We start from the raw sequence: 71,151 nt of genomic DNA on the forward strand, positions 1-71,151 counted from the left end.
ATTTCTATTATATATAATATTTTCCCCAACAAATAAAACAAAGTCAAGATGGTGATTTATACCTGTAGATGTGAATCACTTACTCATTTTTTGGCAAAGGCCCCGCAGTATTTATAGCATGAGTAGTGTCAGGTCACTTCTATTATCTAATCGATGATGGTGTTCTTTGTTCTTTATATACAAAGACAACAATTTTCAAAAGCATTTTCGTCTTGAAGGAACACCCTACACTTTGATTCAAAGCAATTCTTAAAATTGACCTTGCAATCATAAAATAATTATCATGTTTGGTATTCTTCAAGTGGAAAAATTGCCCAACTGCTGTTGCCATGAGATCATTTCCAGTGAAGCCTCAGTGTCATAGCTAAATACAGTGCATCCAGAAAGTATTCATACCCCTTAACTTTGTTCACATTTTGTTATGTTACAGCCTTATTTCTAAATTGATTAAATTCATTGTTGTTCTCAATAACCCAGACACAATACCCCATAATGACAAAGCGAAACGTATTTAAAGATTTTTTTGCAAACGTGTTAAAAATAACTAAACTAAATATCACATGTAGTATTCACACCCTTTGCTTTGACACTGAAAATTGAGCTCAAGTGCATCCCATTTCCACTGATCATCCTTGAAATGTTTCTATAACTTGATTGGAGTCACGATAACAAAGGAGTGGTTTCAGGACAAGTCTGTGAGTGTCCTTGAGTGGCCCAGCCAGAGCCCAGACTTGACCCCGATTGAACATCTCTGGAGAGATCTGAAAATGGCTGTGCACCGACGCTCCCCATCCAAGCTGTGGGAGCTTGAGACAATCTGCAAAGAAGAATGGGAGAAACTGCCCAAAGATAGGTGTGCGAAGCTTGTAGTATACTCAAGAAGACTTGAGGCTGTAATAGCTGCCAAAGGTGCTTCAGCAAAGTATTGAGTAAAGGGTGGGAATACTTGTGTTTATGTGATATTTGAGTGTTTTATCTTTAAGTCATTTACAAAAAGTATTTAAAAACTTTTTCCACTTGGTCATTATGGAGTATTGTACGGAGCCCCTAAAGGTTCATGGATAGAAAAAAAAAGTATCTTGTGCGCACTATATACTTTCTCGTTCGCACAAAATACTATCTTCATTTAGGGACATTTTGGCCAGGGGTTTAGAGCTATTTGTTTAAGCACCAGATTCGCAAAACAGAAGAGTCTGCAAACCAGTCTGCTTTGATCTATGAATTCCTGTCCTTGACTCTCACAGTATCTGCTGCCCACAGCTGTTTTATAGAAGGAAAACCTCCTTCACTTTATGAAATCTCTGCTGCACCAGTGGCCTGTGCTACGAAGCAGGATTTGCTATTGTTAAATATGTTCTTTATTCTCGCGTCCAGAAGAGAAGCTTTAAAATGAGACTAAATGGAGTCTCTGAAAAGATTCAAATGGGATACTTTAATTAAAAAAGGCGCGGTAGTGTTACAGACAGAATATTGTTCCGGCAGAAAACAGCTGTGATCTGGCTCTCCTGAGCAAGAAGAGACCGCCCATCCCCCGTTCGGTGCCGTTATCCTCTGCTGGCTCCTCCCCGCCAGCCGGCTCGCCTCGCCTCTAATGTCCGTTGTTGCATTTAAACAGAGGATTGGTACTTTTCACCTTCAACATATGCTTAACACGCCTTTTCTCCTCATATTCTCTTTCATCACTTTTCATGTAACACATTCTAAACGCTGTAATCAATACTCTAAAACATACAGAAAATACTTCACGGCTGGTTTGGTTTCCGGATGTTGTCACATGCTACTCTCGTCTGTAAACAATAATGTATTCAAATAAACTGTACTTTCATTTAATATTCAGCATGGTAGTATCTCGACATCTATAGTTGTAGTGTTAAATCAGTAGGTTTCGGTTTGCACCACTCCATGTCATTTCGCTACTCAATTCACCTCTTTAGGAAATCGTATATTAGCCACATGCTAAATGCTAACCGTAGATGAAGGATTTTCAGAATAAAAGCTTAACTGCTTGTGCACAAGAATTTCTTTTTTTTCAGTATAAAAGAGCGTTTAAACTGACGGTATGTTTAAGCTACATTATACCATCAAAACATTGATTTTAATTTCTAACACTATTAATTCATGAAGTATGACGCTGCGCTGTCAGCACGCTTCTCCATGTTTGTGATTGGTCAAATGTTGCTAACCCCGTCCCTTTCAGGTGAACGCGCTCTCAGACGGACAGAGAGAACCCCTGGTTGATTTACTGAGTTAATAACCAGCTTCGTAGGACCGCTTAGCGAGATCGTGTTTGTTAGGGTTAGTTAAGCCGGGTAACTCAAACATATCCAGGGTCTGTTGAACTGGCTTCGTCGTACAGGGCACTGGAGGCAGTAATCTAAACTCAGCAGAATCTCAGAAGAGCAGCACCAGCTGCAAAGAGCTGTGCCTTGACTGTTTACTTCACTGTGTTTACCTCATAGACTGTGGTTTACCTTCATTAGCACAGCTGAATAGAGATCGAGGCTGCTACGTTTAACCACACACACCTCTACACACAGCGAACTGCCAGAGTATTCCCCCTATTACTCGTTTTATGAAGGAGATGTCACCAGGGCGCATGATGTGTGTTTGTTTGTGCTCGGCTCCGCCCTGTGTGTGTGTGTGTTCGGTGTATTTGTGTGTGTCCGACACCACCGGCATTTGTTTTCAAATGACCACGAACAGTAATTTACACACATCTGGTTCTCCATAGTTATATCATATGTGTATTCCCAAGTGGAAAAGCAATTTGTTTAATCTCGATGTACTGCTATAGTCCTGCCGGAGTGCACCGGAATCAGCGCCGTATTGACTGAGAGTTACGTCATCTCCGTTCACTCCAATGGACCACTTTTTTACAGCAATGGCGGATCGTGGAGCCTCTCAATCGTTCCCCGGAAGTTAGCGCCAAGGCTAGCAGAGCTGTAGAGTTGCAGCCTAATAGACCGTTCGTGACGGACTTTTAAAGGTAAGAAGAAGTTTAAAGATTTATATTGCGTATATTATCAGTAAATCTGATTCAAATTAACATGTGTATTAAAGGATGTCAGTGGATTATCCCTAAATTAGTAGATTTAGGGAACGTTTACAGATAACAGATAAAGCTAGGATAACGGATCAAGTTAGCAACACACGTTGAACAGCCTTTTAATTGTAAATTCCGTTCTCTTAATGTCATTTCGTCCAACATTGTTGAATTAGAGAAGAGGGGCTTCTAAACGGGATTGTATGCGGGGGTGGAGGGAGTTAAATATTAGATAAATATAACTTTGGTGCGTGTAAGAGTGAGTGTTTTTAGCAGAGCCATATTGTGTCCTTGTGATTATGTTGATTATTACCTGTCTGTATAATGTTGCAGCTCAGCTGATTTTGGATTGATGGCAAAGGGAGAGGGACTTAAGTGAGAGTGAAAACACAAGGTAAGTTTAATACTACTGTTTTATATAAGTAAGCATACTAAACATGTATTCTATCACTGTATTATATAAGTAATCTTGTTAGTAACCTACTGTATGGCAGGTGGAGGGGCAGTGATGTTACAGGTGGAGGAGCAAAACTGCAAGACTGCAAACTCACAAGACAGAGAAATCAAAGTTTGTTCTACAGAGAAGAGGTTGATTTCACTTCATTTATTTCATATTTTCTAAAGATGTGGAAATGGCAAAAAAAAAAACTTGAGAGCTGTAACCAAGACAACTGTAACAACATGAGTAGAGAGCCACCAAGGTTTTTCAAGTCCCTCTCTTACTCCATTTTGCCAACCCAAACTTCCAGGTACATGACGGGACACCTTGCTTGTTTTTGTTGTTTGCGCTCCTCTGGCTGGGAGCTGGCAGGTGGAGGGGCAGTGATGTTAGCTGTTACACACCAGGCTCAAACCTAACACATTGCATCCTTCTTTGCAGTGTCCTTATTCCTGGAAGGGGAATCTGCAATTCCTGCAGAGTTTTGTAACCCGTTGGTCCGCACGCAAAGTGAATTTTTAAAGCCTTCTTAATTGTCTCATTGCTCCATTTCATCCCCTTTGTGGTGAGTCTGCCTAATGCAAAAGTTAGTCTGTTGAAAACGTTTTCTTATAATTGTTGTCCCTAATTTTCATTGTTTTCTTGAGAGCTGCATTTTCCTTCCTGACTTTGCTTTTTTGGTGATTCCTTCTTGGCTCTTTAATTTTCTCTTTAATTTTTTTAATAGATCTGTTTGACTGGCTGCTGGTTCCCTCGTATGCTGACTGGCTGCTGGTTCCCTCGTATGCTGACTGGCTGCTGGTTCCCTCGTATGCTGACTGGCTGCTGGTTCCCTCGTATGCTGACTGGCTGCTGGCTGAGTGGGTGGTGTCCACCCTCCCTGTCTCTCCTCACTAGCCATGTCCTCTCTTTCTTCACCCTCACTTTCCTTTCTCTCAGTCTCCTCATCCCTTCTTCCCTCAATCTTTGAGACGAATGTAAGTAGAAGACATGGCACTGTAGATTTTCGAACATTTAAAATATTATACCACTTAAAAATAAGAAATATGACTTTTGTTACTAAGAGTTCATACTTATTATACCTGTGTCACCTTTCACACTATAGCTGTCATCATGAGCTATGGGCTTTGTAGATACAGGTCCCGGGGTGAATCGTGGTGCAGGGGCCCTTCTCTTTTTGACCACAGGGCGATGCACGAAGATGGTGGGTATAGCCTCTGCTCTCAGCCTAGTCTTGCCCTTTTTTGTCTTGACAAACTGGTCTGCATCAAAATGTGCCTGCGGAGTGACTTGAGGTTACTTCACACACAGAACAACTCAGTTTTGTCTGCCCACATATTCCATAGTGGTTGAATACACGGTATTAGGAAACACTTTATACTTACTAGACATGTTATACTCATTACATACTGTATATAAAATATGACCAAGAATGTGAGACAACTTTATAGAAATTCATATCACATCTGTTACTGATGCCATTTGTCATACTTTGTTAAACTCACAAATAATAAAGTTCCATAACTTCAGTTGGGAACAAAGACCACACCTTATCTCCCCAAGGCAATTTCCCATCCAATAGGTGTGCTATATAGGTGTGTATAACCCTTTTTCCTGTCTGTTACTCCCTCTTTCAGCACAAGAACCAGAGGGGGATTCAATGGAGCCTGAATACCTGCATTGAGACCCTCACCCTGCACCCTGAGTCTCAACTCTGTGTTTTTCAAGCCTTTCCCTGTTTTTTGTATTAAACAAAACATTAAGCTTTCCCAATGGTGTGGTTTTCGTTTTGTGAAAAAGTGCAAATGCAGTGTTTGTATATAATAACCTCACATATTATTTTGCTGTTGGTCGTGAAATTGCTCCTGCTGACTTGAGCCAGCCATTTTTTCCTCCGCTCTGTGTCAGTGGGGAAGCCGTACATTCGTACTCCTTTCTCGGAGCGATTTGAGCATCCCCAAGCAGCACAGCAAACCATGGTGGTGACTAGGAGGCAGCACAACAAACCAGGACAACACGGAGGAAAAGGCACAGACAAACTGCATGATATGCTATTCAATGTTTATTGAATTCCATGTATTTGCAATGGATGTTTCTAAAACAACACATTTAACATCATCACCATGCTGCTGCTGCTGCTGCTGCTGCTAGTCCTTTGATAGTCACCTGTCGGTCTCCTGTCTTTTCTGAAAGCCATAAAGATGACATTAGTCATTTAGATAACTTATGTCCTCAATTACCATGGGATTACTGAAACTACCATGAATTTAAGAAAATGGTAGAAATTAATCTAATCTGAATTTTGAAGCATTCCTTTAGATCCCCTCCCTCTAAATATATCAATAAACATTAGAAAGTGATGCTCCTGACTACCATTCAAGTTTAAGAAGATAATATTGGTTTTAAAGAATTCAAAGCTATAAATAAACAGCAACAGGCTCTTTAACCAAGGCACTGTTAGCCTAACATGTAAACTAGTTGTTCACACTAATCCTAATATTATCACTTAATATTAGCAAATTCTATTTTATTTTTTAAAACATATTGATGTAAATACATACACATATCGATTTGTTGTATAAATATTGCAAATCAAAACCTTTATTCACTAATAATTACCAAAAATCGTAGTTCTATCTCCTGTTATCAATGCATTCACATTGCCCGCCATGAACTTCCGGAGAACAATCCTCGTCTGCATGAACCACGTGACGATAACCGTTTTTGGACTTCCGCTGTCGTAACTCTTCTATCTATATGGCGCTGACCGGAATGAACGACACTATCATAAACAAATGCCCACACACACCCTGGCGACCGGACATATTTTTCATAAAACTAATAAAATGGGGTAATAATCGGGCAGTTCGATGTGTTCTACCATAAGAAAGTATCTCGTGCGAACAAAAAAGTATATTGTGCGCACAAATTAATAAAGCGTGGCCTCGTTTTATTTCAATTGAGGCCACGAATTACATCTTGTGCGCACAAATTAATAAAGCGTGGCCTCGTTTTATTTATTTTTCTCTCGATGAACCCTCCAGGGCTCCATAATATTGTGTCTCGAATGTTGAGAAAAACTCAAATCCATTTTGAAATATGGCTCTAACATAACAAATGTGGAAAAGGTGAGGGGGTATGAATACTTTCCAGATACACTGTGTATTCCACTACCAGTCCAAATCATCTACAGTAAACATAGGCTTTTATGTCAGGCTCTAAAAATATAAGAGACACATTTATATACTGTATATATTTGTTTGTTTGTTGATCAGTCCTGATCTGATGTGCTATAGTCATAAATGAGGACATCCATCATAGGGCATGCAGGGATTTAAGCTACTCTCACCTTTTATTATAATCTCCTGCTGTTTTTGCTGTTGGTATTATGTTGCTCTCTCCACCTACACGCAACACCCACAATTGACTGCATTGAACAAGAAATTGCTGACGCATTATTTCTGGCAGCATTACAACATCTCGAGGTGTGTTCCTCTAAGTGAGCTCAAGAAGATTGAAGATACACTTTTGTTCCCACTATCACAGATAGATACAATCACTCAGAGAAAAAAGAAAAAGTTCTGTGTTGTTGCTCAACTTTAAGAACTAAACTCCTCAGTTAATAATCAAACACATTCCTCCCATGCATGTGTGATTTGTACTCAGGATTTTCAGGTCTATTTACACAAAGCACTTGAGAGAGTTTACATCGTTTGTGTGTTTATGTGATTTTCACCTTGCAGGGATAGTATTTTACGAGGAATTTGAAGAATTGGCTTTACTAAACATTTTTATGTTTCTTCTTGGGTAAGTGTTCAATAACACACAAGTTGTTGCCACCTATTCAAATGTCGTATTTGTTGTAAGATTTTATCTCTAAAAATTATCTTCCAGTTGTGTTCTGTCTTTCCTTGGAGTTTTCCTGATCGCCCGAAACAGGCCAAAAATAAAGCTACAAAATCCCAATTGTATCTCAATGGATAAGATTCCTCGTGAGTTTCTGATACATTTTTAATCAGCTCTCTTCAAATGATGGTATGTTACATACCTACCTATTTGCATTGAGTGTGGTGCATTGATTAGCAAGTAGCAACCCTGGATCTATCCGGCTGCAGCAGGGTCTAATGTGTGTGCTGTCCACCTTCACAGGGAGAAGTCACACAGACAGAGTGCAGCCCGAGGCGCAGACATACGGATCGCTGGCTGCCAAACTCATGTGCAACAGAGCTGGCCAATCAGACGATGCATAGGACCAGCACCATCTGTTGGGAGTGTAATGTTGGTGGATTTGTGTGTGAATTATTTTTCCTGTGAACTTCAAAAATATCTCTTTCTACAATTAAATGGTAGGCATCAATTCAAACAATAGCTGAGTGGCATATTGATGGCCACATTGGTCTTTAAAATGTGCCTCTCTTTAAATATCAGAGACATCTCTTGAGTTAACAGTTATACCAGCACAGTTAACAGTAGCTGAAGAGTATTATCTCATTGTGGTGAATCAGAGTGCAACATCAAATTTCCTTCTAGCAAGTACATTGTATTTATAAAATAAATCTCCAGCAGGCTACTGTGACAAATGGCTTCTAATATAGCACACATGTATATATTGAAATCAATTGTATAAATCTGCCTATTTGGGATCTGTTGTCAATAAACAAGGACAAAATCTGATGGTTCAATAGTGTGTCCATTTCATAACATAAGTGAAATTAGGAACACTACTGCCCTCTAATGGTTGGGGAACTTAAATGACCAGGCAACTATGCATGTGTCATGATGATCTTGGGTGAAGTGAATTGAGTCAATAAAAGGACAAACATAAGAAGTTCAGTATTAGTTATATTAATTAAAGTTGCTCACACATAGCTAGCAGGTGTGTGGGAAAACTTGAGCATGCAAGACTCTGAAATGTTCTGTTTCTACTTCTCGGAAACAGGTTTCAGACTGCATTCCTAACTGCTAAACTTTAGTGTTGCCAAGCAACAAAACTCTTATCTGCCACCTACACATTATGGGATGAGTGGAAAACCAGTGCTCATGCAATGCAACTATAAAAATATTGCATGATCATAGCATTTACTTAATGCATATTTCAATTATTGAGTGTGTCGTAACACTGTATGTTCTTACAAAGTGGGAATGTGGACAATAATTACCCCAAAATAACAACGTCTGTTATGTGCAGTATGGATATTTTATTAGCTTATATTCCAAATAAAACCTTTTTAACCAAGGCTTCTCAAACCGAAAGGGACACTCTTCCAAAATTCAAACCCATGCATTTGACACAAAAATAAAATGTATGCATCAACATAAATACTCCTGGGATCATTAGCATGAATATAGGAGGTGTGAAATAAGCCTTACTTTGATTCATTTGGAAACCTGTTGCTCAAAGAAAACACTTGCGTCCCTCAGACAGAGGCATTGGGGGATGAAGAATAATGCAAATGAATGACATATATCTTGAGTTGTTCCAATACCCAAGAATTCAGATGGGAAGTACAGTTCTGCATGGGCCCAGATGTTTCTATCAGACCTCTATGTTGATTTTTGCAAAGCGGTAGTGCAGAGATGTGGGGTTGCGCAGCAGCAACACTCCTCTGTGTTCCATCGGCTGGTTGAAGAGGGTTTTGAGAAGAGCAGTAACGCTGACGAAACCCAGGGCCTCCCCGCAGCCTGCAGACAGGGAGAAGTCGCCCTGGGTGACCCAGCCCAGGGTCACCCGGGAGCAGTTGGAGGTGATGCTCGGCAGAGGGTCTGACCACAGCCCGAGAATGATGTCAGAGGATGATGAATTGAGGACGACAGATGTGGTGGGGTTTGGTTCAGTGGGAAAGACTGACTCTTTGCCCTGAGTGTTATCAGAACACCAAGAGGATTCAGCAGCTTTCTTGGGCTCCTTTTTTCTGCGTCGAACACTGCTTTTAAAGTGGTCTCTGTGCGGGGGCTCCTGGGGGCCACTGCTGCCACGCTTTTTCTTCAGAAGATTCAGGTCTTCTGCTGTTGGTACACACAACATGGCATGGAGCTCTGGTTTGCCCTTGCACAGTACTGAAAGACGCACCCACACCAGACTCATCCTATGTGCAGTGAGAAACACCGTCATGGCTGATCGGTCCAGAGGTGGCAGCTCCCCAACACGGCATGAGTTTTGACCTTTAGATGTCGTGGGTCTGCACCAACCAGAGAGTAGCCTCAGTGACTTTCTGTTCCTAAGAAGCATACAAAACAATCAATATCCATTTGTAACAAGTGATTCATATTCAAAAAGAAACATTGCTATGGCCCCGTAAAGCTCCCTAAAGGATTATTAATATATATGTTAATTGTAATACTGAAAGCAAAAAGGCAACCAATGGACAGTGAAAAGCAATCCAATTTATTTCTCATATAGTCCTTCATTACTCAAGACTGGTGTGATGGTTTCATGAGGATAAATGCAACTCTTCCCCTCCTCTAATCTCTGATGTATTGCAGCAATTTAAGGCTGGATGTACTTTGGGTATTCTCATCAGGTACATTATGATGAAAGCGACGTACACTGGAGAAGCACGATCTATCAAGCCTGCCAAAATCTGTGCAGGGGTCTCTTAATCGAAAATAGGTACAAAGCAGCGTTTCCGCCAGGGGGGCGTCTTGCCGTCATTTGATGGCCTTATTCAGCTCAGGACGCCCTGAACTCGAGCCGAGGGCGTCCAAAAATATTAATAATTCGAGAGAAGATTGAGAGTTTTTATCACTTGAAATGACGAAAAGGAAACAGGACAATGACATCCCTCTGTTGGAGGGGCAAAGGAGTCTGGTGGGATTCTTTTCGGAGTATTGAAAATCGTTTCCCCGACATTGAAGGTGCCTGCTACTGGACAACACGGAACGTGCGCGATTTGGACACGATGAGCGGGGGGGGTTTTAGTGAAGCACGCGCGTGAGCCTCGCAGCGGCGATACTGAAGCTCCGTGGTAAACTGTGGTAACATGAAGAGCCGTTTGGGAGCCGAAACAGCCGGTGCTTTAAATGGCACATTTCCACTGCAGCGAGGTAGCGCCGTTTAAGCGTCCCTAAGCGTCCTCGCTCAGGCCTCGGCGCATTTCCCTTACAGTTTAGGACTTGGGGCAGCAACGCAGTGTAGGCGTGGCATCTGTGCAGAGACATCCTGGAACACTTTCACATTTCGAGTTTTTCCGTCGAGCTCCCGCTGGATTTTATCATTCCCAATGAGATGTAGGAACGTCGTCACCTCCTCGGTCGACCACGGAGTGCTTTTCTTTGACGTTGCCATTTTTGTAGCTCCTCCGTTTACAAAAATGCTGTGTATAAAAATGCTGCAAGCTTGCTTCTAGATAGATATATATATATATATATATATATGCGACGCTAGGGATGATCTCGCGCGTGATCTTGTGACGATTCTCTCTGACCAATCAGCAGTCGAGAGTGTTGACGTCACTAGTTCAGCCCTGGCCCTGGCCTGATAGAACCACGATTTTATGGGGCCGAAAAAAGAGGGAAAAAGTACCCGGTTGCCGGTGCTACGCTATATGGAAAGGCCACCAAAAACTGTCCTGGCCGCTTGAGGACGATTAAGGACGCTTAAACGGGGCTACCCGCTGCAGTGGAAATGAGCCATAAGAGAGCCGAGCCAAATGATCCAGCTCACTCACGTAAAAAGACAGTATCTATAAGGGACGGCTCAAGTCAAAATTCAAAACACCCCCCACCTCCCCCACCCCCCCCCTGCTCTCGGGGTGGACGCCCTCTCAGCCCTGGTCTGGCGGAAACACTGGTACGAAGTAATGACTTCACAAAAACAGTGCACATTTCTGCTCAAGGGACCTATAAAAGTCAACAGCATTAATATTATAAGAAGTGTTATTTAGATTAGCAGGATATTAAACAGCTTGGTGTAGAACTGCAGTGGGTGTGTGTTGAGTCAATACTGACTTGAGTTCATGTTCACAATCGGGGAGAGGATTAAAAAAAAAAATAGTGAATGAAAGGTAGACAAACACTTACCTAAGTACAATGACTCGGCTCAGAGGCTTTGTCTCAGTGATTTCTCCATATGATGTCATCTCCTCCATCACTGTGTCAGCCTCTGTTGTGCTCTGGCAATCTCCTCTCCTCTCTTCTTCTCCTTTCCTCGTGATAAGCTCCCACTCCTCGGAGAGCTGTTGCCACGGGCAACAGAACGGAGCTAGACAGCCATGTTTAATATAATTGGATCTTTTGGCGGGTGGACGCCTACAGGAGAGGTCAGAAGGTTAAACCCCTGTCAAACTGCCATGAGTGCTACACAGCCACAGAAGTATTGAAAAAGAAGCACGCAGTCTGGGAAATGTGCATAAAGGGAATTTACTGGGGTCAGAGCTTTGGAGTGCTTCTCTCTATCAAACTTTAATCCAATGTCATGCTCTGCATTTATTAAGAGTGTAGGCAAGGGAATGTTATCTTAACCTAGCAGATAATAATATCAATCAATCAACAACTTTATTAATCCCGCAATGGGCAATTGGTTATGAGCAGCAGCTTATGTCATGAACAAAGACAGGAACATACAAGAACAAAACACACAGATACACCCGGGAGCACAGATGTGGATAATTCCAATTTACACTATAAATAGTTCATAGTTTATTAATAATAATAAATTTGATTTTTATAGCGCTTTTCTCGAACCCAAAGACGATGATTGTATAGTCATAGTGTAACTACTTCAAGGTATATTTAGTTCAAGCACTAGTCTAATTATCACCTTACTTTATGATTTGTTAAAGGAAACATTTACCATTTACAGTGTAAAGGTCCTAAGCTCAAGTTTGCCTCTGCAATGGATGATTAAACTACATTTTAGAAACAGTTCCATCAGTAAAAATCAGCCTTCTATACAATACAAAATACATGTAAGCTTTGGCAGCACACGATTTTCCCGCTGAATTCCGTAAAAATACAAATACTCAAACATACAATATTCATGTTTTTGGTTCCTTCCCTGCTCAGTTTTAAGCTGACCTTTTGAACTTTGCCAAGAGCTCTGCCTCCTGTTCCTCCTGAAAACGTACGCCTGTAGGGCAGTCTGGGTAATCGTGGGGAAAGTGTGGGGCTCCTTTATTCTGAGAGTGTTTCAGACTCATATTCAGTCCCCCAATGCGAACTCCTCTGTACACCTAGCAGATAGAAAAAGAAGGCATAAAATAATAAATACTGGTTTATAGGCAATATGACAAATTATGCAAACCTGAGGGCCTTTTAAATTTACATTTCAACGTACATTTAACAGTGCTTGTCCAGCCAAATTACGATTGCCTCAAAACATGGAAAAGACAAATGTTTAAAACCATTAGAACAGAGTTGAAAGTCTTAAAGGTCCCATGTCATGGCCATTTCTACTGATCATAATTGCATTGTTGAGGTATACTAGAATAGATTAATATTGTTCAATGTTCCAAACTCACAATGGTTTCTCATACAGCTATTCACTCTCTGTCCTACACGGCTTGTTGGAGCTCCTGCCCCCCCCCCCCCTCCCCCTCCCTGTGAGCCCACTCTGGTCTGATGAGTCTACCACTGTTACAGCGGAACATCAGTGATTATGTGTTACAATGGCGTTAGCAACCAGAAAATGACACCAGTAAGGACAAACAGATGAGAATGCTGCGTGGGGTCTGGGTGCCGTGTTGGCGGGCTGCTGCGAGGAGCGGACGGTGTGAGCTGGGTTCATTTCCTGCTAGCGGCGTGGGATCTGCGAGACATCGCGAATGGACGCGGGAAGGGGGGGGGTGCTGAGGGGGCTGCAGCAAAAAATCTAAAATCTATTTAGGAAGTCATCATATATCCTTAATGATCTGTATAAGGTGAAATCAAATGGTAATCCTGGCAAAACTTTCTTGTATTTTCACTGACTAAAAAAGATATTCATGTCCATTAAAAAGTTAGTGACATTGATCCCACAGTAAAGTCGTGATTCATTACCATACAAGACACCCCTCATTTATAATGACTTATAATCAGTTGTTATTCTAGTTCCCTTTTTGATACCAAATAACTTTGTAAAAATACATTTGAAAGCACAAAATTCTCATAAAAATTGGATTCCCCCACATCAGGGAGACCAGGTGTCCCGCTTTGTGGTTGCACAGCATTTTTATCATTTGTCCACATTTGATTGACATTTGCTCTGAGTCGAAACGTGGCGTTAATCCAATGGCCATTTAGAAAGCAAGAGAAGGCTATCACTATTAGCTAGGGATTCTCCGATCGGGCATTTTGGGGCCGATCACCGATCCCCGGAATCATTATCGGCCGATACCGATCGCCGACCCGATCGGGTGGGTGGGGGCTATGGGGATCTTCAGTTTAAAGTGATGTTTAAAATTAAGTTAATGGTGGTCATTTTATATTGCTTCAGTTTATAATCGTAACGGATTGAAAAGTTCAGATTAATTTTTCAATACATGATGCGCTTCCATAAACAACAACCAACATAATTATTACATTCAAATGAAGTACATTATTCAAGTTTAAATTAACTTTGGATAATAACACGGGAGAAATTAGCGGAAGCGCTCTCTCTCTCTCTCCCTCTTCTGACAGCCCGTCAGAATTCGTCTCATGCAGCTCACTGATCCAGTAATGAGTGGCCCGACAGTGAAGAATAAATATATATGTAACTAGTTTAGCTTGTTCCAGAGGTAGATCAAATAGCTAAGTGTGTTATGTCTAACTCTTAGTGTGTGTATTGCTCCGCTCACTGGTCCGTCACAGCGGGCGGAGCTGCAGGATTTCTGCTTCACACACGTTCCATACCGCTATTTTATAATCTTTTTCAGAAACCTTAAAATACTGCCAGACCGTTGAAGCCATTTTGGCGAGCTTGTTTTGCTGCACGAAGAGAAAAGTGTCATGTATTTTACATCATGTGATCGGCTCTCCTGATCGGCCTTTATAGAGAGCACCGATTGATCGGAGCATCCCTACTATTAGCTGTGTCAGTTGTCAATCAATCAACAAAATATGTATTTACTTATGGGTATGGACCAGGGGTGGGGAATCTTTTTCCTCTCAAGGGCCATTTCAATTTTTTCAACATCCTCCGAGGGCCATAAAAATTATTGACCTCTGCTTAAAAATACTAAAATCACAGCCCATTAATTTCTGTTTTCTTTCATTCTGTGCAAAGAAAAAGCAACCTCTTAATCCAGATATCTAACCATGACTCACACATGCATGCACGGTTGTGGCATGACCACCAAAACAGAAAGATATTGGACACAAGATGTGTGCAAATGTATTTAGTTTCCTATCCATGTGGACATTATTTAAGTGGGGGGGGTACCTAACCTCCTCTAGGGGGGTCCGGGGGCATGCTCCCGCAGGAAGATTTTTGTTTTTAAATGTTGAAGTTAAAAGCATCAATCTGGTGCACTTTGAGAGCAACATTATGATCATAAAGATGTTGCCTTTACCTAACTGGTTGTGGAAAAAGCTTCTTATATTCATTAGCATAGCTAGCTAACCAGATGCTAATAACAACAAAGTTATTGACTGTATGATCAGTATGACAGATGAACAGATCACCACTGGGCTTACAACTAAAGACACAGCCACGCAAAAATTGCGGCATGTGTACGGCTCCTTATGGGTACTGCAATTTTTGGAAGTGCCGGAGCGACGTTCTGGTGCTCTCCGTCAGAACTGCACCCCTGTCAGACGAGACATATACCACATGATGACACAAGGCTCGTGTTGTGTTCAAGGACCCTGACCTTGGCCAGGAAAAACAGGCACTCGCTTGTTTAATTTTTTTGTGGTCTAGATTTCTTTAATTTCTTTTCGTTTTTGTGTGTTTATAAATTACCTCGAGGGCCATACCAAATGGTCCCGCAGGCCATATACGGCCCGGGGGCCGGAGGTTCCCCGTCCCTGGTGTAGACAGTGGAGGACGATTCCAAGAGTTTTTTTTTCTTTTTTTCTTTTCATGGCCCTTCCTAACAAGAAGTCTTGGATGAACACTAGGGGTGTAACGGTATACGTATTCGTACCGAAAATATTCAGTATGGGCCCTTTGGGTCGGTATAGTGTACCGAACGAATATAACGTTAAACGTAAAAAATTGAGAACGTGAACAACTTATTGGAAGTAATATCAGGTGCTGCGTCGCAGCGTTCAGTGTAATTGCTCCCATTGGTTTCAACGCGTCATAAAGCGACCATATATCATTTCATCGGGCGAGAGGTATACTATGAGAGCAGGGGCCTCATTTCTAATGCCGTGCGTAGGATTCACGTGGGAAGGTTGCTTACGTAGTAGAAATCCCAAAAATAGGTACAGAAATGTTCCGATTCACAAAACATTGCGTACCAGAGAGGAAAGTGCGTACGGCACTTCCTACGCTGGTTTCCCTTTATAATCACAATCGACTCGAAATGTGGTGCAGCTTTTGCGGGCTTCACGTAACGCCCATATTTGCCTACAAATAGTCAAAGAAACGCCCATTCATTCATTCATTTTGACTGACTTTATGAAGAAGATCGCAAGAAATGACGACAGAACAGCTAAAAAAGACATCTCACACTGTCAGATTTTGGTTATTTTGGGGAGGACGAGATAAATCATATTGTTTGGTGGATGCAGTTTGAACCAGAGTAGCACCATGGAGGTCGTATCGTCACCAAAATAAATGAATAAGTGGTCCGAAAAAGGTTAATGACAAAATAAATACACACAGCCTTCCTCAGGCAGTGTGTTTGTACCGGGGACAGTAGACACCCCCTTGATGAGAAACTGTAAGAAATGATAAGGGGAATCCCTCCGGAGTGGAGTCATGACAACTGGATCTGAATTTTTATTTTGTATTTGGAGGTTTGTGTCCCAGCTGTCGATCAGCTGTGCGCAGCGTCTCCACTGCAGCCTGGGCATCTCAACCCCCCAGCAGAAACTCTATACCCACCAGTTAAAGGAAATACAACTAATGTGTGGTGTTATATTAGCTGTACAATTGACCACATATGGTGTTCTTAGTTTCCATACCTCCTGTGTTTTACGAGCGACTTATCAAGTCTTGGCAAACGGCATAAAACACGATTAAACGTGATAGTAGGCCTATATAAAACCATGCTCGTATCTATAACCTATAGAAATGCAAAACGGCGTCAGTTTAGACGTGATTCTGTCCTCCTGCTTACCGCATCATTTATGAGAAAACATTTCATAACATATTCGAGGTGGTTTTAAATAACATATCCATCTTTATTTATTTCTCCAAGTTATGTTTTTGTGTGCACTGAGGAGTGTCAAACAGGCGTTTGTTAAATCATTTTAAGATTTGCTTTAATCAATTTTTGAAAATGAATTCATATATGATAAATGAGAGGTAACATTTTATTTATGGTATTATTTCCACATATTTCTCTCCATTCTTCCTTCTGCCAACGGTGTCGTAGTTTCTCGTCTCTCCCGTTTTTGTGCTTAGTGCGTACGCATGGTTTAGAGGACCGCACATTTTCCCGTCAAGTTAGTATTTTATAAATCGCAAACATTGCGTAGAAACTGGCGTACGCCATTTTTTTTGCGTATATCCCTTTATAAATGAGGCCCGTGGTCACAGGGATGCGTCCAAATTTAGTCAGTAGTTTGAGGAAATGGCTAGCGCAGATACAGTTGAGCTCGAAAATCCTCCAGCATCATTGAAGTCTTCGGTTTGGGAATATTTTGGTTTCGCAGTTACGTACAAGGATGACGGACAAAGACAGGTGGACTGAACCAAAGCTGTTTGTCTGCATTGTTCAACAAAATGTATTACGCGGCTGGCAATACATACATCGAACTTGCACACTCATTTGAAAGGCTTCACCCGAACGTGAATATCACCGGTACCAAAAGAAAAATGACTGAAGTGCAAACCCAACTCCCACTAGCATTTAAGCCTCCACCACTCGCAAAAAGTGCAGTGCCATGTTAGCAAAGTGCTACCTGGCTGTATCTGCTACTTCTGTCCCAAGCGAGAGGGTGTTCGCCAAAGCAGGAGACATTGTTAGTGCCAGCAGATCTGCCCTTTCGGCAAGCAATGTGGACAAGTTAATTTTTCTTTAAAAAAAACATGAACATACCATGACAAGCAAGCAAGTCCTAGTGTCAAGCTGGCTGCTTAGATGAGTACTAGTACAGTACAGTTCAAGTACAGATTATTTCAGTTAATCGAAATGCTGCACCTTAATGTTTATTTTATTACATTTTGTATGTATTTGAGTGAATATTCAGTTTATTAATAATTAAAAAAATATATATATATATTATATGTTTTGTGATCATTTTTTCTGCTGTACTGAAAACGTACCGAACCGTGACCTAAAAACCGAGGTACGTACCAAACCGAAATATTTGCGAACGGTTACACCCCTAATGAACAGAGGTCAGACTTCTGCTGAAGGTACATGATGATGCTTTGAATTCTGGCAATTACAGCTAAGTCAGATCCAATCTGAAAAGGGTATCAGGAGTGCCAAACAAAAACACAAACAGCTGATTGAGGAGCATTTCATGAACAACAAACCACAGGCACATGTGGCAAGGCATCCAGTTTATCAGGGATTACAGAAGTGTAAACACAAATCCCCTTGCAGCAATGATGCCTCATTACCTGACAAGCTGAACACTTTTTATTCTCATTTTGATCGGGACAATATAACAAACCATCAAAGCCATCCCCAAACCAAAAGAACAGACCGCCCGACTCTACCACTGCTTCAGATGGCCTCCCTGGAAGGGTGCTCAAAGCATGTGCTGTCCGAGGTCTGTACTGGCCCAGGTTTTTGTCCCCACGTGCCCGTAGTTGAAAACTATTGTACCAGTTTCCAAAAAAGTGCTGCAGGGAGTCTGAATGGTTTTCATTCCGTCACACTCAGCGCCATCATCGCCAAGTGCTTCGGGACACTGGTCCTGGCTCAACTTAAAGGGGACATATCATGCTATATTTGAACAATATATTGTAGGGCCATACCTATATAACGTATATAAATATAGTTTTTTTTTTCAAAATACCAAACAGATCCTGCATTTTAGCCTCATTTCGTTCTATTTGCTCTTTCCAGTACTGTTTTTGCAGGAGGCTGATTCTGTGAGCTGCAGCTGACCACGCCCCCCTGCAGGAGAGGGGAGAGTGATTTGAGATCAGCTGCTGGGCTGTCAGAAGAGGGGGAGAAAAAGAGATCTCCGTCCCCCGTGTTTTATTCTTATTGAAGTAAGAGAAGTAATGGGGCAGAAACCCTCCTTTTTACGCAGCGGTCCAGACATAGACATCAAACGGCGACACATAATCAGTTACCAGTTACTTTGGCATTAGGGCAGGGATATCTAGATACTTTCCAAGGTTTTACATAATGAATTGTGCTACTTTTAAAGCAAGCAACGATGTTTTCAAATCTGTAATCAAAAAGCTCCTCAAAAACGCTATCGAAGCAGTTCCTGCCGTTGCTACGTTAGTTCAAACAGTAACAACGGACTATTTTTCTTAGCGGATGCATGTCAATTTAAATCAATATATAAAACTATTTTTTAAATCAATAAAATCCTTTCAATTAATATTGGGAGTCATACTTTGTTGAGAATGTGGCCATGTAATAAGCGGGATAATGTGCAGCGACTTGGTCATTACGGGGAAAATTAACACCTTCATGCCGATCTAGATCCCTCCGCTTCGGGCTCCTGATCAGCCCGTTCTTTTCCCCATAATGACCGAGTCGCTGCACATTATCCCTTACATATGATTAGTCATTATTCATTTCTTTGAAAGAAGGAGGCGCAAACGCTTGCCTCGGGGAGGGAGAAAAAGAGCCACAGCGGAGAATAAACAGAAGGGCAACCATGGCAACCATGGAAGTCTTCTTCGCTGCTTTTGTGGCAGACTACAGCGCCACTTACAGGCCTGGCATATGTGCTACAGCGTCTCCAGCGCTTTCGAGCAGCAATGGCCGGCCGTGGACCAACCTCTCATTCCCCTGATAGGTGGAGAATTGACCACTAAGCGGACCAACCCTTTTCTGACGTAGAAAATAATTCAAATCTGGATAAGTCTGTATCAGATCCGTTACAGCCCCTTTTTTTAGAGATTTGGGTAAAGAGGAAAAGAGAGAGGGTTGTGTTTTCTGACACTTGGTGAGTTCCCTGACACACTGGGGACACATATTCATGTATAAAAGACGTACAAGAGTGCAACTGCATGATCGGTCCCCTTTAAGTCCAGCCTACCTTCCACACAGGGTTTCCGCTAGGATTTTTTCTTGCCGGTCAAATGTCCGGAAATAATTTATTTTACCGGACACATTTTAAACTTACCGGTCAGGTTTCAATAATAATAATAAGAATTGTGTAGCAGAGTTTCCGTTAGCAGGTAATTACCGGACTATGACCGGATATGCTGATGTTTAAAACTCAGTTTATGGGGCTCATTTGTATATTGCTTCACTTTATAAATCGTAAAGATCGAAAAGTTCAGATTAATTTTTCAATAAATGATGCGCTTCCACAAACAACATAATTATTACATTCAAACAAACTACTTATAGTAGATAAAGTACATTATTCAAAAGCTAACATTAACTTTGGAAGATAACACAGGAGAAACCGGAGCCTCTCTTTTTCCTCTCTCCCTCCCTCTCTCTCTCTCTCTCCTGACAGCCCGTCAGTTTCTCATGCAGCTCGCTACACAGTGGGCGGGGCTTCAGGTGATCATGCAGAGCTGCTTGTCTCCGTCAGACTCAGCAGCAGCTGATCTGATCTCTGTCTCGTGTCCGGTTATACTTCACTCACGTTTATGTCTATATCGATCAGATCCAGCTCTCCTGATCGGCCTTTATAGAGAGCACCGATCAAACTATTAAGAGTGAATATCGGCAGATAATGATTGGTGACCAATCGATCGGAGCATCCCTAATTATTACCGGACATTTAAAATTTACCGGTTTTTAATACATTTTACCAGCTAAAAACCGGTACCGGCTAACGGAAACCCTGCTTCCACACTATACCCTAATCAGTTTGCATCCCAATAGGTCAACTAAGGATGCCGTAACCTAGGGGTGGGCGATATTGAAAAATATAATATCACAATATTTTTCAAGAAGTATCACGATAGACGATATTTATCGCAATATTTTTTCATGTCGGTCATTATGGTTATTTTTCAAGTTACTTAACAGTACAACAAAAAGGTAACAAAAACTAAAATAAAAAGGAGTAACAGACCAAAATACCATTTCAAGCTGGTTTTAATTCTGCAATGAATCCCTGAATGAACAATTCAACAGGAATTTTGATATGGCTTCCTCAGTGTTCCAGTAGGTAGGCCTACACAACAAACGTTAACACTGGTTTCTTCAAGTAAAGTGCACTCTCTTGCTAAATTAAATAAAATATTCAAGGCACAGTTTCTCAGAATAAAAATGCACTTTCTGTTTTAGGTAGCACTAGCAGTGATGTAACATCAATAAACATGAAAAGGAGAGTAAAACATCAATGAGGAAAAGTCACTTTAGCATAACTGAACATCTGTTTCAAAAAGGGAACAACAATATAAATACGTTATTAATCAAATAAAATATAAGCCAACAGAATCAACCAAGACAATAAATGAAGTGCAATACTGTCTGAATCCTGACTAGACAGGTTTTTACTAACCGTTATCAGTATTTAGTTACTTCGGCATCATTTTGAAACGTGTATTACAATTAAATAGGTTAATTTTGTAAGTGATTTTGTCATATCGCCCACCTCTACCGTAACCACAGTTATATCTCTCAAAGAATCCGCCCTCTACTGGACTCTATTGGGTACTCCCCTTGATCATATCAATCAAGCATTCATCCACTGAGACTTCTATAGACGTAGCCGGCCCCGGGCCAACCTGAATGCGCGACGTGGTGCGTTCAAGGACCTCATAGAGAGTCTGCCCTTTCTGTGTCGACCCCCCATGGGCAGAGCTTCCCTTCGCGGGGAGTTTTGCGGCACGACGGGTCACCAGAGAGTACCACAGCTTTATCGCTGGGCCCCTACAGCTGATTGCACATCCCCTAACGCAGTGTTATGGGGAATGGAAGCGCAGCTGTGTGTTAACGGAGTGGGCGGACAGGAAACGCTGAGACTGGGTTATTAACTCCAGTTTTGCAGCATCCCTCCTCCGTTCACAGGCATAAGAGAGGTAAAGCTGTCATTCCGAGGGGAGATAGGCATCCTTGCTTCAGGCAGTTTGCAGACTGCGACAGGGGGCAACAGTGACAGCTTTGACTATCATGCAGACTCTGGGTCTCATGGCGGCTGCTCACGTTGTGTTCCCACTCGGGTTACTGCATATGCGCTGCCTGCATAGGTGGTTCTCCAGTCTGCGTTTTGATCCAAAGAGGCACAAATGGCGTATCGTTGTGTAAAAACTGGATAAAACGCAGGCTTTTTGTTGTTGTTCAGAAGTTGATCCCGCCCCTGCCCCTGCCCCCGCCTCGACGTAAGCGTGACGTATGCAGTGCTTTTGCTCTAGCCGGACAATTTTTTGGTGCTTGAAACGAACCGGATTTCGGAGCTAAGTGGCTGTTCCGCTGCGGTTTGAACAGGAAGACCCGGTGCTTTTCAAGCTCCAGCTCCGAACCGACCTGAAACACCGTTGGTGTGAATGAGGTAAGAGATGACACAGATGAAGGTGGGCCAGCCCTGGGCGCTTCCCCAGTTCTGGGGGGCGATGTCGCAATCGGGGCGTTACCCACTCTGGGCCAACCTCTCCAGGCTTGGCTCCTGAGAGGGACAGGCTAAGACAGGGTGGATTGTCTGATAGTGTTATTCAGTCAAAGTTACATCATTTTCAAAACTACAGATCAAAAACAAATCAAATCTAAAAATCAAATCCTGTAGCAGTTCTTAGGATTTAGCAGCCCGGTATATATTACAGTTATTAAAGATGGCATATCTTATAAAGTATATATTGCACATAAAGCATATAGTTTGACGGTATTTGGGGTCCAGCTTCTTACAAAATGGTGCGCTGACAACAACCTTGGCCTCAACATCATTAACACCAAAGGGCTCATTGTGGACTACTGTAAGCCTAAAGGCTGCAGACGCACCCTGTATTCACATCTGAGGTATAACGTGGCTCAATCTTCAAATTCCTGCGTGTCCATCTCTGTGATGATCTCATTTGGTCTTTCAAAAACATCCAGCCTTGTTTAAAAAGGCACAACAACACCTGTACTTTTTAAGGGGGCTAAAAAAGACCACCTGTCTCTTCAAATACAGAATAACTTTTACCGCTGCACTATCGAGAGCGTTCTTACCAGCTGCATCTCGGTGCGGTATGGCAGCTGCTCTTTAGCTGACAAGAAGGCCCTGCAACAGTTCAACACATCATCGGTGTCCCACTACCTGCCATCGCTGACCTCCATCGTACACGGTGTCTGCGATGTGCTCACAGCGTCATCAAAGCTCCCTCACATCCAAACCACAGACTGTTTGCCAATCGGGACAGGACCCTAATGGCGCTTTTCCACTGCAGCACGGTTTAAGCGAGCTTTTTTTTGCTTTTCCACTAGGGGTAGTTCTGGCTCAGGGCTACTTTTTTACCTTTTTTCTGGCCCTCCAAAATCGAGGTTCTTACCGGGCTGAATATGCTAAACTAGTGACGTAAACACTCGACTGCTGAATGGTCAGAGAAAATCGCTGGCAAGGAGGCTACAACTACAACCAAATTAACATATTTTACCGTGATTTAATTGTAATAAACGTTTCGAAATTATGCATACTGTTAGTAAAAACCATGAATTAATGCTTTGACAAGTCTGCAGACAAGACGGCAGGCGAAACACCTTTTAAAATGTGTGTTTTCTGAATGGAGATCGGATCGACCAGGCTAAACTAACGTTGTATATGCTCCGACTACATCCACACTCACAACAACGGCCTACAGACAGAAATAAACCAGCGACTGTATTCGCCATGACACAGACAGTCTGTGGTTTGTACTTGTTTAACTTTTGTCCAGTTTCTGAACAGATATGAGGAGCTGTGAGCTCTGAGTGCTACCAGCTAACGGCTGATGTTGGTTGTGTGGTTCGCATTGAAGATGACATCACGGCAGTTTTACGCAACTGTTTTTTCCACAACTCCATAACCCACCTGAACTTTCAAACTCAGAACTAGCCAGGGTCCTCAAATCCATGAGTCAATTAGTACCAGCCCACCACCACACTCCCCTTTGAATGTCATGGGGCTCCAACCCATTTAATATTCATTACAACTGTATTTAATTGTATGCCTAATGATGCGTATCATTAAGGTTTTAACGGTACTACTACTTTTATCGATACCGCTTATCGATCCGGTCTATTAACAGTACTTTTATCGGTTCTTTTGGGGAAAAAAACAAGGTAAACTAACTAAACAAATTGGGAACAAAACTAACATTGCTTTTTATTTAAATGAAATACATAATATGTCACATCAGAAGAAACAACATCGTTCTAACAAATCATATTAAATAATCTGATGACAGAATTGTAAACAGAATAGCTGAAACTTTAACAAAATAAATAACTCAGTTACCTCTAATTATTAACCCATGTTTCTATAATTGAGTTAATACCTGACGTGGAAAAGTTACTCGTGGATGGGGCTACAGAGCTACTAGAAAGACAGTCGAAAACGGTGCATTTCTCCGTCTGAATGTTGTGCACTTTTGCTAAATGTTTCGACAAATTGCTCGTGTTACCGCCCTTACATGCTAAACTCTTATTGCACTTTAGGTAACGAGCATTGTCCACATCGAGTTGGGTAAAGTTTAACCACACCGCGTTCTGTCCGCTATCTCCTCCGTGTGTGTATGTTGCTGCATGTAGCAGCTGCGTGTGTGTGTAAACTGCCACTCCTCCTCGCAAGCAGGCGGGGGAGAGAGATATCTCTCGCCTGGATTGGAAAGATCGAAAATACTAAAAATAATCATAGACGCATTTTGCAGACTTTTATTTTGAAATTCTAGATCAGAATGTCCTGATTTTTACTGAGTGACTAGATGCATATTAGAAACGGAGTTGGCGAAACTGCAATATAATGTTTATATAAGGTCTTTATATAATGTTTATATAAGGTCTTTTATTTTGAAATTCTAGATCAGAATGTCCTGATTTTTACTGAGTGACTAGATGCATATTAGAAACGGAGTTGGCGAAACTGCAATATAATGTTTTTGTAGCAATAATACATATGACATATTTTTTACATGTCTCCAGTACCGATAAAAAGACCGATAACTTTGGAGCTTAAAGGTACCACGGTCTTTAATAATTCAGGCCCGGGGCCCGTTTAATACCGGGGCTAGGTACCCATCCCTATATATGCCTAAACCCTGCACCTTATATGTATACACTTATAAATCTTAACATTATCTAAAGATACTGATACATTTATGTACATTACTCCAACATTTTTTGTTATGTAAATCTTTTGTAACCCTTAATGCACATTATTGCTTGTTACACTTTCTGGTTGAATACAAACTGCATTTCATTGTTGTTCATGTAATCAAATACATCCACTGTCCATGCTACCTACCAATGGGACCCAGAAGGCCATGCCCCATCCTTTGGGAAGCAGTAGGTCCCATCCAGCCCCCCAGGACCTCATCTCATTTCCCACCTGCTTGCCAGGCTGTTGAACCAGCAGGATGGGGACTCTGCCCTGCGGAGGGGTGGGGCTCAGCCTGGAGCCTGGAACCAGCACCTCGTTCCTCATACGGTTCAACTCCTGAAGGAAATGCGAAGAAAATGCTTGAGAAATGACCAACCTATGCGATTATCTGTGCGTCCAGAGTTACAGATGTAAGGTAAATAACTGATTGACTGGAAAGTACTGCATTATATTTCTGCTATTAACAAAATGATGGACAACCTGTTCGGATGTTTTGTTATCAGCGACGTTGCTGCGGACCGACTGCTCCCACAGGTCACTCTGACAGCAGAGTTCAGGAACTCCTTGCAACATCAGCTCCCTCCTCTTCTCGTCCATCTCTGAAACAAACACACACACACAGACATGGCACAATCCTGTATGACCAGCATTATCATAAGTGTGAGAAGGACATATGAAGCTCTTTTTGACTGATTTATAGATGATGAAAAAAACAGCATCCGTGTACTTTCCGTCAACCCTTTTTGGGTGAAAACATTCGCCGCCATGTGACTGCTGGTAAATACAGATTCTGAGGTTTTCGTTAATCAAATCAAAAAAGTAAGAATACCGTACCATTTTTGATCTACAAGGAACTCAAATACAAGATATATACTTAAATTAAAAACTATAGAGGATGGATGTCCTGTCAGTCTTCTGGTGGACGAGTGGCAGGCAGCAGCTAACACTGAAACTGGGATTTGTCTTTGCTTGTCAGTGTTTTATATTCTAATGCAGTTAATATATATTCACCAGTTTTACTTTGAACACTACAAATGTTTACTCTGCATTTGATTTTAACCTTATTAGCATTATAGCTGCATTTCCCATACATATACAAGTATTGACTGACCGGGTCCAATTGATAACAACCTGCCACAGATCTCTTTTTCTTTTATCGTCTGTTTTTTCAAGTATATATAAATCGGAACTTTGGATATTTTCCTTGTTTGACGTGCAATACAAAACACAGCATCTTTAAGGTATAATAAAAAAAGATTTTCCCGCTTGGGGCCAATTCTTTGTTTTCACCAGAAATGGGCCAGCCATTTTTTTGCCAGGCAGTAAGGTAACAGTCCTAAATATAAGTTCATTTAAGTTGCATCCTCATTTATGCAGGTCTTGCTAAGCTTAAATCTAATGACAATATCTTATTATAGTACAGTCTGGTAGAGATGGGATTTGAGAGAAAATGCTTTTGCAGTGCTTTCAGATATTCCTTTTCAAAAATTGTATAGGATTTAAAATCTTTGAAAAAAAAAAAACTTATCCTACCAATTATCCCAGTGGCTTTTGCAGGTTTTGCATATAAGGATTTTAATCAAACTGTCATAACAAGTTACAGATAACCCTGGTTAGTTCAAGCCGTGCCATAATATCAGGTCTGCACATAACTGGTGCGCAACATTGAGAGAGAGAGATGAGAGAAGAGAGAGATAGAAAAGACAGAAGAGAGAGAGAGAGAAAAGAGAGAAGAGAGAAGAGAGAGAGATATTTGCGAGTTGCATAAGAACTGGTAAGATAGCAGGATTTCCCACACATACACTTTACTTGGGCGGGCCGCACAGGTATAATAACGTCCACCAAAGTATAATTCGCGAGCTATTTAGGTTACATTTTTTTTAATCCGACCGTGAGCACGACGGCATCTGCGATCCCTCCCTCTACCCCTCGCTATCGCGTGAAGGGTCTGCAATGCCCTCCGCACAGTAACCCTGCTGCGTGCTCACTAGTGCGCACCCCCCCCCCGTTCATAGAGTCAAGTAGGCCTGGTCCGGTTTAAATTATTTTAAGGATGCTCACCAAGCAACATCTGCAGGTGCTCCTTTGCAAAAACAGTTATGTGCACCCCTGCATATTATCCTTGCAGTCCTGCTTATGCTAATCCCGCTCTTGGTTAGTGCTAATTGGAGAGAGAAATTATGTTCCTGTATCAAAAAAGTTCTCAAGCTTTTGTAACTGAAAAACAAAAACATAATTTTTCAAAATGATTACCTTATCCAATAATAATCCAAAGCAACATGTAATATCATACATTATTCTATATATATATATATATATATATATATATTATATATTATATATTTTTATAGTCTTGAAGTTAAAACTGGCCCTTTGAGTGCAACCATAATGCCAATGTGGCCCGCGAATAAATTGAGTTTGACACCCCTGCTTTAGAGCCTTAAGTGGCCCATGTTTCTTTATTATTTGTGCATTTTCTTTTGTAGTTTTTTTTATGTGAAGTTATCTAAAAACAAGATTTGTATAAAAACAAAACCTTTTTATTCGATCTAGCCATTTGGCATTAGAAGAGGTCTAAGTAAAGAAAAAAGAGGTACTCTACTGAACACTCTTAATACAATGTGGGCGAAAGTAAACAAGGAAGTGTGCAAGCATGGACATAAAGCATCAATGTAATTTAATTTGCTTCTTTTTTTTTTACTTGACTGGATTTCCTTTGGTCTAATATTGTTGTACATTTTAAACAAGCAAACTATAAACACATAAACGGCGCGGTTGAAAGAAACCCTTTTTTTGTCAGCGAATCAGCCGTTGTGTGTCACTGAGGGTGTATTTGGGTACAGGGTCCTGCCAGGATTCGAACCTGGAACATCTGCGTGGCCAGGCAGAGGCCCCCCGGAGCACAGAACCAGATGTGTACTCACTGAAGCAACCTCATGACCACGACAACAGACTGATTCTACCTGAACTATAGAGACGTCTTATTTAAGGCTTAGGTTTCTGCTTGCATATAAATGAACATTTCATGCATCTGCACGCTGTATGACTAAGTCCACATAAGAAAAATAGAGGTTATGATTCCAGTCTGGGGAGATGACTTGTGATTGCATGCCCTATAACCATGTGTATGTGTAAATTAAGTGCCCACCCTCCTCCAGTGTCTGATAGGTCAGATTTTACCTTGTGCAGGCTTTACACAGGGCAAAGCTTTAACCTTCTTTGTAGGTAAAGTCAGCCTGGGGTCATCTACAGTCAGACCCAGCACTGTGCCTGAGGGCAGCTCTCCAGTCAAAAAGATGCCTGGATGAATTATACAGTCATGGTGAGATGAACATGCACACACATATCTAACCAGATGGCAATAAATGTAGTACTATGTCGTAAAAAACAACAGTATTTTGATTGTGTGAAAATAAAAAATATCAATACACCTTTTAGTATATGAAAGACATGAGCTTGTTGTTGATGCAGGTTCATCTTGCTCTCGCTTTTGCATTGCTCAGGCCACCAGAGGTGAGAGGGCTTGGATATATTTATTTCCTTAAAGAAAGAAAAACACAGTTTTTTGGAGTTAAATGCGAGAACATTTAAGAGGCATTCTGCTTTCCATGATGCCAAGACTATAATTCTTACATTACAGTCCGTAGCTGCTTCCATGGTTTCCGCCAGAACAGAAAAGGACTGAGGTCCAATCAGGCGATAGCGAACTATTTCCATTGTGAGATCACTGCAACACATCCACAAGTATAAACAAAAATATATCAATACTTTTGAGTGAAAATAATACATCCAAGCCAAATTGTATGTATACATCTTAATTACCTTCTATACGAACTACACTAACCTTATAACTATTCGATTTGAGCTGGATTTCCAGGTCACCGGGGTGCTGGGAGATCTGGTTCCATCTCCAAGAATCTTCTTGGCAGCAGGTCCACTGGCATCCTTACATTTTCGCTTTCTCTTGGTTTCAGTAATCTGCTTGGCATCAGAGGTCTTCTCAGGCTTTGGCTCCAATTCTAGGGTGGGAAAAACCTCAGCAGGTGTCACCACTGGAGGAACCACAGGGTCACAACACTGGCACACCTTTTGCAACTCCAGAAGAAGGTCCTTAAAAGGAGCACACAGTGAATGGGAGACAAGGTTTAACTCCAGTAACCAAAAGAAAACCTTTCACTACAGATTGCATTTTAACTCATTGTCAACCACCAAACCTGTTTAATAGAGGGATGAGCCCAGATCCACAGCTGCCTGTTGGTTAAATCCTGTGAACGGGGTCTCCAGAGGAAGGTGACAGGGCCCAGGGGCTGCGTGGGGTACTGTCCTGCTCTGTACACCACCACACTGCCCTGTCTGCGCCCTGATAGACACAGTGCTGCAGCAAATGTGGGACCTGAAGTACACCAAATGCTTTTAACATTGTAATTAAATCAAAAACAATAAACTACTTTGATCAGATTGGGTGTTAATTAACAGTACACAGATTACCACTCCAAACTCAAAAGGGAAGAATTCATGTGGAAGATTAAAACCATATCCACAGTATTTTGGAGCATATAGTAAAAACCAAAAATGCAATTTGTGGGAGTAAGGCTAGTCTCACCGGTCTCCTTGCTGGTCAGTTGTGAGAGAGAAGCCAGCAGCTTTTTTTCCTCTCCCCGAAGCTCTATGCAGCAATAGTAAGATAGGTCCTACGTTAACAAAAACAACAAATTCCAAATATTTCAAATGTCAGTGAAATCCTGTTAAAGTCCTGTTAAAATCCTAATTTCTTTAGAAAAAAATACAACACGCCCTCCATTTCAGTAAGGGTTACCTGTAGCAGGCAGTGGCCGCTCATTGCCCTGTGACAAGAGCGGTAGCATTTGTAGGTGGGCTTGTTCCCAAGGCAGTATCCCCACTTTTTAACCATGTGGAAGCGCTTGGCGTGCCAAATGTGCGTTTCCAGCCAGACGTTCTTTCTCTGGCGGCGGTTGAACTCCAGCAGCAGATTTCCGTGGCGGCGGCGCGCCTTGCGGCTCTTGCTCTTTGCCTGTTCCTTCTTCTTCTTCTTGGGGCCGGCCTGTAGGCTCCTTTCCCGCTGGAGGAGGAAAGAAACAGAAATGTCACTGTACTCAGAGATGGATAGTCTATGAAAAAAAGAGACAGAAAATGTTATGTGGCAGATTAAAAAAAGGGAATATTTTTGCTTTACCATTCTGTTAGCCACCTCTCTTAGTCTGCAAGGGAGGCGCTTGGTGTTGTGGCTCATGGCCCTTCTCCTCATGTGTTTAGGCAGGGCTCCAAACACATGGCAGCTGCCCGTTGTCCTGGTTACGGCTTTAAGCATGGTGCTCACCTCTGCCGCCCTGGCCCTGGCAAAAGCTCCAGCTGAGTAATGATGGAAGCAGGGGGAAGGGCGGAGACACTACATTTTGAAATGGTATTAATCCGACAGTGAATTTGCATTGTCCCTATTTCCACTTAATACCATATTTATATAAAGGCCAACAGGAAAGCAACAGAGTTGCAAAACAGCAGCGTTATGGATACAAAAGTAAAATGTGTTTATAAATTATGAGAGTAGGACATTGTCTTTACCTGTGATGTAATTGGGCATTTCCCTAGAGTAGCCCCCACCATCTTTCTGGTGTCCACGGACCCATCCACCCCATTGGTGGGTGTTTGTCTGCCTTTTTGTAGAGGGATGGATGCTAGATGGACCCTCATCACTGCCGCCACCTTAGGGAAGATAATTATTTTATCAGTTCAAGGCCACCATGTAAAGTGTTGAATATGTCCAAGGTTGGATTAACAATAATGTCAGACAACCGCCAGACACTTAGGGGTACTTTTCTGGAGGCAAATATTTTGTTATAGCTTGAGGAGTTTAAAATGTGTTTGTTTATAAAGCATGATAAAAACACAAAATCTGGTTTCAACTTAAAAAGTGACCAATTTATTTGGTATACATATAATATTCCTTTTGTTATTATCATACTTATGCAACATTAGTACATTAGATTATTAAGTATCTCAAACCACCCAACTGTCACGCTGGGGTTAACTATTGTTACAACATAGAAGCCCACAGTACATCTTACCAAGAGCCGCGAGTTTATTAGACCATGCATGTTGCTCAGAACAGCATTACTGCATTTAGATCAACTCTGCCCCCACAGACAGTAAAAGCAGTGCCTAGGAGCGCTGACATTAATATTTAAGTTAAAAAAAACAGAGCTCGGCAGAGACATGAATAAATGACTGTGACAGCAAGAGACGAGGTCATGGAGATAAAGAGAAATGAATACGGTAGATATAGTATGACACAAACAACAAAGAAGCAAAAGCGTAGATCCAACAGAAGGCACAGTACCGTTCTGTGTGCCGCTCTCCACATACTGAACACTGGAGGGCTGGTTCCTCATCTTCTTCCCTCGCATCTTCACTTTAGCCGCAGACATGTTCTATATAAAATTTAAAAAAGAACCACGTGACTTGCCACAGTTGCTTGCTAACGTTAGCTACCTAGCTACTATTCCAGGTCAGCATAATGCTTAGTTTGGTGAGTTGGAATAGAAGGGGGGGAAACACAAAATGCCTTTAAAACATTACGTTCAGATAGTAACACAGCATGTGTTCACCTCTAGATTCCCCAGAACGAATGCACGGTGTTCAAGGTGTAGTTTTCTGTTTTCCACTTTGCTATAATTACCATGTGTGTTTCTCTGACGAGAAACAGTCGAGTTAAGCCGACGCTGCTCGGTTTAACGTTTGCTTCCGGAAACTACGGCACAATTCCAAACCGACTCCTACACAACCCGTCTGTAGTCACACTCACAGCTGAATGAGGCTTCCTTCTTTGTAGACTGATTGTTAGAGAGTTTGATAACCCACTCCCATTACCCACTTGTTTGATTGGAACGGGATTTAGTGGAGAACCCTCCACGCGAACACGCAAACGGAGTAGAAGTGCGTAAGAGTACGGTGTAGGGTGCGGTTTTGAATTGGGCCCCAATGTACCTCCTCGACTCCTCTTTCCTCGATCACTTGACCCGGAAATCGATTGACACACGCTGTCACGATCATAGATATATTATGGCCCCGTCTCAGGTCGATTAAATGAAATCCTTGCTTCCCTCACTCGCGTCGTTTCCCTGTGTTTAGTCCCTCCCTCCAGGGAAGCATGGAGGGACGCAAGGAAACCACGAGAAGCAGGGAAATGAGTTTTAAGAGCAATGGGACGTCCTTTCCTCCGAGCGTCACGTGAAGCGACGTCCGTTTGTGATGACGCCGCACAGCAGGCCCGGCTCCAGGATGAAATTACTGAGGGGGCTGTTAAAAAATCCGAGGGTGCGATTTTTTTTTCACAACAACGAAAAATACTGGCATAGTAATGAATTGACACACCAAGCTTTTTTCCTTCTCACTGCTCTACAATCTCTTTGCTTCTTTATTTGTTATTCTGGATTTACCTCTGTCGTTCTGTTCTTTTCCTCTGATCTTTAATAATAGATAGTACATTATTAGATGGCCGAACTTTGTTTAACAGACTAACATTGATTTCCTCAATTTATAAATGGACAGGCTCTGTAATTATACCATAACCTTTTCTCCTCTATCCCTTAACTCATCTTCCTATACATATTTACTTACCTCTAGTCAAGTCAGGATTAAATAAACATTAATCTGGTTGATTTTTTATTTTCTGGATTGAATGTTCAAATCAAGGCCTAAAACCTGGCATTTCATGAGAAAGTGACTAATATATAAACCAAATGTAATATTGGAACAAATACTACACCAAATGGACAGACACAGATTAAAAATAAAAATAAAGTCCCCTGGTTTTGTCTCTAGAGTCTAACTGCCATGAGAAAAATCAAATCAATATTCCAAAATCCGTCACGAGATGTCACTCATTGTACCAATATGGTTGATATAATACATAACATATTATTATTCCAGTAAAAGCAGTGGTTAATTTGAGCCGGATCCTGCCGGAACAGGATCCGGCACCTCTTCATTTTGGCCACCCTGTGTTCCGGCACCTATTTGGGCAGATCCGGTACCTCTCACAAAAAATAAAAATTAAAAATGGTTAAAATGAAATAAAATATGCAGATATTAATTTACAGAAAAAATCCCAAGAATTTCATGTCGTTTATTAAGATTAAGATTTGAAAGAGTCGGAGATCTGTGTTGACGCACTGAAAAGCTGGACCAATGGACAAACGTCTTTCACTTTTGAAATTCGCCACATGAGGAGCACGTCGCAGAGAGGAAGAAACGGTGATTCAATGCAAGCATGTCAAAAAAGACAGTTTAAATTTACTGTCTTTCTTCAAAAAGAAGGAAGAGGTAATAGACACTTCAAAACGAGTCAGAAAAGCCTCCACAAGCAGCGACGAGGGCAGCTGCAGCGGTCATGTTGATGGTCAAAACCAGGAGGAGGTTAGCGCCGCAACAGCTAGCCAGCTAGCTAACCGACAGCTAGCCAAGCTCGGGCAGGAGGCTGGCACCGTGGCAGCAGCGGGTCAGGTTCACCGCCAGCCCGAACAGGAGCCAGATACCGTCAGCCAGGTGGACCACCAACAGCAACGGGTGGGTACCCTGGCATCAACTAGCCCGGTACAACAGCCGGAGCAAGAGGCGAGCGGAACCGCGACATCAGCTGGCTTACAGCAGGAAGATTCAGTAGGAGAGGAGAGCGCATTGAGCGTAGAAGAGTGTGGGACGTCCAGCGACAGGTCAGGGATGGGATGCACAACTGTTTGGACAGAAGCTCAGCTAAAAGTGAAGCAGACTTACTATCCCTGGCTTTTTAGGGGAAAATCAGGTTTGGGTTGCACAACGTGTAAGGCGGTGGGGACTTTGGGGGCAGAGAAGACGTCGGGGATGAAACTTGCAAAAGAGTGGGTTTTATGCACAGTAACCTCATCTGCTTCAGATATTATAAAACAGCAACGCGCACTCAGAAAAAAAGTATTTGAACATGCCCGTACCAAGGCTCACCTAGCAGCAGCAAGCATTCTTGAAAAGGCAAAAGTGGACACTTTAGGACAGTCTATAATTAATAGTCAGTCTGAACAGATGGCCACTACAGCTCGCGTATTTCGCATGGCGTACAAGGAGGCTAAACGCCACCGTCCCGCATATGGCTTCGAACAGGAGATTGATTGCCAAGAATTAAATTGACTCGATATGGGGAGAATTTTACATTCCAATGTTGCATGTGTAAACATACAGAAACATATTTCTGAAGAAATGAAAAGAAAACTGTTTGAAAAAATAGTACAGTGCACTCCCAAAATCAGTGTAATGCTGGATGAGTCAATCAGTTAAAGCAAAAAGAGCTGCTTGATAATATACCTTAGGGCTCAGTTGCCCGATATGGACAAGCCTACAAACATTTTTACTGAACTCGTAGAGCTAGATGATCTAACTGCTCAAGGTATTGTCCACAAACTGTTGTCTGCTCTGGAGCGCCTGCATTTGACACAGGATTTTCTCTCTAAGACCCTCATTGGAGTAACTTGTGATGGTGCTTCGGTTATGTTAGGGCGTAAAAGCGGAGTGGCGAGTCGGCTCCAGGCCATGTTCCCCAACATTACTGTGTGGCACTGCTCAGCCCACAGGCTTGAGCTTGCAGTCGCAGACGTAGTGAAAGAGATGGGTGCTATAAATCACTTTAAAATATTGATGGACAAGATATATGCACTGTATAGCACATCTAACAAAAATCGAATGGAGCTGAGAGAGTCAGCTGAGAGCTTGGATTTCCAGCTATGCAAAATAGGTCGTATTTTAGACACTAGATGGGTGGCATCAAGTTTTAGAACCGTTGAAGCAGTGTGGAAAAACTACCCAGCACTTTACAAGCATTTCAAAGCTGCATCAGAAGATCCCTCCCGTAACAGTGTCACAAAGCAAACATACAGTGGGCTTGCTATGCGCTTATCTTCGCATGCGTTTGTGAACAATTTAGGCATAATGTGCGATGCATTGCAAGAATGATCTGAGCTCTCAGTCGAGCTTCAAAAACGAGACATTACCATCATTTCAGCACACAAGTCAATTTGTCGGGAAATCAGGGTACTTGAGGCCATGTCGGATCGGCCAGGTCGCTACACTGAACTGAGCCAAAGGGGAATTGAGGAAAACTCTTTCCATGGCATCACGCTGAATGGAGGAAAATCAAGCGACAGATCACTCGACCCCAAGCAGTTTTTTCTAACTGTGGCCAAGAACTTGGAGGACCGTATGTTATCTCAAGGAGGCCGGATGCCAGATAAAACTGGATATAACAAGTTCATTGAGGAGTTGAAGGTGCTTTACGCACAATACTGGCCCGAGGACGCAGGTGCGCTGTATGGAGAGACTGAGGTCGAGTCACTGTGTCAGCGCTTCAACATTGCCAACCCGCGCGCAGTCATACGGGCCTACAGAACGTACAGAGACTCAGATGGTAAAGACACCCCCGATGAGCTGATGGAGTTACTTGTTGCTGTCAACAGCATTCCCATTGCAAGTGCTGAATGTGAGCGCGGATTTTCTCAAATGAACTTGATTTGCACTCCCAACCGTAGCTCTTTGCTCACATCCACCATGTCATCTTTACTCTTCCTAAATCTTGTTGGACCCCCCCTGGCTAAATTCAATCCAGTCCCGTACGTGAGGTCCTGGGTGGCCAAAGGACACAGAACTGCCACAGACACACGCAGTAAAAGCAGAAAAAAAGAGATAGAGGACAATCCGGACATGCTCGTGATGTGGGGTGTTTTAAACAACTAAATATGGTGAGCAAACATACTGTCTATTAATAGGCCGCCGTGCCAATCTTTGAATAGGCCTAATAAATATTTTTTTTACACGTTAAACCTGTTGAGAAATTAATTGCTGGCTGTATACTGAAGTCCCACCTGTGGTGATGTGGGCATTTGCCTATGTTGTGCGTACTAGCCTAAACAATTATAAATTATCGTCATAATATTTATACCATAGATACTATTTGAAATTGAGGCTTGTAAGTCCCACAGCGTTGCAAGTGGACATTTCATGTTGTTTTCAGCACCTCTTCTGTATACGTTCCGGGACCTGTACGCGTCTCGTCATCCCTGAGCTGTCATATGTACTTTGCGTTCCGGCACCTTATGATTTACAAATTAAGCACTGAGTAAAAGGGCTCGCTTTGGCAAAAACCTGATCCATACAGGCAGCTCTAAATAATAACAAGTAACCATCACGTGTGGTGCTATCTGTAGTTGTTTGTCTTATTTTGTGTTGATGTCAAACAACATGGATTTCAAGTCAATATACGAAAGTAAATCAAGAAATTAAGCAAACAAGCTGATCTTCAAGTTCCTCAAAAACACTGGTCTGAGGACAAGGATTTAATATGAACATTTAATAAATCAACAGTAGGTGGCGATATATGCTCCAAGGGGAAGCGATTCGCCAATAAAGACAAAAGAAGAAGAAGAAGAAGTAGTAGAAGAAGAAATACGCTAACGCTACAAACAGGCACAACACTGTTACTCAGTTTTTACTGACATGTAACATTTGATTTCACCTTGCTCTATCTTTTTTAACGCACGTTCAAAAACGGGAACATTTTCGGGTGTTTCAACCGGGTACCAGCCACCGAAAACGGGGACTCTGCCCGGAAACGGGGACGTTTTGGTCACCCATCCGACTGTGTTTACAGCTAAGCACACACGCTAACATTAAGACTAGCTCACTTGGGGTTGAGGCTATTTTACACGTTGCTTGACTGCCTGCCCACATATCTGATCTAAACATAGTAACGTGTATTGTGGAAAAAATGTATTTAAAGTTATTTAATAATTGTGACATTTATTGTACTTTTTGATGGATGAATGATGCTCAAAGTGAGGGGGCAAATAATACAACTGAGGGGGCAATGCCCCCTCGTGGCGCCGGGCCCGCCGCACAGCTGTTCGTCTGACAGCAGCTCGTCCCCGTTATTTTCACAAACACCCCTGCCACACATTTACTGACAAAAACATTTGTATCATCTGTTGTAGACCCCAATAAATACAATAAAATAAGAACTCATTCTCAAAAAAGATAAACGCCATTCTTAAAATGTATAAACGAACAATAGTTTGATTAATATTGATTAGAGTGCACAATAGAAATAAAATAATTGAGAGAAGAAAAATATATATATTATCTATCAAAACCCATTTAGATTAACATTCATTGGATTGCACACTTTGTTTGTTTGTGTGGATATGTAGCACATTAACATTTTAACAGCACTTAATGACTGACTGAATGGAAATGACAGTAAATGAAAATATAAAACGAAAAAAGCGATCATGAAAATGTTTCCAATAAATGAATAAAATGATTTTTGACCACTTTGTTGTTCAGATATATCACATATTTGTAACTAAATGATACATGAATTGAAACAAAACACAGTTTGAACTGAGGAGTGAGTGACTCTCGTGAGTTTCATTTATTTTCTTCACTCCGCTGGGGTACTGCTCTCATGTCAAGAACAAGAAGCATGAGATCAGTGCATGCACTGCATCGTCCAATCAGTGAGCGATACACAGTAAGGGGGCGGGGCGAGTATCTGAGGATTTAATCGGAGGATGGACTGGTGGTTCCTCGATTATCGCTCCTCCATTATCGCTCCTCGCTCCTCAATCCTCGGTCCTCCGGCAGAAATAAGAGCCATGGGACGGTACTCAAGATGGCACAGACAAATCAACTTCCATTGAGACCGAGGACCGAGGAGCGAGGAAATGAAAATAGTCGACCTGAGACAGGGTTATGGCTAGAAAGGATCCGTCTTGTGTAAAACTCTCGCGAGAATTTGGCTGAATGTCACGTGGCTGAATGTTTACGTTTGGCAGGCAGCCTTTCAGTTACGATGTTAACATCAGTTGGCCACAGCAAATGATGTTGAGAAGCTAAACTATCTATTAATTATATCAATGACAGGGAGTGTGATTATTTAAATAGGGTGTTAGCGGTCTTGTTGGTGTTCAAAGAAGAATGACAACACTGTAGATCACCAACACTATGGTTTATTTTTTATTCACAGGCAAGTCAACGTTGTCGAAGTAAAAGTCCCAAGATAGCTCCTGGTGCAATAAAATGTTCCCTTGCAGTGTTTTACTATTAAGTCTGATGTTTCTCTATTAATATTGCTGCTGCATTAATGTGTATGTTGCATCATGTTACTGCTGAAGATGTGTTTTTCCGAGCCGCTCCGATTACAACGAGAGTTACAACGAGAACGTGACGTCATATTTACACTAGACGGATCCTTTCTAGCCATAACCCTGAGACAGGGCCTGGACTAGATGACTCACCCGCGCTGCTGGCCAATGGAGACCACATCCATGATGGAGACCGACGTTGCCACATGGCCGCCATCTTGCTACAGGTAGTGCTCTCATTCATAACATTATGGTTTACTATTTAAATAACCATAGCTTGCTCAATTTTCAACCAATTTTCAAACGGTTTGGTTTTTTATAAACATCAAAGATGTAGTTATGATACTACTGTATACTTATAATCATGGACTTTCTTATGAAAATAACATTAAGCAGATAAAGCAATAGCTATACACACACACACACACAAGGTATTTATATTAAATATTTGCCGGTGTATATATTTCCATTTATTTGATTATGTTGTTAATATTTAAAATAAATTATAAAATTAAAATATATTTATATTTTATATTTAAAAATCGTTCTCATGTTACCACTCTGTCAGCCAAGAGTTGTTAATTTAGCAATGCCTTAGCTTGAAGAACAGGGACACGAGCAATGACAATGGTGGTATATTATTTAGATATTCACACCTTTATCAGAAGAACTAAACCAACATAAAATGAGCTCACAGACAGGCCAGTTATGTCTCATTTATCACAATTATTTTTGACATCAGATCTTCATATCGTCCTAGTTTTGTATTTAGTTTCTAGATTTGTAAACAAATCCAGAACCTTTGAAATACGTTACCACTTCACAGCACAGTGGGCTGAGTTCTTGTAGTCGAAAAAAGCCCAAGAATAATATAAACTGTACCCTGTGTCCTTTTGTGTCCTTCTGTAGTCCATTTACTGTTGTTTGTCTTGTCTTACCCCGGCTGATATCTCACTAAATCCACTGTTTTAATTGTTCCTTATATTGCCCCTATGCCCTGTAAGGTGCCCTTGGGTGTTATGAAAGGCGGCCCCCCAAAATAAATGTATTATTATTATTATTATTATTAAGAACAACTTGGTGTGGTGTGTAGGAAGCAGGGGCAGGTGGGGAGAGATGGGGCTTCAAGGTTCAAGGTTATTTTGTTTTAAATGTGTCTTGGAGATAAGGACCAGCTGCACACAATAAAATACAGTATAACACAAAACCAATAAGACACACGGTGACACATGGCACACCAACAATCAATCATCGTCCAGCCTCAGCTTTGGTATTCTCTCACAACCATTTTATGGGTTTATTAGACAGACTGAGCAAACATAATCATATGTGGGGAACATAGTGCTGCGTATCAGGGCTGCGAAGTGCAGAAAAAGGCAAAGGAGATAGAGGGATACAAAGTTTCATATGCTGAAGCAACAGAAAAGAAAAAACACCAAACGGACCCTAGAGATACCCAACATTTTAGTCTAAAAAGAAAGGGTCTGGTTCAACCTCCGTTGACTGTCCAGCTGCAGGTGGAGAGGATGGGTGGGGTTATCCATGATGGACAACAGCCTGTTCAGTGTCCTCCTCTCCACCACAGCTTCAAAGGGGTCCAGCTTGATGCCGATGACAGACCCAGCTTTCCTGATCAGTTTATTGATCTTGCTGGTGTCACCGGCTCTGATGCTGCCCCCCCCAGCAGACCGCAGCAAAGAAGAGTGCACTGGCCACAACAGACTGGTAGAAGATCTCCAGCATCTTGCTGCACACGTGGAAGGATCTCAGCTTCCTCAGAAAATAGTGTCTGCTCATCCCCTTCTTGTGCACAGCGTCAGTGTTGATCCTCCAGCTCAGCCCATTGTCTAAGTGCACTCCCAGGTATTTGTAGACCTCCACAACAGCCACATCCTCTCCCAGAATGCACAGGGGTAGAGGAGACGTCCTCACCAACAGGCACGTGCACACATAGACATCAAAGTGGGCTTGAGCCCCTGCCCTTTTTCTTCCCCCCCCTTTTTATTTTTTATAAATGAATATATCTACTGCTGTTTGCGCACAGTTTCCCTTTCCAAAAATATATTGATTGAATACAAAATAAAAACATCAGGTCGGGAGATTAGACAGTGAAGTTCCGATGCTCTCTCTACCCTCCCTCCCCGTCTCCTGCACAGTGAGACAGTCATAGGCAGTCACTTCAGACACAGGTGTAAGCACCTCCCACTTTACAGTCCCATGTTATGCCGGTTTTTCTTGGCTTATTTTGAAGGTGAGAGGTGATAAACAGATTACTGAACTGCCAGTGCCTCTAGTTTATAGCTAATTAGCTAAAAGACAATAACAATTATAGTTAACTAAGGCTACTAGCTAATGTATAAGATAGCTCAAGGTTTAGCTAAGGTAATTTATCATGGGCATACAGGCTAATGTAGGCCTACTGTACTTAAGGGGAGACACTTAAAGTGAATACAGTAAAATGTGTATCTAATAACGTCATCAAAATTGCCACATTGTTATGCAAATTAGGCGTTAACTAGGCATAATTAAAATGTGCTAATTTGCATGAAGTTACCAAGACATTGCAGGTGAAAAGGATAAACCTCACAACTTCCCCTACTTACGTCAAGTCAGTATTTCCCCCTGAAATGTTATGTTTAATAGACCCTCCAGAAAAACGCGATTCTGCGATCGCAGAATTTACCGCATAATCAGCAAAATGGCACAGATCTTTAAAAGGCCGCATATTTATCAAAAGGCCGCATAATCCCCGCATTTTTCCACACAAAGTTGAGAAGAAAAAAAAGTTAACTCGTCTTGACGTGACGTCATCAGCTCGCGCATCACAGAATGTAAACAACACTGTATAGAGCTCATTTACCAACGAACATTTCTACTAAAGACCGGGCAAAAAGTGGGGTGAAACTATTCTGCACCCCGTGCAACTGTGTGTTGGAGCATAAGAGAAAATCGACGATGGCGACCCACTTTGATTCATTCAAACATTCGAAACTGCTTTCTGCTGCTGCGGACAAGAAAGCCATTCAACTCACGTTCACCGAGGGATCAACCTCCAAAACCCTTTCGAGGGCTAAAAGAAACGAAGTGAGTAGCCTACAAGATGGAAGCTGGTCAGATAACGAACGAGTAAATGAAAACAGAATGAGGCGGAGAAGTGTGTGTGTGTGTGGGGGGGGGAGGGGTGTGTGAGATTAAAATAGCCCAATTGCTTTTACAATAAATAAACATTGAATGTGTTTAATTGAATAGTAAAGGGGTTTAACGTTAGTGGCAGGTTGTGTGTGAGAGAGAATAAATAAGACAGCCCAATATTTAAAAAAAATGTTATTCTTTTCCCCCGCATATTTAGCATATTTAGCAACTTTCCGCATATTTCGCAACTTCCCGCAATTTCACCGCATAAAATCACATAAAAACCCTGCATATTTAATCGCATAATCAAGGATTTTAGCCCGCATAATCAAGGAATTTAGCCCGCATAATCAAGGATTTTTGCCCGCGTTTTTCTGGAGGGTCTAGTTTAAATGCAGATTAGCTTTAAATCTATAGATGAATGAAGACATGGTAAAATGAACACCATTTATATGTGTTTCTTGAAAGTTTTATTTCCATTAGAGTGAAAGTTAACATGGAAGCAAAATAGAGCAAAATAACAAAAAAAGAAGACCATTGTCTCTGTGTTAGCTGATTATTTTGTAGAATTCTGTTGAGTATTAAACAATTGCGTGAGTGTGAGGGTATTACAAATAAATTTGGCAGTAAGTCAGAGATGTACAACTATATTTAACTTTTTGTTTTAAAATATTTTTTTATAAATGATTATGGGAAGTGCCCTTTTTCTCACTTGAGCACCCGCCCTCAAAAATGTCTGTGCACGTCCCTGCTCACCAATGACCAATGATCATCTCTCTGGTTTTGGCCACATTCAGAATACTCACAACATTAGGCTGAGGTTCATCTTCCGCTCTTCTTGAAGTGGTTGTGCTTCTTGTTGCTTCCGGCTAAAATAAACATAATTAAAGACATTTTGAGTGTTTAAAATGTGCTGTAATACACAACCCATTATTTATTCCTAAACTTGCAGAAAGAAAAACTAGGTGTGACATTTAATCACATATTTATATATCAATCTTATACACCTTGAATTCTTGTTTGCCAATGATACACATACCCTTTGAAGATGAGCTGGGAAATTGAATACTGTTGGCACAACATCATCTTTAAGCCGGACAGTCTGCCCCATCCTGTCAAAGTCCTCACAACTGAAGTGATCACTGCAGAGCAGTGTCCTGCCACAGGAAACAAAACCGTCCCTTCTTAGGGCAACTTCCCACTGCCTCCTCCTCTCTCCGGGTTTTTTTTAATTTCTATATATATCTATGGTCACGATGGTCACGACCAGAGCCATATAATAGAAGAGTTATGACATCTCCGTTCACTCCAATGACCAGTTTTACAGTTTGCATCTTTACAGCAATGGCGGATCGCGGAGCCTCTCAATAGTTCCCCGGATCTGCGGCTTGCAGCGCAGTAGAGTTGCAGCATAATAGACCGTTCGTGATGGACTTTTAATAATAATAATAATAAATGGGATTTATATAGCGCTTTTCTAGATCAAAGACCAAAGACGCTTTACATTACGAGTAAGGTCGACAAACAAAACAAGAACAAAAACACAAACAAAAACAAAAACAAAAACAAAACAAAAACAGAAATGCAGTCAGGAGGATGTTGGTTCAGAGGGGGGAGGGGCGGGTTTAAGGATAAGCAGAGTTGAAGAGGTGGGTTTTGAGACGGGACTGGAACAGGGTGAGGGAATCAGACTCACGGAGGTCTTGGGGGAGGGAGTTCCAGAGCTTCGGGGCTGCCACAGAGAAGTCTCTGTCCCCGAAGCTCCGGAGTTTGGCCTTGGGGATTGAAAGCAAACCGGCTGAGGTGGATCTGAGGGACCGGGGTGGTTGGTAGAGGATGAGGAGGTCAGTGAGGTAGGGGGGAGCCAGATGGTGGAGGGCTTTATAGGTGAGGACCAGGAGTTTGTAGTGAATGCGGTGTGAGACGGGGAGCCAGTGGAGTTCTTTGAGGACCGGGGTGATGTGATGCCATGATTTGGTGTGGGTGAGGAGTCTGGCGGCTGCGTTCTGGACACGCTGGAGTCTGTTGAGGGATGTTGTGCTGATGCCGAAGAGGAGTGAGTTGCAATAGTCAAGGCGGGAGGAGATGAAGGCGTGAATGAGTCGCTCAGCTGCGGGGCGGGTGAGAGAGGGACGGAGTTTGGCGATATTGCGGAGGTGGAAAAATTAGGTTTTTACAACTTGGCGGATGTGGGGGTCGAGGGAGAGGGTGGGGTTGAATATCACGCCAAGGTTGAGTGCCTGGGTGGAGGGGGAAACAGGGGTGCCATCGATGGTGAGTGTCAGGTTGGGGGTTTTGCTGAGGGTGGATTTGGAGCCGATGAGGAGGAGTTCAGTTTTATTGCTGTTGAGTTTGAGGAAGTTGTGTTGCATCCAGGATTTTATTGCAGTCAGACAGGATTCGATGTGTGTGAGAGGGGGGTTGTGGGGGTATTTGGTGCTGAGGTAGATCTGTGTGTCGTCAGCATAGCAGTGAAAGTCCAGGTTGTGATGGCGGAGAATCTGACCAAGGGGGAGGATGTAGATGATGAAGAGGAGGGGGCCGAGTACTGAATCTTGGGGAACACCTTGGGTGACTGAAGCTGTGGTAGAGGAGTGATTGTTGAGGGAGATGAATTGGGATCTGTCGGAGAGGTAGGACTAGAGCCACCTGAGTGCAGTACCTTCGATACCGATATCCCGGAGTCGGGTAAGCAGGATGGTGTGGCTCACGGTATCGAAGGCTGCACTCAGGTCAAGGAGGATGAGGATGTTGAGGGAACCGGTGTCAGCAGAGGTGAGGAGGGAATTGGGGACTTTGATGAGTGCCGTTTCTGTGCTGTGGTGAGGACGAAAACCAGACTGAAGGGGTTCAAAAAGGTCATTTGTTTGGAGATGGCGGTGGAGTTGTTTGGAGATGATGCATTCTATTGTTTTTCAGAGAAAGGGGAGGTTGGAGATGGGGCGGTAATTACTGAGGGAGGAGGGATCCAGACCGGGTTTCTTGAGGATGGGAGTGACAGCAGCAGTTTTGAAGGCAGAGGGAACGGTTCCTTGGGACATGGAGGAGTTGAAAAGGTTGACAAGGTAGGGGCAGAGGACGGGGAGGCAGGACTTCAGAAGAGGGGTGGGTAGAGGGTCAAGCGAGCAGGTTGTGGGTTTGGAGGAGCTGATCAGTTGGAGTATTTCAGGGGGGGGTAACCAGAGTGAACTGGCTGAGAATGCCGTGGGGAGGAGGGCTCGGGAGGTTGAGGGAGATGGAGGGAGAAATTGTGGCGGTGGATGTTGGGGAGATGTTTGTGTGTCAGATGCAGCGGATAGGGAGTGATTAATGGCAGTGATTTTGTCAGAGAAAAACTGGAGGAATGAACTGCATAGAGTGGAAGTGGAGGAAGAGAGGGTGTAAGCACGGGGTTTGGAGGCGGTGGTGAACTGTATGAGTTTGTGGTCAGAGAGGGGAAAGGAGCAGGGGTGGAGGTCGAGTACTGTGAGGTTGGTGGAGCAGACAAGGTCAAGGATGTGTCCTTTATCGTGGGTGGGGAAGGTGACATGTTGTGTAAATGAGAAATTGTACAGAAGGGAGGAAAATTCCGAAGCGTGTTTGCAGGTGGTGGAGTCCATGTGGATGTTAAGGTCGCCGAGGAGTAGCAGACGTGTGGAGAGGGATGAAGCAATGTTTAGGAGTTCAGTGAGATCAGAGTGGAAGGAGGGGTGTGGTTTAGGGGGGCGGTAAATGAGGATAACTGTCAGTGAGGGAGGGCTTTTGAATGCGAGAAATTCGAAGGATGGTACTGAGGGGAGGGTGAGTTCTGTAGTCCGGATGTTCTGGTTATAGATGACAGCCAGCCCACCACCACGGCGTGAGGGGTGGGGTTTTGTGATGTAATTAAAACCAGGGGGGGATGTTTGATTGAGCGAGAAGAAGTCATTGGGTTGTTGCCAGGTTTCAGTGAGCAGAAGGAAGTCGATGGATTTGTCCAGGATGAGTTCGTGAAGGATGTGGGCTTTATTGTTGAGTGACCGTATATTTAGGTCACTCAAAATTGGTCAAATGGGGGGTTGGAGGGGTGGTGGCAGGCTGGAGAGGTATGAGGTTGTCGAGGTTAGCAGCGCAGGGGTGGGCATGAGAGAGGGGGCAGTGGAGCAGAGGAGGGGGGCTTGATGGTGGGGAGAAATGGCTTGTTATATGTGTTGGGAGGCGGAGGGGAGTGGGATCCGCTCCAGGTATTCCGTGCAGCTGGGAGTGTAGGTGAGCGGGGGAGAGTAGGCTTGTTTGAGACAAGCGAGACCTGCGCAGACCTGCGCATTTTCGATCAACGTCTTGCTCGTGCGTTGCATGATGGTTAGTCATTTTGTCCGACTTGCTCTGGAGGCTCGCTCACATGAGACGTTGAAATCTCGCGGGACAAAGACGCCCGCAGCCTTGAGAGCGAGGCGAGGCGAGGCGCCGCAGTTCCTCTCCACGGGCTACGGAAGCAAAATGCTTGATGGGAAACGACTCGCTGGTATCTCGAGCTGAGCGCTCATTGGTGGTTTTTACCACGTGCTGCTGATGAAACTCTCCAATTGGCTCGGCAAAAGTTTGTTGTTGTTTGGTTTCAGTTTTACGTCGCCACTTCCATTCACATTTTTCATCATTGTTCCACAATGTTTATCATCATGAAATTAATATCTATATATGTTATACTATACTTGCACTGCTTACCGTTTTTATACTTTATATATCTTAGCATATTCATACACACTGTTCATACTGCTCACAGGTTGCTGTGTGTATCTAGTGTATTCATACCCCTCACTGTTTATTCATCATTCAATTCATTCTATCTTTTATTCTGTAGATTGTGTATATTACTTTTTACTTTACTGCTTGTTGCACTCCTGGTTAGAAGCTAAACTGCATTTCGTTGTCTCAGTACCTGTAATCTGTGCAATAACAATAAAGTTGAATCTAATCTTGAGCAGGAACAAATGTATTTACTTAGTACATATCTGACATTAACGATTAAACACATGTGTGCATTCTTTATAAATGCAAACTGGTCAAGACCACTGACGGAAGTAATTTTGAAAATTAATAAGTGGTTCTGTCTTTTACATGTAGGATTCAACCCCCCTTGTATTGATTTGTTTTTAAATGAACAGACACTTGAGTCATTAATTTGTAGTGAGGTGTTATTTCTAGCAATTCTCTTAAAGTTAAACCAAATCATTAAAATAAAATCTATTGTAATTTAATGATTTGGTTTAACCGGTTTAACCTTATTTATTGAATACATCATTTAAAATGGCAAGATTAAATCAAATTAAATCCATGTTGTACACATCATAAAGCTTAAAGTGGCAGCTAAAGAATTATATTAACATCTAACAACACAGCAGCAGGTCAGTGTTCAATTCATGCTCATTAAGCTTCATGTGTGCGGATCTGAAGGGACTGACCATTTGTAGCCTGTCCACCTATCAGTTTTGCAAACATTAACAGGGAGGAGCATTTCTAATTATGGAACCCAGTCACTGGTGTGGTTCATCATCATGACTCAATTAACAAACCTATATAAACCAATGGAGATCACCTTTGTCTACAGTGGGTAAAATGGAATGTGTGGTGCTTACACTGCGTGACGAACAGGGAGACATCACTGTAAGAGTCTCACAAGAAATTTCCCAAAGACTCCAAAATGGTGAGTAAACACCTAAATTGCATTCCAACAATCTGGATATGACTTTAAATGATGTAAATGATTTTTCAGATAACAGTTTAGCAGCTGCACTTATGCAGCAAGCAAGGGCTGCAACAAATGCAAAAGGTAATCTATCATGTAAATCAAAAATGGTATTGTCTTTTAATGCAAATCAAACAAATGACACATTCATGTTTATTGTAAACAAATATTTAATTTTCTCTCAATCACAGCCCCTTTAGATCTGTCTTCAGATGCTAGGCCTGCTCCTGAAAGGCCTGCTCCTGAAAGGCCTGCTCCTGAAAGGCCTGCTCCTGAAAGGCCTGCTCCTGAAAGGCCTGCTCCATCCCAAGCTGGCACTCCTCACCTGGCATCCCCCTCCAGCCGGTCAGAACACCTTGAGGCAACACAAGGTACAGTAACTAAAATAAGGATCTAAACAGCAAATGCTATTTGTTTGAGTTACTAACACTTGTGTCTTAACAGCTTTCACACACAACACCATATTGCTGCTTTTGGACCTGACAAAAACACACCAACACGTGTATCGCTCTAAACCCGGTTTTTAATAAAATGATACAACGGCAGTTCAGCAAGGAGGGATACAATTTCTCCTCGGACAAAATCAGAAAAATATTTAACAACCTTTTGACCACATACAAAAGGGCCAAGTACCTCAACAGGAGAGGGGAACATAACGTGGGAATATTATGGGGTAAGAGGTTTGTTTTTGCACATCTAGTTGGTAAAAGCAACATTTCCTTTTTAACAATTCTGCAATTCCACAGATAATGGACAACCTGTTTGGGAGGTACGGTGTTGGGAGCGCACCACCAGGCACTCTTGTTTCCACCCCTCTATTTCCCACTGCCTCACAACCATCCACCACACTGCTGTGTGCCTCTGAGGGCCAGCCTGGTCCCTCCATGACCCTGCCCACCACACTGCCGTGTGCCTCTGAGGGCCAGCCTGGTCCCTCCATGACCCTGCCCACCACACTGCCGTGTGCCTCTGAGGGCCAGCCTGTTTCCTACATGACCCTGCCCACCACTCAGCCGAGATCAATCCGGTCTCGAGTCTCCCGTCCCTCCTTCTACGACCTGTATGAGGCCCACTCGGAGAGGAGGACCAGTGCACCGGAGACACTGGTGCGGCCAGAACAGGAGCACCGGAGAAGGCTGAAAGAGAGAAATCGGAGGAGGTTCGAAGCAAAAATGCTGACAGCGATGGGAGAAGTTATTACCCAATTAAAGTGCATTGGGAGCCAACAAGAGCGCATCATTGAGCTTTTACAGGACAAGCCCAATATGCCATAATTTCCCCCACACTGGGTATTCCCAGAATGAATTAATTAATTTGTTTATAAAGAACACCACCTCAGTTTGTTTATGGAAGTAATATTGTTTAGATTACTTATTTATTTTCCTCGTTATGCAGTTGAATTATCAGCCCTGGCAATTGCCTTGTAATATTTGTATAAACTAAGTGTTCACAATGTTTATATGCAATGATTATGATTTATTTGCCAAGTACATGTGAACATATAGTCATTTCATTTTCAAGGAAGATAGTCAACTGCTATTGACATGTGCAGAAAATGACCATATCTAGTTTTCATATATATGCATGTATTTTTTACTTGCCCAATCATTTTGGTTGACATTACATTACATGTTACTTGTTAGGCTCTTTAATCCAGAGCGACTTACATACTCAATACTGTGGGCATAAAAGGAAAGGAAATAAAAAACAAATGTCTTCCACAAAGAATATGACAGTGGTTATTTGTGTATGGGGGAGTGTGTGAGCTTTTTACAAAAGGTCACAAATCTGATTTCTGTGCAACACTGCATCTTGGTTCTGGGGATGCGGTGGCCCGTTATCTGCTGCTTCAACCTGCTCATCAATTTCAATTGCTTCCCCTTCCTCCAAGCACATGTTGTGAAGTATGCAACAGGCAGTGACTGCTGTGCTAATGTTTGCAATGTTTTTCATGGACAAACATTTGAGCCTCCTGAACTTCGTTTTCAGTAGGCCAAAGGTATGCTCAATGACCACGCGTGCAACATTTAATTTCTGATTGAAACGACGCTGCCGAGCAGTTAAATGGCCATTTTCCCTGTATGGCCTCATAAGCTGAGGCAATAGTGGGTAGGCAGAGTCCCCAATGATGTGCATTCCCTCAGGCACCAGGGACTGGCGATCTTCATCAAGCAGCCTTCCAACAGCAGACAACCGGAATGCCCGTGCATCATGCCAGCTACCAGGGTGGCCCACATTAACATGACAGAATCGCCGCTCACTGTCACAGAACCCAGTAAGCACAACAGAATAAAACTGTTTTCTGTTGATGTATGCAACTGGGTTGTCACAGTGTGGTTTCACAATAGGAATGTGGCATCCATCTACCGCACAGACAGTGTTGGGAAATCCTGCTGCACGAAATCCTAACTCAGAATTATGTAGGGCTTGCCCTGTGGGCCAGAAAATGTGGTGAGACATACGTAGTGACAAGACTACAAAATTCATGGAGATGCAGGCAGACAGTGGATTTGGTGATATTAAAACGATCAGCAACCCCCCTATAGGACTCCTGGTTTGATAGAGTCCACAGACAGGCAAGAAGCGCCACTTTACTGTGCTGTCTGCTCAAGTAGAACGGGCCAATAGTCGTCATCACATCCTGTTTGCTAGAAAGGAATAAATGGCTTTTAATATCACCAGTCCAGATAATACATATTTGATGTTATTTATATATATATACACACACATACTTCCACATGTCCCCTGGACAATCGGAAATGACTTTTGAAGTCTGAAGGACTGTACTGTGGGACCACTTCTTCCACAAATTGTTGGACCTTTGGAACGGATCTAAGGAAGGCAGACACAGGAGCAAATGATGAGCATAAATCATTAGAACTATTTAACATTCTTATATATATATATATATATATATATATATATATATATATATATATATATATATATATATATATATATATATATATATATATATATAACTGCTGCTGTAGGCCTATTATCTTCACTTGATTTCAGTTTTATTCTTGTTTATTTATTGTATCTTTGTATTATCTTGCTTGCTTGCTTTCTATATCTTTAGTAAAGTAGCTTTTATCTTATCCCATTAGGACTAAAAAAGACAAATAGAGTCATAATGTTGCACAATTTGTGATCTGTAGAGTGTAATCAGTCCGGATAATCGATCATACTTTTTAATTTAGACTGATGCAGCCAGTAGTAGGCCTATACATGTAGTAGCAATGTATTTTGTCTTTTTACTTGGGTATCTGTTTTTGTTACCTGCCTAGGTACCCTACTACGGATGTAAATTAGCACGTTTGCTCAAACACATTTATACTTCTTGTATTTTATACTGATGTTCATTAACATGCTATGTCCCTATCAAATTAAAAGATAAAAAGATACGTAATTACTAGTGATGGCAGTTTGACACTGAAGCTTCGAACGGAGCTTCAACCCTGGACTTCCTATTCCATAGAAGCAGTGCTTCGAAGCTTGCTTCAAATCACGTGACATGTGACGTCCGAAGCAGCAACTGCTTCAAATCACGTGACATGTGACGTCCGAACCAGCAACTGCTTCATTTCCTGAATGAATCAACTCACCGGTTCGCCGTCCAATCAGGTGATTCAATGCACTGCCTCGTCTCGATTCTGACAGGTGACAGTTTCAAATTTGAGCGCTTCAACACTTTATAACCTCTCTAAACAATGCGCAATGAGTGGGTTGTTGTCGGAGTTTGCATTGTTGCTGTTGAGTTGTTGTTGGCATTGCATTGGATCATTATAGCAAGCCAGGAAGAAACATAGATCGTTCTGGCTCGTGAAACACTTCGAAATGTGGAGAAATTGTGAACAAAAAGACAATCAGTAATATAAAAACACTTCGATGGTCTAAGGAATTGATAGCCCAGTGGATAGAGCCGGCGGCTAGGATGCGGCGATATCCTCCGCGCAGCTGGTTCAAAGCTCGGAATAGTTAAACTTTTAATCATTGCTTTTCAACTTTAATACTTTAATAACTGATAAAAGGCCGTCTCCGCCCAAAAAAATGTCAAGCACTCTCTAGTCTCTTCTTAATAACCCAATACACACTATTATCAATCTTTAATTGCAAATAGAACATGATATTCAGTCTTTGTGTGTGTGTGTGTGTGTGTCTCGAATATTTTTCAAGGCAAAGATACGTTAAACCCACTGCAGCCTTGCACTTCGCCAGGAGAGGTCGCTGTAACTGAAGCTTCGAGAAATGAACCTATTTCCGACACAATTGTCCAAGTGGTTCGACGCTTCATTCAAAGCTTCATTTTGCCATCACTAGTAATTACCTCCGCAGACGGTGTTCATCATGCCCTTCTCCATACAATACATGTGGGATTTCTATTGCATCCACTTCATCTGCAACGAAAAACGCCAACGCAATTTCCGCCATTGCAAACCCAGCCAGTCTAGCCGACTCCGAGTCCGAGCTGTCCGACTTAAGGCGAGCTTTTTGAGACCTCCCCCGGCTGCGATCGGCTACTCTCGTCTACTTTTGAGGCGAGCCGCAACGCGTCTCAAACAAGCCTAGTGTAAGAGGACAGGAGCAGTAGGAGTTGCGTTCTGATGACGCGTCAGGTGTGCGACAGTGCGTTGCGTGGAGCAGATGGATGCAATGGAATGTCCGTGCTGAAGGTAAACAAAACTGCGGCGGGTGCTTCGGTGAATGTAGCGGGGTCGACGAAGGAGTCCAAGATGTTTGATGACTGAGATGGAAGACGGAGTGGAGGAGTTGGTCAATGACAGCAGCTGTGAGATGGAGTATTTCAGCATGATGACAGGCGGAATGGCTGGGAGCAGTGTGTGATGGCAGCGATAAAAGCTAGCGGGCTAGGTTCACAGAGGTGGAGGATTGTTGTGGAGACGATGAAGATCCACTACATGGCTGGAGGATGTGAGCAGCGGGACGGGACAGATGCACCCCAGAGATGAAGGTAGGAGGCAGAGAGAGTCCACGGTTGTTGCGTGGGACGGAGACAGACAGTAGGCGATGTAACAGATAGCAATAGCCACCCGGCACTTTGATGGCTACGTGAGGGCAGCCGGCTACAGCCAGCAACGGAGGCAGAAGTCCAAAATAAGTAAAAATGTAAAAACAATGTGCATTGTATTAAAGATGTGTAATGCAGGGCAGTGGTCCAATTCGAAAGTTTGAAGAACGAATGGTAGCTGAGGGTGATAGACCGCGGTGCATTTGGTTTTAGGTTGGATATTCGACGGACATTCGCGGAACCGCCAGCAGCGTCAGTTTCCCGGACCCGCTAGCAGCGTCAGTTTCCCGGACCCGCCAGCAGCGTCAGTTTAATGGGGAGATCTTCTCCGCGAAACGAGGCTTTCATTTAGGGACCATCAACAAATGACTTTTACAATTACACAAGAAAAATGTTCTTTTTAATAAATCGACAGCTTCTCGATCATGATGCGAATATGAAGCAAATTCACTCCAGAGCATACAGTTATTGAACACACATTTTAATACTTTAAATACGTTTTATTAATAGTTTTGATGGAAACATTTGCTTATTTCTTCAATACCTTCCTGGTCATGGGACCGATTCACTCAAAATCAATGTTGGGTCAAAGAACTACACTGGCTAAATAGGACACACCTCTTTTTATTGCATTTTAACCCTGCAAATATTTTATATTAATATTTTAATGCGAAAATGAGCTTATTTCTGCAATACCTTCCAGGTCATGTGACCGATCCACTCAAAATCAATGTTGGGTCAAAGAACTACACTGGCTGCATAGGACACACCTCTTTTTTATTGCATTTTAACACTCTAAATATTTTTATATTAATATTTTAATGGAAAAATTACCTTATTTCTTCAATACCTTCCAGGTCATGAGACATAATCACTCAAAATCAATGTTGGGTCAAAGAACTACACTGGCTGCATAGGACACACCTCTTTTTATTGCATTTTAATAGTCTAAATATTTTTATATTAGTATTTTGATGGAAAAATTAGCTTATTTCTTCAATACCTTCCAGGTCATGTGACCGATTCACTCAAAATCAGTGCTGGGTCAAAGAACTACACTGGCTGCATAGGAAACACCTCTTTTTATTGCATTTTAATAGTCTAAATATTTTTTATATTAGTATTTTGATGGAAAAATTAGCTTATTTCTTCAATACCTTCCAGGTCATGTGACATAATCACTCAAAATCAATGTTGGGTCAAAGAAGTACACTGGCTGCATAGGACACACCTCTTTTTATTGCATTTTAACACTCTAAATATTTTATATTAATATTTTAATGGAAAAATTAGCTTATTTCTTCAATACCTTCCAGGTCATGTGACCTAATCACTCAAAATCAATGTTGGGTCAAAGAACTACACTGGCTGCATAGGACACACCTCTTTTTATTGCATTTTAACACTAAATATTTTTATATACATTTTTTGATGGAAAAATTAGCTTATTTCTTCAATACCTTCCAGGTCATGTGACCTAATCACTCAAAATCAATGCTGGGTGAAAGAACTACACTGGCTGCATAGGACACACCTCTTTTTATTGCATTTTAATACTTTAAATATTTTTATATTAATAATTTGATGGAAAAATTAGCTTATTGCTTCAATGGAGGATCCTGTGACCTAAGATGTTCATCGTCATAACCACACTGTAGCTATGTTCGTATGACAAATAAAAACCTTGATTCATGAATTAAAGTGCTACTTGTTGTTTTGCCCGCTGACCGGCTGGTCCTGTTGCTCATCTTTTTTTTGTAACTAGCTGATGCTCAATCTAATCGTGTTCTTCAAAGTCACTGTCGGACTCAGAATTCTCAGAAATGTGACCCACACATTCTGATACACCTTCCTCTTCCTCTACATCATCGTCAAATGGTTCTCTCTCTTCCAAAATCATTTGCAAGGCCCTCTGAGCAGAGCATAATTTGGCCATCTTGATCAGTTGTGATAAGACACACACACACACACACACACACACACACACACACAATTTCCACATTCGTGTTAGCCCCGAACCTCCTGTTTGTAATATAAATGTGTAGTACAGTGGGTGGTCATTTTAAATGTGTTCTGATATAAGTTCTTCACAGAAAATTAGCCAACGCCATTGAGTGTGAGGTTGAACAAATAATGTATCATATCATTTTTGTTGATTTATTTATATAGATTTTTTGATTAGATCATAGATACGTCCATGAGTTAAGACCATGGTTAAGACATGATATGACGATTCACACTCATGTACAGGTGGCGGTATGCACCTTTAAAGTTGTTTGCAATACGCCAAACATCGAGAGAAGAAGAAGAAGAACACGAAGAAGACATTTTAGAAACCAGATCACATTGTTTGATCTAAAAATGGTGCGCTTCAAAAAAGGCAAGACAAAGAAAGCTTTAGACCTGTGGCAACAAGCAGGAGGTAGAGATTTCATCACCAGGTCTTTAATTTCTCATGGTTTTAGTGAAGTTAATGTTACAACTGAGCAGTGGTCCTCAGTTACACTTACAGTGTTTAAAGGTAATAAGAAAGAGCATCTTAAGTGGTTGAGGGTCATCTGGGGTGAAGACCGACGTGGAGTCCGGACTGAGGTGCTTCAAGCAGGTACTGTTAAAAAATAATTTTGATGAGCCCCAGAGCAGATTCCCGCCTCGGATACCCGGCGGATAACCCGCAAAATAGTTGTGTAACGGGCAGACCCGGCGGCAGACATACGTCTCTGGGCGGGCATTTGATTTGCCAGGGCGGGCCCACCCCGAAACTTACATTTCCCGGGAAATCTGAATTGTCAACGGGGGTGGGGACTTGGGCAAGCACGCAGGCAAACTTGAGGAGCGTACACAGGGTGGAGTGAGGTTGAGCGATAAAGAGAAAGGGAGAGAGAGATTGAGCGAGGGGCAGATAGCGTGTGCAGCGGTCTGTTTGCGCACAGAACCGGAGTTTGTGAGAGAGCCGGCTTGAGAGTCAATTTCTCTGAGTTGCCATATTCCTTTCATGAACCACTTCCTGATATCCATTGTTGCAGATAAATATAAATGATAATAGACAAACTAACCTAGCAAGAGTATACTGACAGGCTGCTGTGCCGCATCTCACTCAAACACCCACATGACTCAACCCAGCGAAAAACCAGTCTCGCGCGCAGCCTTTCATTCAGAATTTCATTCAGAATTTCATAGCAAAATAAAAAATGATATTAAACTAATCTTTCAACATAGTTTAAAACAAAAATAAATATTAGGACAGAGCCCTACAAATAACAACCATAAACATAATAATAAAACAATTACAATGTTGTATTCAGCCCTGATTAAAACTGCGGGCCCAAATCCTGGATGGGCGGGCCCAAATCCTGGATGGGCGGGCCCGGCCCCATGGGGCTCGCCCATGACGCCGGGTCTGGTAACGGGCAAAACATACACGTAGGCCCATATCCAGGGGTGCACATAACTGGTACGCAGGTACGCATGCGCGGAAACAATCTGAATTGCGTACCGTCACTTGTGTCACAAAGCGCATTTGGGTACCGAGGTACTTGTGAAGCTTTTCCAGAAGGCGGTTCGATCACCGGACGACAGAGTCGGTCTCCGTGTGCACAGACGGGGCTGCTGTTAACGTCGGTCTGTACAACGGAATTGTGCCAAAAACTACGCCAACCGGCTGCGGAGGGAGACTCACTGGAGAACTGCGCTAAAACAGCTGATCACAACGTTCACGCTCTGTGGTCACGAAGTACTCCACTAGCCCCCCCAAAAATTCACAACGGGTCGGGTCGTGGGTCTTATATCAACAGGTCGGGTCCAGATTTGACTTGAAGATAATTGCGTGTAACGGGTCGGTTCGCAGTTGCTACTGAGCTGCGAGGGTTCGGGTGGTTGCAGATTTGCAAAACTGGACCCATGCAGGCTTTTAAGTTGAAGCTTAACCCTTGTGAATCCCTTTTTAAAAACATTACTCTGAAAACACTAACGAAAAAAATGTCTGCATCTAAAAATACTGTAATAATGATATTATAGGCTATGTTAATAATTTTGTTCCACTTTCAATTACTTACATTTTTTAACCCAATTCAGTGCTGATCATAATTATCAAATGTTCATTCACTTTTATTTTTTTCGCTAGGGATTTGAAAGTCACTATTTTGATTACACATTATTAAGAACATGTTTTCCAAAACACTAACATCTTTACCAAATGCCGTGTCATATTCTTAACACAATCAGAATGCTCGCAAAATTAAACAGTAGCCTGGATAATACATTTCATTAGGGAGGCATAAGGGTTAATGTTCTTATTTAATTAAATACTACAGCCATCACAGTAGGATGTTAACATAATTTACTGTAATTGACCCAAGGATGGCAGATTGCTTAAAGTTGCATTGTAGTCTTGCAATAAGAGATACAGTAGTTAAATGAGATTTTTTACTTTTGTAATGTTTGTATTTAGGAAAATATGTCAGTGAAAGAGGGAGAGATGGACAGCACAGTATCAAGAAACAGTCTTACAGCGCACCTACGGGTGAGGAAGACGAGGACACAAGTCAGGATGACAGGGAAATAAGTAACGCACAGCCACAGTCTGAGATAGACACAGAAGAGTCAGACCAACAAAGTACAGAGACAGCCACCAAAATGACAACAACAATGAACAGAAAGGGACAAACAGGCAAGGACAAGAAAGGGCCAGAAAAGGATAAAAAAAGAAAAAGAAACAAACGAAAAACAGGGACAGAGCCTGTGGGGAAAGATGAAGATAAGAACGATGAAGAAAAACAGTCTTACAGCGCACCTACAGGTGAGAAAGACGAGGACACAAGTCAGGATGACAGGGAAATAAGTAACGCACAGCCGCAGTCTGAGATAGACACAGAAGAGTCAGACCAACAAAGTACAGAGACAGCCACCAAAATGACAACAAAAATGAACAGAAAGTGCAAAGCAGGGCCAAAAAAGTTCAAAATTGCCATGACAAGAAAACAATGGAACAAAATTAAACCTAAACATTGCAAAAAAAAACTCCGTCCCCCCTGGACTGATACATTTTATCAGGAATTTTTGAAAAATAATCCATGCTGCACACTTGCTTTCAAATACCAGCATGTTAAGACAAATGATAGCCGTAAAAAGAATTCGCCATTTTTCTGTGCCTCTGCAAAATGCACATTTAATGGATGCAACGCTGTCTACAGTTTCTCAAAAAAGAACAGGCCAAAATCAACGGATAAAAAAATATTTTTTAAAGTCATGCGCATTGGTGAAGTTATACACCATAAAAATCAAAGGCGATTTAGACCAGCAAAATACACGAGAAGAGGAACAATTTCCAAAGCCTTAACCAGTGGTGTCAGCAATTATTATTACACTATGTTGAGACGGACACCAGTAGAGGAAATAATGGCTGGTAACATAAGCAGAAGCCTTACAAAAGACGTATTAAAGAAAATATCCTCTGAAGTGAAGAAAAGTGCAAGGCTCCACGATGACATGATGCTTGAACTCATGTTGACTCAAAAAATAATCAAAGAGAGCAGCAGTCATGCATCATCAAAAGGCTATCTTCAGCACCTACAAATTGATCCGTTTGCTGTGCATTTATACACAGATGCTGGAATAAAGATATTGACTGAGCACTTGAAAAAGCCAACACCTACGGCCCTCTACCTTGATGCCACAGGCAGCGTGATACAGAAAATTCCTGATCAAAATAAGCGGGTCTTGTATTATGCTTTGGTTTTGCCCGGAATGGGTAAGGATAAGCCTCCCTTGCCTGTCACAGAACTGATCACCAATAGCCATTCCATTCCATCTATTTCCCATTGGCTCATGGAATTTAAGAGAAAGTTGTCTTACACAACAAAAAGAAAGATAGCACAGGTTGAGACAGATTATAGTTGGGCTCTGATAAACAGTGTGCTTCTGTCTTTTAACAGGGAAAATATGTCAGTGTACCTTGACAGAGCATTTGAGATAGTGTCTGGACAAACTGAACTGATTCCTAACTTCACTGTGCTGCATCTGTGCTCTGCTCATATCATGAAGGCTGTGTCACAAGCATTTGGAAAAAAAACTGTAGACAGAGGCACACAGGAATATGCAACATTCTGTTTCGCGTACATCCTGAACTGCACAAGTATGCAGGAAGCCCTTGATGTTTTTTTATCATATGTGTGTGCTTTTTGATGCAGAGGAGTACACTAATTTGGTGAAACAGAGCAAAATGTACCTCGACAAGTGCATTTTGCAAACTCGGGACGTGAAACTGGAGGAAAGTGGACATGTAATGGGAGAGGAGGAAAGCAAAATGGAAAAAAATGCTCATAACATTATTGGAAAGTCCCCTTTTACACAAGCTTTTCAAGTCAGACGGGACCAAGCAGAGTGTGACATTCTCTCTGACGATGCTGTTCATGTAAAAAACCACTACCTCTGTCCTGGTGCCATTGATGCACTGTTAAAAAACTACATGGGGATCTTCCCATTGTGGAGTGGTTTGTTGCTTGGGGATCTGTCGCGACATAGAAAAGGTACCTCTAAAAAAGATGGAAGTCATAAAACCAGGGATACCAACTGCCATGTTGAGCTCTGGTTTGGGTTGGTCAAACACTCCATCCTTTTAAACAAAAAGTACCTGAGACCAGCTGAGTTTGTCTCCAAAATGTATGCCTCAATACAAGGAAGATATATAGAGCACATTGAGCAACACAATCTGCCAATGCATATTCTGGACAAAAACTTTGGACATCCTAGCAGGCCAGATGATGACCACGAGGAACAGTGGAACAAGCGGGAGAGTTCTGCTGGTCACACCAAGTCCAAGTACTTCAATCCACCAAAAACACTACCCAACCCCAAGAGCCCACCTGCCACAAAGGTGAAGAAAAGAAAAGTGGACCAACAGGAAAAATATGCACAGGGAAATGTGAGTTTCTCTAAGACTTACTATGTTCAGAGTGTGTAAATTGTTCTCCAGCATTTTAATTGTAACAATGGAATAAGTAAATATTGTCAGAAAGTAAAGCATGGACTAAATTGGTGAGTGAGGTGAAGGACAAAGGACATGAAGTATTATAACCCAATATGATTAGGTGCATGTTGTAGGGGGAGAATATGAAGATGAAAAATGTAAATACAGCATACAAACTTATAACAGAAACTAGATTTCTAAATCAGACTTTAAACTGCAATTACAGTTTCTGTTCCTGAGCAGCCTGTTTAATGTCATTTAGTGAAAACTCTAAAAGGGACTGAGGTTAAATGCATACACATGGACAGTTTAATTATATTTTGTGTATGTAGCTTTGATGGTGCATATACAAAAACAAGGCCTCCACCCAAACATTCAAGATTGTTAACCCTCTGGTATCATTCAAATGCACTACCCTAATTAGTCATTCGGGACAAAAATGTCCAGAGTGATACCGGAGGGTTAAAAGATTCCTCAAGTGTCCATATTAAACAGAATGCATCTATTTCCCCTCAATCTTGACTTAGTTGACCTGGCTGTGGAAAAAAAAGGACACCGAGGTGGTCGTGGCAGTGCTCCCCTCAGAGATGAAAGGACGCATCTTACTTATCCGCCACTGTGAGCTATGCTCACTTCGACCCCACCAGTGGTTGACAGGGGAGATACGTTACTACATGTTTCAAGTGTCTGAAGTTTCACTATACACTGTGTCATTTTCTTTATCTAGCATTTAACGATTTCTGCCCAAAAAGTATCTGAAAAAATGTCTAGATACTTTTGTCAGTCACAAGATTCTCAAAGTTGCAGGGAATTAAAGTTCAGTATAACTGGGAATATGCATTAATTGGCAAATTGTTATGATTTTTTTTGCCAGGTAATTGAAGGCGTGTTTCATGTTGCTGCCGACAAATTCGGCGTTGTGAACAAAATGTAGTTGCTAAATCACTACACAGCAGGTGTCATTTTGTTCGGGGACAGAACTCAGCTAACATCTCACAGTTTACCAAAGGTAATGTGTGCGGTCTGTGTATGTTTATGTGTGTGGTGTGTTGTGTTTGTGCATGGTGATACTTTAGGGGGAAGTAGGTGTGGATTTGATATGTGGGCTCACACTCACCCATTAGGTACATGGAGTGAAGCATTGGCTGAGATCTTAAATGGGAAATTAACTGAGATTAGTCATTCATTAGTCATGAAACTATAGTCATTAGTTAAATCACCTGATAAATCTACTTACTATTGAATTTCCATACCAACACTTGTTTTAAGCACGACAAATGAATGGCACAAGAACATAATTGTCAGACTAATGTTGTTGTTATTTTTACCTTAGCCTTCAAGTTTGTTTTAATCCTTTATTTGATGGCATTATAGGTCAAATTTGACAACTATGAAGCTGTCCTGTCCTTTGTACTTGTCAACAACAACCACTGGAAGTTGCTGGTTTGTAATTATTTTTGTTATTGTATTATTTCTGTTAAAGCACAAGACTTACATGGTGAAACCAACAATCTTTTTTGATGAAAAGTGCTTTTACTTTTTCACAGTACATTCATGCCAAAACCAGCACCGTATTCCTGGTGGATCCAGCTCAAAGCATCGAAGAGCTTGATGACTCCGAACATGCTGCCAAAATAATACAGTAAATCAAAATTCAATAGATATTTGAAAATTCAAGGAAAAACTATATTTAAACGTAAAACATGTCACATTTAGTTACATTCATACTCACAGACAGCATTGAAAGCATTTTAAACAGTCTGATACAGTCTGTGTTCAGACAGTGATATCTATAGCTGACCTGTGGCTGCCCCTTATACAAATAAATGGTCATATGGTGAATACAAACAGTATGCATTTCTGTTACATTATCTTTAGGAGCCACATAATTAGAAATGTAAAGTGTGTTGACATTATCCTTTCTCAGGGAGTACTTCAGGATGAGGAGGACACGCCACAGCATAACAGACTGGGTGGATGTTAAGTGGAAGGGAGGCGTTATGGGTCACCCACTTCAAAAGGATGGATGTAGCTGTGGTGTCGTTGTTGTGAAGGTGAGCTGAAGAGATTCTGTTTTCATCCAGTTAACAAGCAGAGTTTTTAATGTGAAAGACAGTTTAATGCAAGGACGGATTTAAAAAAGCTGTCAAAAGTAGTGGTTGACCGATAAAGGTTTTTTAAAGGCCGATGCTGATCCCCATAATATTTAGCAGGCAGGTTGGCCAATGGACAATATATAGTATAATGCCGATATCATGTTGTTGTTTATTGTATTTTTCACAACTGACAACAATTGGATTATGACACAACATTGTTGAACTTAAATTAGTATTCACTTGAACACAGAAAGTTTAATTGACAAAACTTTGCTTCAGAATATCTCAAAATTCCAATAATAGGACCGGTCTATATCAATAATCAAAGGTTTTGGGAGGCATTCTAGTCAAGGGTGGATGTTTTCTATAATGTGTCTCATGTTTTTGTCTGTATCTGTATTACGATACAATAAAGAAGAAAAACCCTCCATAACATAAGTGTTGTTTGTTTAGATGGCAAAGGCAGTCATGGAATCCTTCCCTCTGATCCCGAATGTGAATTTCGAGTGTTCAAAGAAATACATGACACAGGAGAGGAGAGAACTGGCTCTCGAAATCCTTGAGGCATCAGGTAAATAAATATGAATATATGTATATGTATATGTATATATGGGTGTCTGTATGTATATATATATGTATTTATATAGAAGCTGACATACATGTATTGTTATCTTGTTTCAGTCTTTGATGAGCACACTTATTGTGCTATGTGTGCTGCCTTAAGGCCTCCAGGATCTGGATCTCCCATCACAGACTGGGTGAGCTGTTGTGAAGAAAATTTGTAATTGTGATGTCTACATTTATTTATTTATTTAACAGGGACAGTGTACATTTATGAACATTTCTGTAAATATGCCAGAGTTCGCCAAGAGGCTATTTTTCATCTGTAGTCCCTGGACAGATTTTAAAAGTCAACCTAAAACACATTTAATTTTAAACAACTAAATACAATACATTTAAAAAATGCAAAACTCACTACTGGAATACTTAAATCAAAAAATGTAAAAGACAGAACAATAAAACAAAAAAAATAAAACAAAACAATAGAGCATGTTAAAACACAGGGAGTGGGTTTTAAGGAGTAGATGATTGTGTCAACTGATTCCTCACTAACACTTGAGTATTAAGACAACTGAATGGTAATCTAAGGTACAAATATATTATAAATACATTATTTCTTTCACTTCAACAGGTTCAGTGTGATGACTGCGAACGATGGTACCATGCCCAGTGTCTGGCAATGGACAGCAGAGACCTTAAAAAGGCAGAGACAGGATATTGGAAATGTCCTTTGTGCAAGTAATACTTGAAATGTGCTCAATGATGACGATTAGTAAAACATGTGTCCTGTGTAGCCTTGTTTGTATTACTTTCTGATCATTAATCACTGGGTCACATGACAGGGAAGCTATAGAAAAAACCCTGAATTTGTAATAGAAATATTAATATTAAATAGAGGATGTAATATTATCCGATATAAAGAGCTGTTTCTATTGTGTACAGACTAGTATTCAATTAATAAAGTGATTTTGAGACATTAGTTATTGAAGAAATAAGCTAATTTTCACATAAAATTATTAATATAAAAGTATTTAGTGGGTTAAAATGGAATAAAAAGAGGTGTGTCCTATTCAGCCAGTGTAGTTCTTTGCCCCAACATTTATTTTTGAGTGATTAGGTCACATGACCTGGAAGGTATTGAAGAAATAAGCTCATTTTTCCATCAAAAAATGTATATAAAAATATTTAGTGTTAAAACGCAATAAAAAGAGGTGTGTCCTATGCAGCCAGTGTAGTTCTTTGACCCAACATTGATTTTGAGTGATTAGGTCACATGACCTGGAAGGTATTGAAGAAATAAGCTAATTTTTCCATCAGAATACTAATATAAAAATATTTAGACTATTAAAATGCAATAAAAAGAGGTGTGTCCTATGCAGCCAGTGTAGTTCTTTGACCCAGCACTGATTTTGAGTGAATCGGTCACATGACCTGGAAGGTATTGAAGAAATAAGCTCATTTTTCCATCAAAAAATGTATATAAAAATATTTAGTGGGTTAAAATGGAATAAAAAGAGGTGTGTCCTATTCAGCCAGTGTAGTTCTTTGACCCAACATTGATTTTGAGTGAATCGGTAACATGACCTGGAAGGTATTGAAGAAATAAGCTAATTTTTGCATCAAAATATTAATATACAAATTATTTAAGTATTAAAATGCAATAAAAAGAGGTGTGTCCTATTCAGCCAGTGTAGTTCTTTGGCCCAGCATTGATTTTGAGTGATTAGGTCACATGACCTGGAAGGTATTGAAGAAATAAGCTCAATTTCGCATTAAAATATTAATATAAAAATATTTTAAGTATTAAAATGCAATAAAAAGAGGTGTGTCCTATTTAGCCAGTGTAGTTCTTTGACACAACATTGATTTTGAGTGGATCGGTCACATGACCAGGAAGGTATTGAAGAAATAAGCTCATTTTTCCATCAAAATATTAATATAAAATATTTAGAGGGTTAAAATGGAATAAAAAGAGGTGTGTCCTATTCAGCCAGTGTAGTTCTTTGACCCAACATTGATTTTGAGTGGATCGGTCACATGACCAGAAAGGTATTGAAGAAATAAGCTAATTTTTCCATCAAAAAATTAATATAAAATATTTAGAGGGTTAAAATGGAATAAAAAGAGGTGTGTCCTATTCAGCCGGTGTAGTTCTTTGACCCAACATTGATTTTGAGTGAATCGGTCACATGACCTGGAAGGTATTGAAGAAATAAGCTCATTTTCGCATTAAAATATTAATATAAAAATATTTTAAGTATTAAAATGCAATAAAAAGAGGTGTTTCTTATTTAGCCAATGTAGTTCTTTGACCCAACATTGATTTTGAGTGATTAGGTCACATGACCTGGAAGTTATTGAAGAAATAAGCAAATGTTTCCATCAAAACTATTAATAAAACGTATTTAAAGTATTAAAATGTGTGTTCAATAACTGTATGCTCTGGAGTGAATTTGCTTCATATTCGCATCATGATCGAGAAGCTGTCGATTTATTAAAAAGAACATTTTTCTTGTGTAATTGTAAAAGTCATTTGTTGATGGTCCCTAAATGAAAGCCTCGTTTCGCGGAGAAGATCTCCCCATTAAACTGACGCTGCTGGCGGGTCCGGGAAACTGACGCTGCTGGCGGGTCCGGGAAACTGACGCTGCTGGCGGTTCCGCGAATGTCCGTCGAATATCCAACCTAAAACCAAATTCACCGCGGTGGGTGACAGAGGGTGACAGAGGCGGAGAGGCGGCGAACAGTCAACGCCAGCGTCCTCTCCGGTAGCTTTTGCTTTTGCTCCGGTTTAAAGGTAAGAAGACGTTTAAAGATTTATATTGCGGATATTATCAGCACATCTGAGTCAAATTAACATGTGTATTAAAGGATGTTAGTGGATTATCCCTTAAATCAGTATATTTTACGCTTACAGATAACAGATAAGGCTAGAATACCGGATAAAGTGAGCAACACACGTTAACCACGAACAGCCTATTAATCCGTTCTCTTACTGTTATTTCCTCCAACGTTGTGGAATTAGAGAAAAGGGGCTTCTTAACGTGCTTTTATCCGGGGTGGAGGAGGGAGTTAAATATAACATTGGGGCGTGTGATTGTAGTGGGTGGAGGTGGTGAAATGAGGATATCCATCTTGGAGTTCAAGCTAGTATAATATAGTTAACGTTACACAATAATAAGGAAGAGAGCTATTTTTGTGATACATCGCTATTGATATGGATTTAGAGTGCATATTTGAGACTTCCAAACAGTAAACAAAAACGTAACTTATGGGTGAGTGTTTTTAGCAGAGCCATATAATGTCCTTTTGATTCTGTTAATTATTACCTCTGTATTATGTTGCAGCTCAGCTGATTTTGGATTGATGGCAAAGAGAGAGGGACCTAAGAGAGAGTGAAAACACAAGGTAAGTTTAAAATAGGTCAGCAATTTCTCATCCTATAGGTTGCTAGATGTATCTAACCCTTTCTCCTGTCTTTGTCTCCCTCTCCAGTGTGCGAAAAAGCACACGTCCCACCGTTCGTCTGTGTGTGCTGGCTGCAAGATGTGAAATAAGATAAGGAAACTTGTTGTTTAGAGCAGGTTCGTTCCAGACACCAAAAGGTATCTGGTTTTCGTCAAACTGAAAGAGACTTTTTGTTTCCGGGTTTCTTCTGCTGTGTCGCGCTGATTGGGTACGACAGGCCATGTGTTGGTCTCTCCCAATAAGATGACCTCTGGGGGAAGCATTCACACACCTCCTCCTGTGTTTTTAGTATGAAAGCCTGTGTTTTCTTTTGGTTCGCGCTCTTGTTTTTGACTGGCCGTTCCTGAGACGTGTCTCAGACGGTGGTAGAACCTGAGCCCGGAGTACACTGCAGAGTGCTTCGTGATTAGGTGAAGTATTTGTATGTTTGTGCCATTAAAGCAGATTATTGTTTAACCCTTATCCTGGCTGCTTTGAATTTTTCCTTCTTTTGAGAACCCGCTCATATAAGAACGGCGCGGAGCAGAGATTCTGCCCCAACAGATGTCAGTATTGTTTATGAAGCGTATAGAAAGTACATTATTGAAATGAAAATACTATTTATTTACTTTTACAAACAGTGAGCAGCTGGGCAGCTGCAACATGTGTATTGCAGGACATGTGTAAGCTTGCAAGCGTCTTTGAGTTTTAGAAAAGCGCTAGGCCTATAGGCTATAAATATAATGTATTATTATTATTAGGCCTATGTGTTGGACATGTGTGGTTGGACTCTGTCTCACAGGCAGGTTGCAGCATGTGTGTTGCAGGACATGTGTTGGACACACAGACTGTGTGGTTGGACTCTGTCTCACAGGCAGGTTGCAGTGTAACATCAGAGGAGACTGGGCCAATTGTACATTCTCAAACTGCACCACTTAGAACTAACTAAACAATGCAGATATTATTTTTATATAATTGTATTCAATAACCGTTCGAAATTAAACAGTATGAAGTAATTTGTAAATAGGAATACAGATTTGACTTAATGTTTTCATAAATATATTTTTCTCTCAGTTTGTAATGGGACTTAAGAACCGGAATCGAGAACCGAAAATAACTGGAATCGAAAAGCAGAACCGGAATCGTTAAAATCCAAATGATACCCAACCCTATGTGTGATGCAGTAAAATATTACCGTTCACTTACGTTGGCGGTGTTGTAAAAACCGTGGGAAAATGTCAAATACGATGGCAAAGAAGAAGATTCCAGTGGCCCCAATTTGTGTCCATTCTGGACAAGTGAAAAATGTATTCGGACAAGTAAATTGCCAAACTCACGTGTCCATGGACAAGTACTCTCTAAACACTTTTTCTCAAACTACTCTCTCAGCACAAGAACCCCAGGGGGATTCAATGGAGCCTGAAGACCTGGGGGGTATACTACGAACCAGGATTTTTGCTTAGCGAGCTAACTTCAGGGAAAACTCGGGGTTTCCGGTCCGACGAAGCTGGTTCTTTTTTTAGCAGGCTAGATCTCCATGGTAACTTATGCTGTGCGGTGTTAGAAATTAAAATCAATGTTTTGATGGTATAATGTAGCTTAAACATACCGTCAGTTTAAACGCTGTTTTATACTGAAAAAAACAGAAATTCTCGTGCACAACCAGTTGTTAAGCTTTTATTCTGAAAATCCTTCATCTCCGGTTAGCATTTAGCATGTGGCTAATATACGATTTCCTAAAGAGGTGAATTTAGTAGCGAAATGACATGGAGTGGTGCAAACCGAAACCTACTGATTTAACACTACAACTATAGATGTCGAGATACTACCATGCTGAATATTAAATGAAGGTACAGTTTATTTGAATACATTATTTTTTACAGACGAGAGTAGCATGTGACAACATCCGGAACTCCACCGGAAACCAAAAGGCCGTGAAGTATTTCCAGTATTTTTAAAGTATGAATTACAGCATTTAGAATGCGTTAAATGAAAAGTGATGAAAGAGAATATGAGGAGAAAAGGCGTGTTAAGCATATATTGAATGTGAAAAGTACCAATCCTCTGTTTAAATGCAACAACGGACATTAGAGACGAGGCGAGCCGGCTTGCGGGGAGGAGCCAGCAGAGGATATATATATATAACAGCACCGGACGAGGGGTTCGCTCTCTTCTCTTGCTCACGAGAGCCGGTGTCGGTACCAGATGTGTTCGGGGTACCATATGTGTTCGGGGTCCGTCTCTTACCAGTGACGTCACGACGTCACGACGTAATGACGTCACGCATTGTGATTGGCTGTACGGTAATTTACCCACGCTGTCTAGAGTATAGAGGGGTTTTTTGATCATTACATTACATTGTATTTAGCTGACGCTTAAGTGCATTCGACCAACAAGATAAAAACTTGAAGAAATACAATAAAACTTGAAGAAAAACAAAGACGAATGAGGAGAAGAACAAGAGAAATCGAAGGTAAGAAGTATAAAACGTAATATGGTAGGTAATATGTAATATGTTCAGTGCCGTTGGTACGTTAGTTCAAACAGTAACAACGGACTATTTTTCTTAGCGTATGCATGTCAATTTAAATCAATACATACAACTATTTCACATATACAATATTTTCTTAGCCCTAATACTTAATACTACTTATTTCGTTTTGATTGTTATATTTGATTATATTATATATTATCAATAAATTATATATTATATATCAATATGATATACTTTTCTATATAATAGATTATCAAAAAAAAGTATTTATTAAGTAAGGGATAATGTGCAGCAATCACAATCAAGTCCACAATCGAATCCATAAAGACAAAGTAAAACTGTTTACAGTTGTTTCATATGTATGTTGAGAGGTATCCATATATCTCTTCATTTTGCTCTCAAAGTGCACCAGATTGATGCATTTAACTTCAATATTTAAAAAAAATCACTCCAAAGGGAGTGCTTGTTCTTCCTTCTGTCTGTCTGAATCTGTGTATTCTCATGTTCCGATTAACCCAGCCAAATTGTTCTTCTTTTGTGTCTTGATGTGATCTTGAGTCGAGGCTGATCCTCTTGCTGTGGTCCCGCATCCTGGATCCTCTATCCTGAGTTCTGGATTAAGTCGTGGACTTCGGGTCGTGGCTGAACCTGTCTCTGCGGTCCTGCCTGGGTCTCGTCGTGCTGCCTCCCTGAAGGCTCCCACAGGATTGTTGACATCTTCGTGGATTCATCCTATTATTATAGACGCATGCATTTCCTAACATTCGGTCTACCTATGTTGCAAATGTATTATCTCTTCGATTTACACACGGCATCTATTGCACGTCTGTCCGTCCTGGGAGAGGGATCCCTCTTCTGTTGCTCTCCCCGAGGTTTCTCCCATTTTTCCCTTTAAACTGTGGGTTTTCTCTTGAAGTTTTTCCTTGTACGATGTGAGGGTCTAAGGACAAAGGGTGTCGTTTTCTTCTCATACTGATATTCTGAACAAACTGCTGTTGTATTAGCTGTAAAATGTCTTTACTGTAGGGTATTTTTTATTATTTGTACAGCAATTTGGCTCGACCAAAAATCGTTTATAAATGTGCTATATAAATAAAACTTGATTTGATTGATTTGATTTGAAAGGGTGTGCGCCAAGGTTCCATATTAGGACCAATAATTTCACCATATACTGTATGTAAATAATCTCGAATAATCTTTCAAATGCTGCTTTCCATTTTTATGCAGATGATACTGTTATTTATTGTTCATCCTCTTCTATAGAGCAAGTCTTGATTTCCTCCAGTCTGCCTTTGATGTTATTCCATCCCATTTATCTCAACTCAAGTTAGTATTAAATGCAGACAACTCCAAACTCATGATATTCCCAAATGGCAAAAAGTTAACTTATTTTCTCCCCAACATTTGTACTGTTCAAGGGACTGACATTGACATTGAAAGGGTCACTACATACACATATCTAGGTTTTATTATTGATCAGAACTTATCTTTCAAGTCACACACTGAAAATGTTGTTTTAAAATTAGGTTTCTCCTTTCAGACAAGGAAACATTTGATCTCTGCAACGTTTTTACCAGTATTGGATTCTGGTGATCTGCTTTACATGAATGCCTCTGACCAGTGCCTAAAGAGTTTGGATACTGTGTACCATTGTGCATTATGTTTTATTACACATATATATATATATATATATATATATATATATATATATCTATATTGTGAGTTTGGAATAAATATGCACTTCATGAAAATTATTAGTTGGTTACTGTTAGTAAAAAAAACAGTAAGGTTAATACTGGATGTTTGTTACACTTGGATATGTTTTCTGTAACACTTGTAACATAATTATTCTCCAGTTTATGCATTTGAGTGACTTGCAGTTAATGCTCGACATTCAATTCAAAACCTTTATTTATCCAGGTAAAATCCCATTGAGATCAATGATCTATTTTTCAAGGGAGACCTGCAGCAGTAGGTTCCACATGAAGACATAAAAACATAAACAACAGAACAACAAAAGGACATCATACAGCAAAAATTACAGGGATTACAATTTACATATCTATCTACATGTACAGGTACCAACAGCATCTGACTGTGGAGCATCCAACCGAGCTTTAAAAACATGTAGTGGTACCAGCTTGGTAATTTTACATTCTTTTTGCAGACTGTTCCAAGTTAGTGGAGCTGCACATCTAAAATCTTTCTTCCCTAAGACAGTCCTAGCACTTGGCACATTTAATAAAACCACATCATGAGATCTCAGGCAATAAGTACTTTCAATTTGCCGAGAGATCAGGGAGCAGATATAAGATGGTACTTTATCCAACATGGCTTTTCTAAATGAAAATGTACCAGTGACTGAGCCTCAGTACAGTAAGTGATGGCAAAACTGCCTTGGTTTACAGTGTACAGAGATGCGTAAGTGCTTTACAGTTTGTCACAAATCTCAGTGCACTGTGATAGTAAAACCTTATTGTGGTGTAATTATATATCCAAAGCAGTCAGAAGTCAGAAAATCTTTAGTGATGTTTAACCACTCAGAAGACAGCCCATCAAAATGAACACATTGGGACCTTTCAGAGAGGTAGTTCATATTCTACATATAATAACGGACAAAGTAAAGAATGAAGTGCAGGCTATGTTTAAATGTTCGGAATTTGACCGTGTATGATGGTCCTCTTGAGTTGCCGTACAGCCAATGGCGTACAGCCATTGCTCCGTTTTCATGTTTTTTTAACATGTTTTTCACAAACATTTTCACACGCTACGAGCATAGGAATAATTCAATTCGGTTCGTCATGATCTGTAGATGTGATTTGCCCCCGAGCACCCCTGGGTAAATTACCGTACAGCCAATCACAATGCGTACAATGCGTGACGTCATTGGTAAGAGACGGCCCCCGAACACATATGGTACCCCGAACACATCTGGTACCGACACCGGATCACAGCTGTTTTCTGCCTGAACAATATTCTGTCTGTAACACTACCGCGCCTTTTTTAATTAAAGTATCCCATTTGAATCTTCTCAGAGACTCCATTTAGACTCATTTTAAAGCTTCTCTCCTGGACGCGAGAATAACGAACATATTTAACCAACCCAGTATAACGGCAAGACGTGAACATGTGACGTTTTACCATGCTGGGAGACGTGAATATGTCACGGTTTTGTCCCTTCAAAACGTGACAGTTACACGGTATTGTTAACCCATGTTAACCAGTGGAGAAATACCCGGAAGTGCCAAGCAAAGGCTCAACCGCGCCTATTGGTCGGTTTTTATTTTCAAAATTAGATGTTTTTAATTTATATTTTAATCCTCACACTCGATTTCGCCGATGTTCTTGTGGCCCTAGCTGGTCGACACCTCTTTCAGCAGAAACAAAGGCTACATTCATGTATTACATCGATGTTAATCCCCTTCAAGCGTGACAGTTACACGGTATTGTTAACAGGGATAAATACCCGGAAGTGCCAAGCAAATGGTCTACCGTTCCTATTGGTCGGTTTTTATTGTCAAAATTAGATGTTTTTAATTTATTTATTCCTCTCTGTCTGACTTCGCCAAGCAGGTAATGTGCTGCACCGCATGCCTCCAATATTTTAATGTTTA

General features: G+C 41.3%; 5 protein-coding genes, 1 long non-coding RNA gene and 1 pseudogene across 29 annotated transcripts in view; 5 read left to right on the plus strand and 2 right to left on the minus strand.

The window, feature by feature from the left end:
* Window positions 1-8: 8 nt before the first annotated feature.
* On the plus strand, window positions 9-5,250 carry LOC307027778. 9 transcript variants are annotated; one of them, XR_013804758.1, is made up of 4 exons: window positions 29-2,986; window positions 3,377-4,459; window positions 4,588-4,686; window positions 5,120-5,250. It is a non-coding gene; the product is annotated as an uncharacterized lncRNA (long non-coding RNA). The 9 variants fall into 9 exon arrangements; XR_013804752.1 differs by having other exon boundaries at window positions 9-2,986; window positions 3,377-3,792; window positions 3,924-5,250; XR_013804753.1 differs by having other exon boundaries at window positions 9-2,986; window positions 3,377-3,437; window positions 3,520-5,250.
* A 1,890-nt stretch (window positions 5,251-7,140) lies between these two features.
* Window positions 7,141-8,156, plus strand: LOC307027777 (NIPA-like protein 2; the record flags this gene model as incomplete). Its single annotated transcript, XM_079696101.1, has 3 exons — window positions 7,141-7,289; window positions 7,377-7,474; window positions 7,632-8,156. Coding segments are annotated over 3 exons (348 nt in total), but the record flags the coding sequence as incomplete, so codon positions are not given.
* A 504-nt stretch (window positions 8,157-8,660) lies between these two features.
* pop1 (POP1 homolog, ribonuclease P/MRP subunit) lies at window positions 8,661-32,118 on the minus strand. 7 transcript variants are annotated; one of them, XM_079696094.1, is made up of 16 exons: window positions 31,929-32,117; window positions 31,282-31,372; window positions 30,507-30,647; window positions 30,121-30,296; window positions 29,743-30,006; window positions 29,530-29,617; window positions 29,141-29,319; window positions 28,771-29,036; window positions 28,560-28,653; window positions 28,358-28,466; window positions 28,107-28,226; window positions 25,407-25,525; window positions 25,071-25,262; window positions 12,498-12,652; window positions 11,502-11,729; window positions 8,661-9,700 (listed from the first exon to the last, which is right to left on the minus strand). In XM_079696094.1, exons 1-16 carry the CDS (start codon window positions 31,992-31,994, stop codon window positions 9,019-9,021), a joined length of 2,970 nt encoding a protein of 989 aa, XP_079552220.1. In that variant the 5' UTR covers window positions 31,995-32,117; the 3' UTR covers window positions 8,661-9,018. The 7 variants fall into 7 exon arrangements, with proteins under 7 accessions (XP_079552220.1, XP_079552225.1, XP_079552224.1 ...); XM_079696099.1 differs by having other exon boundaries at window positions 30,121-30,333; window positions 31,929-32,029; XM_079696098.1 differs by lacking the exon at window positions 31,929-32,117 and adding an exon at window positions 31,621-31,922 and having other exon boundaries at window positions 30,121-30,333.
* A 4,248-nt stretch (window positions 32,119-36,366) lies between these two features.
* On the plus strand, window positions 36,367-48,656 carry LOC307027784 (uncharacterized protein). Of its 7 annotated transcripts, XM_079696137.1 has the most exons (5): window positions 36,367-38,331; window positions 46,803-46,898; window positions 46,968-47,024; window positions 47,132-47,311; window positions 47,687-48,655. In XM_079696137.1, exons 4-5 carry the CDS (start codon window positions 47,153-47,155, stop codon window positions 48,212-48,214), a joined length of 687 nt encoding a protein of 228 aa, XP_079552263.1. In that variant the 5' UTR covers window positions 36,367-38,331; window positions 46,803-46,898; window positions 46,968-47,024; window positions 47,132-47,152; the 3' UTR covers window positions 48,215-48,655. The 7 variants fall into 7 exon arrangements, with proteins under 7 accessions (XP_079552263.1, XP_079552265.1, XP_079552262.1 ...); XM_079696139.1 differs by lacking the exon at window positions 46,968-47,024; XM_079696136.1 differs by having other exon boundaries at window positions 36,646-38,331; window positions 46,803-47,024.
* LOC307027781 (putative nuclease HARBI1) lies at window positions 47,446-51,412 on the minus strand (annotated as a pseudogene). The gene is made up of 3 exons (XR_013810635.1): window positions 51,271-51,412; window positions 49,673-49,772; window positions 47,446-49,588 (listed from the first exon to the last, which is right to left on the minus strand). The product of XR_013810635.1 is annotated as a putative nuclease HARBI1 (transcript).
* Window positions 51,413-51,774: 362 nt separating this feature from the next.
* LOC307027782 (uncharacterized protein) overlaps window positions 51,775-71,151 on the plus strand; it is a 71,207-nt gene continuing 51,830 nt past the window's right edge. The window contains exons 1-3 of one of the 3 annotated variants that reach the window (XM_079696117.1): window positions 51,776-51,915; window positions 64,944-65,004; window positions 65,092-65,474. Coding sequence is in view for 2 of the 3 variants with exons in the window: in XM_079696128.1 (XP_079552254.1) it covers window positions 51,897-51,915 (19 nt within the window). In the remaining variant the exon portion in view is untranslated. Of the gene's footprint in view, window positions 51,916-64,943; window positions 65,005-65,091; window positions 65,475-71,151 lie in introns of all 3 variants that reach the window. The other 2 variants (XM_079696127.1, XM_079696128.1) reach the window with 2 other exon arrangements.
* LOC307027786 (uncharacterized protein) lies at window positions 59,884-62,387 on the plus strand. The gene is made up of 7 exons (XM_079696142.1): window positions 59,884-59,948; window positions 60,314-60,382; window positions 60,487-60,581; window positions 60,867-60,993; window positions 61,489-61,606; window positions 61,717-61,793; window positions 62,228-62,387. Exons 4-7 carry the CDS (start codon window positions 60,880-60,882, stop codon window positions 62,336-62,338), a joined length of 420 nt encoding a protein of 139 aa, XP_079552268.1. The 5' UTR covers window positions 59,884-59,948; window positions 60,314-60,382; window positions 60,487-60,581; window positions 60,867-60,879; the 3' UTR covers window positions 62,339-62,387.

This window comes from Notothenia rossii, assembly GCF_949606895.1.
Source record: "Notothenia rossii genome assembly, contig: scaffold_45, whole genome shotgun sequence".
Taxonomy (NCBI): Eukaryota; Metazoa; Chordata; class Actinopteri; order Perciformes; family Nototheniidae; genus Notothenia; species Notothenia rossii.

Coding starts and splice junctions, on each gene's coding strand:
- pop1 (XM_079696094.1), bottom strand. CDS start 31,994: ATGATCGTGACAGCGTGTGTCAATCGATTTCCGGGTCAAGTGATCGAG. Junction 29,037..29,140: donor CTCATCCCTCTATTAAACAG/GTTTGGTGGTTG, acceptor GCTCCTTTTAAG/GACCTTCTTCTGGAGTTGCA. Junction 12,653..25,070: donor TGGCCTTCTGGGTCCCATTG/GTAGGTAGCATG, acceptor TCTATCTGCTAG/GTGTACAGAGGAGTTCGCAT.
- LOC307027784 (XM_079696137.1), top strand. CDS start 47,153: ATGCTAGGCCTGCTCCTGAAAGGCCTGCTCCTGAAAGGCCTGCTCCTG. Junction 47,312..47,686: donor ACACCTTGAGGCAACACAAG/GTACAGTAACTA, acceptor GCAATTCCACAG/ATAATGGACAACCTGTTTGG.
- LOC307027786 (XM_079696142.1), top strand. CDS start 60,880: ATGAGGAGGACACGCCACAGCATAACAGACTGGGTGGATGTTAAGTGG. Junction 60,994..61,488: donor GTGGTGTCGTTGTTGTGAAG/GTGAGCTGAAGA, acceptor TTGTTTGTTTAG/ATGGCAAAGGCAGTCATGGA. Junction 61,794..62,227: donor GATCTCCCATCACAGACTGG/GTGAGCTGTTGT, acceptor TCACTTCAACAG/GTTCAGTGTGATGACTGCGA.